This window comes from Macrosteles quadrilineatus, unplaced genomic scaffold (genome assembly GCF_028750875.1).
Source record: "Macrosteles quadrilineatus isolate MER2022 unplaced genomic scaffold, UCM_ALF_1.0 Scaffold_2__2_contigs__length_208266976, whole genome shotgun sequence".
NCBI lineage: Eukaryota > Metazoa > Arthropoda > Insecta > Hemiptera > Cicadellidae > Macrosteles > Macrosteles quadrilineatus.
In genome coordinates, this window is record NW_026542595.1 from 82,489,922 (window position 1) to 82,562,010 (window position 72,089).

The 72,089-nt window shown below is 34.7% G+C and overlaps 2 protein-coding genes across 4 annotated transcripts in view; one reads left to right on the forward strand and one right to left on the reverse strand.

The window, feature by feature from the left end:
* Positions 1 to 24,361: 24,361 nt before the first annotated feature.
* LOC128986714 (chitooligosaccharidolytic beta-N-acetylglucosaminidase-like) lies at positions 24,362 to 47,206 on the reverse strand. 2 transcript variants are annotated; one of them, XM_054407209.1, is made up of 11 exons: positions 47,108 to 47,206; positions 39,357 to 39,433; positions 38,634 to 38,848; positions 35,935 to 36,146; positions 34,881 to 35,049; positions 33,290 to 33,453; positions 32,410 to 32,638; positions 29,817 to 30,038; positions 27,932 to 28,103; positions 27,201 to 27,384; positions 24,362 to 24,596 (listed from the first exon to the last, which is right to left on the reverse strand). In XM_054407209.1, the coding sequence occupies exons 2-11, from the start codon at positions 39,422 to 39,424 to the stop codon at positions 24,405 to 24,407; spliced, it is 1,827 nt and encodes a 608-aa protein (XP_054263184.1). In that variant the 5' UTR covers positions 39,425 to 39,433; positions 47,108 to 47,206; the 3' UTR covers positions 24,362 to 24,404. The 2 variants fall into 2 exon arrangements, with proteins under 2 accessions (XP_054263184.1, XP_054263183.1); XM_054407208.1 differs by having other exon boundaries at positions 38,634 to 38,851.
* Positions 47,207 to 52,610: 5,404 nt separating this feature from the next.
* Positions 52,611 to 72,089, forward strand: part of LOC128986424 (ectonucleotide pyrophosphatase/phosphodiesterase family member 5-like) — a 28,124-nt gene continuing 8,645 nt past the window's right edge. For both annotated transcript variants that reach the window (XM_054406792.1, XM_054406791.1), the window contains exons 1-6: positions 52,611 to 53,156; positions 55,922 to 56,230; positions 57,382 to 57,541; positions 64,326 to 64,508; positions 68,843 to 69,045; positions 69,903 to 69,957. In XM_054406792.1, the coding sequence (XP_054262767.1) occupies positions 52,797 to 53,156; positions 55,922 to 56,230; positions 57,382 to 57,541; positions 64,326 to 64,508; positions 68,843 to 69,045; positions 69,903 to 69,957 (1,270 nt within the window). In that variant the 5' untranslated portion in view covers positions 52,611 to 52,796. The remainder of the gene's footprint in view (positions 53,157 to 55,921; positions 56,231 to 57,381; positions 57,542 to 64,325; positions 64,509 to 68,842; positions 69,046 to 69,902; positions 69,958 to 72,089) is intronic.

A 72,089-nucleotide genomic window follows, 5' to 3' on the forward strand; every position in this document is an offset into this window, starting at 1 on the left:
GTTGAAACTTGTTTTTTAAAAACTAGGCATACACAAACAACTGTTAAATACCGGTACTTTTGTAAACAATTTAAATATTGTTTGGAAAATTTTTTTAAAATTCTTTATAACAAAACTAAGAATAAAACAATTTTAAATTGTTTTAAAATAGTTACAACTTGTATTAGAACTTATTTTGTATACTGCATAATACTGATCGTTAAACAATTTAAAGATAGTTCCAATCTTATATAAAAATTGTTGTGTAATATGAAGTTTAAATCAAAATGCTTTTTAATGGTTGTAAATAAAACAATTATTGTAATACAGCTTTTGACAATTTTTTAACAATTTTTATGGTCATTGGGGATCAACAATCGAAGTTCCGTCAATCTTGTTTTGGGGAACTCATCCTTTCCTCCCATTTTGGTGAGACACCATTTTCCCTAGACATATCTTGAATAATCCTATCATTGGTTTTGTTATAGCCCAAGGTTGTAAAAAAATGTTACCAACTTTTTGAGACGTTTTGTTATGAGTAATTTCCATAAGTAGGTACATCTTCATTAAGATCATCAGATTGACCTGTTAAAATCTAAATTTCATTTATCAATTCTACATTATCTGAATCAGAAACCCCTTCTCTCAAGTCGTAATTTATTTCATCAGATTGGCCTGTAAAAACTTAAACTTACAGCTTCATTTATTAGGCTTACATTATTGGCAGAATAAATTACCTCTTCTAAAGAAAGGCTCATCATTTAATAGGTCTACAAGAAACTCTATTAAAACGTTGATGTCAAAAATATTCTATTATCAATATCACAAAGTGGAATGTCTTTATAAAGGAAATTAAATTCATTATTTGATAATAATAGGTCACCTCAATTCAAAGAGAAAAAAACTTTGTTTCCAACAACACGGCACTTATAGGAATACTGGGCCAATAATGGGGATGATGCTAAACTAAATTGCCGTAACTGATGGATTGCTAAAGCATTTTGTGGTAACATATCATTCCTAAGAGAAATCGTTGTATCTATCGTTGGATACAACTTAAATAGCCTAGTAAATGTAAGTTACAACAACTGGGCTTAGTAAAACATTCCTAAACTGCAGATACGGCAAAGAAAATAAGCATTTTATAAATAAATACAACAACAAATACGGCATTTAAGGCTATTTATATGATCCTAAGTATGTTTAGAATATCATGGTAACCATATCTCATTTTCCCCAAAAATGTCAGTTACCACAACTGTGCTTAGCAGGGCAGAAGTTTCTAGCTAACTTAAGGCATCATGCAAAGATTTGTGATTTCAAAGATCAAGAATCAAAAATAATGAAATCACAAATCGATGGCTTACAAGTGAAACCTCGTAAGTCAGCAAAAGTAAACTTTTCAGTAAACAAAAAAAACGTGTTACTAGAACATTTGGCCACCGACCGTTTTGATTAGGATTTTATACTTTAAGTTGGCTATCACAGTATTGTCTTATAATGTTTGATATTGATATTGTAATTATATCTATTATCTAGATGACTTACGAGGTATCACATCTTAGAAAATGTAGACTTACGAGGTATCACATCTTAGAAAATGTAGACTTACGAGGTGTTACGAGGTTTCACTTTTTACCTGGCTCTACTTACGAGGAACCACAATGTAATTCAAAACATTCTTGTATAGCAATATTAAATATTCTAATGGTACAATTTATAATAATAAAGCACAAGTTGATTTAATAGAAAACTTTATTACCGGGTAATGAAACATGTATTATTCATACAAAGATTATAATATACCTAAAGCTACAATGAACAGAATACAGTACAACGTAATGCACAAAAATAGTCAAAGTAGTAGAAATGTTGAAAATTAGAATATTTTATAGTTAATGTAAAATAAGTAAGTTAATTATAAAATAATACAAGGTATAAAGTACCTAACACATTACCATTCGTACTTAAGTTATTGGATTCTAAAGATTCAATTACTAAATTACACATAATTGTAAGTTTTATGGTTGGACAACATAATGCCAAAAATAGTTATGGTTGTAAAAATGTAGCAAATTAGAATATGTTCTACTTAATATAAAATGAAGTACGTAAACTATAAAATAATAATAGGTATAAAGTAATACATGTATTTGTACTAAAGCTATTGGGCACTAAACTTTTAAGTAAAAAATTATACACTAATACAAGAGTCATGGTTGATGGACAACACAAAAATAAACCTTAGCTGGTTTATTTTGTTGGTGATGAAAGGCTTAATATACAGTAACCTAATAAATTCAACCACTAAACCAGGAGGAAGAATAGTTGAAATGAGAATTCTTCATCTTTCAAATGTTCCCTCATGGGTCTCATGAGTATTTTGTCCAGAGCATCATTCAACCGTTGACCAATTCATTCGTAAGTGATAGAGTCATAAAACGGATGACAGTCCGAGGGTATCACAGACTTGAGTTGCTGCAGATGGGTCCACTTTGTTTTGGATATTTTCAGAGGTGCTTTATGCATTTGTTTGAATTGAGCCAGTAAAGCAACGTTGTTCCTTCGTTTTCTTTGAGGAATAGCAACGAACTCACTATCAAATGATTTGATTTTGACATTTATTTCACCATCTTTGTATCGGATCACTCTTATATCTGTGACCACAGGATCACCAGGCTTCTTACCTGGTCTTATGCTATCATACATCTGAAGATCTGGCTGAGCGAAGTTCTTAACAAAGTCATAGGTTAGTTCCTTTTGCTCGATTGGACTAGGGTTGGATCTAGCACTTGCTGCCAGCTTTATGTAATCACTTGGTAGGTGGATTGGCTGGTTGTGAATTTTGTTTTCAATGATTGCATGTATAGAGTCCACCTCCATCTGAGTATGACCTTTTTCCAAATACTTTTGCGTTATTTCAACGTCATACTCCTTGCTAAAGGATAAGAGAGCGTTTGCCATGGTGACATTCCTATTTTGGTTTGTACAACCGTCGCTCCAAATAACAATTGGAGTCTTCTCCTCACTGTTCCACTTATCCTTTAAGAAGTCAACAACACAGCTGGCAAAGGTTGGAGCTGTTAAGTCAGCTTGTGTTTCATTAAACCAATAAGTTCTAGCTCAATGAGATCGCATCTAATAAATTGAAAAATTGTGACAGGCTAATTTGGTTTTGAAGTAAAGAGCCGATGCATTCAGGCTTGGACAAACTTTTACTGCTTGGACGTTTTCTCTAATGACGAATAAAGTTCCATCATCGGCTTTTATCTTGTCATTAGTTTTTTCTTCCCTGGCCCTATCTTTCAAGCTCACATGTTTAACGTAATCTTCTTCACTAACAAGGCCTGCATCTTCTGCAACCGCACCTATCCTTCTTGGGCTGTTGGAATGATAGGTTTTTACTATGGATAACCTTTTAAAACGTGCACGTTGAAAAAGGTTTGATAGGTTCAGCCTCATTTTCGCACTGCCTTTTATATTCGGCGTACACATCCGTCATTCGGTTCCCAAATAATGGGTTCAATATATAGTTAGGAAGTGTCCTTTCTACAATAGTGGGCTGGCAGTTTAGGCATGCTGTCCAAAAATTCATTTAATTTTGCTGCAGCTCTTGGGTTAGTCTCACCTAACCCTCTTCTAGGCCGAGTTAGTTTTGGGGGGGGGGGGGGTGATTGCATGACCTTGAGTGGCATTAGTGGAATCTGAAGCCCAATTCTTGACTGTCCACTCCCCTAATCCAAAGGTATTAAAAAAAAGGTTTTGCAAACCTTATGCACTTTTCCATTGGTGGTTTTGACAGTGTATGTCAAAGTAGACTTTAGCCTTGAATTTGCTTCTGGATTCTTAACACTTTTCTTTACCTCACAACTCACCAAAGAGGCAATATAGGTCTTTTTTTGATCCCATGATAAATTTTTCCAGAAGTCTCCGAAGATTGTTTTTCTTTCATCATTAGAAACTTCATTACATGTTCGTCCAGATCTTTGACATCCCCTACCTTGGCATCTTGGTCCTAATTCTCTTGACTTTCTTCGCTTACTTTTTCCACCTTCTTCTTTTTTCCATCCAGTGTATTGTTTCCCTTGTTCACAAAGCTTTTTATTTTTTGAATCAAACCACTCCTCTCGGTTTGCTTGTCCTTTCTTCTTCCTTTTATTGACGATCCTACCCAAAACGTTGTTTTCAATAGCTTCTTCTTGTTGATTATCAGTACCATGTGCATCAAGAGTGTCATCCATAGAACTATGATCCGATTCAATGTAGTCCGGATCATCAACTGCTTCATCGTCACTACCATCGTCTGGCTGTAAATTGATATCAATTCCTGTTGGTGGAGTGGGAGCAATTTGGTCACAGGCAGTTTCAACTTTGTCTATATTTTTTTTCCACGATGACGTTATTTTCATAAAAAACGATTTGATAAAAGCCAGTTTCAGCCGCCTCCATATTTTCTTCAACGATGATGTTATTTTCACAAGTTAGCAGTTCCTTTTCAAATGCTAACTCTTGATTATTATCAATAGGACTTGGTTCTAGAATAACGTCATTGTCATTTGAAGTTGAAGCCATTTGTACATTTATTTTATGAGGGCTTGAGCTGTAACTGTGTTCCATATTAATAGAGCTCATAGATTCCTCAAAAGTACAGTTTTCTTTATTTTTCATAATAGCTGGGATGAGAAGACAATGTAGGAGCTAAAGCTGATTTTGAAGGTCCGGCGGCAACAACTTCTATTTGAGCAGAAGGAAAGTAATTTTGCAAATCCTGCATCCATTCATCAATATCCGGGTCTTCACTCAGCTGTTGACTCATTTCAAAAGGATCCATTTTCTGAAAAACAACCCTTTGATGAGGTTCACACTACTTTAAGATGTGTAGTGAAACCTCGTAACCAACACTCAAATAACAAGTGAAACCTCGTAAGTCAAATTGAAGTTTAAGGTTTTTTTTTGTTGTTGAAATAATTATCTTAGGCTAGTAGTACTGTACTTTTGTAACAAAGAGACTAATATGGTGACCATTAATGCTCCACTTATAACACTTACCTGACGAATTGGCTTGCAGTGTGACAAAACCCGGACAGCTACACCAGAACACCAAAACGTGCACCATTAGACTGGATCACTGGTGACTTACGAGGTTACTCTATTCATCAGCGGTGCCTTCTTGATACGTCACATACGAGGTGTTTTTTTAATGCTTTTTTTTAGACCAAAACATTTTTCCGACTTACGAGGTTAATCTAGTTCGATGCAGCCGATTTTTCTACAAATTTACACACCAATATCTCAATATTGACAAAAATTCGACTTACGAGGTTTCACTTCTAAGCCATCGAAATAGCACTTGGATTTTTTTCCAGAGAAACCCAGGAACGTTTGTTAAGGGATGACGCATCATTAGACAATATTATTGAATACTGCAAGAGTATTGAGCTTGCTGAAAATAATCTGAAGATTATAAACAAAGAAAACGACCGGGTTCAGTACTGACCAGATAAAGCCAAAATGTAGGAACACCAATGTAGGAAATGTGGAAGGAATCATGATTATAACCAGACCTGTCCTGCATTAGGCAAATGTTGTAATTGGTGCAAGAAACCAAACCATTTCAGCAACGTATGTTTGAAGAAACATGCTCCAGCAACAAGGCAAAACAAAGACAAACCCATTCAACCTTTATATAATATCAATAAAAAACAACAAGTGGCTGAAGAAAACGAGGCTGAATTGATTGACTCTGTACACTTGGTAAAGCCGTCAAACAAAAGGTATGGTTCAAAAACTTACTGATAGACAATACCTTACAAAGTCAATTTTAAACTTGATACAGGTGCTGAGGTAAATGTAATACCTTATGATATCATTAAGAACTCTGGTTTATCATGTAAGGAAGTAAGTAATCCTTAAGAAAAAGTAAGGTACGACTAGAAGCATATGGTGGCTTTAAGATAATACCTTTGGGAGAGATTACTGTTCAAGTAGAAACGAATAAGAAATTAGATGTAATGGATTGTATTGTAGTAAAAGGCAGTTCCACGCACCTATCTTAAGGGCTTGAAGCATGCACTAGATTAGGGTTGATACAAAGAATCGATGACCTAGGTAAAGTAAACTTGAATACGAGTGCTTGTAATGGCAAACCAAAAATATGTGATATTTACAAAGATGTATTTAGTGGTTTGGGCTGTTTTCCTGACCAATGTTCTATTAAGTTGACCAAAAATACGGTACCTCAAGCCAATTCTGCTAGGCGTATCCCATTGAAAATCACCAAAAAATTAAAGTCAATAATAAAGTTAATAATAATCCTGCCAATGTTTTAATGAGGCTTTATAATACATTACCCCAGGGTATTGATTTATTCAACTCGACCCTAGCCACTTACAGAAATCAGTTGAATGATAATTTATTTTAAGAATAATTTCATAGTACCATGGCTATTGTCTCAATTTAATTTGTTGTGTTTCAATTTAATTTAAGTTGGTCATTTTCTGTTGTTGTTGTGCTGTTGTTTATCTAAAGTGTTATTTATTTAATATTGTGTTGTTGCCTACATGATGAAGAAAAGACATTTTGACACGTGTTCACACAAAGTATGTACTGTATTATGAGTATTTGTACTATGCTGCAATGTAATTGGACGTAAGTCTGTATTGTAGCATTTAAATAAATAAATAAATTAATTAATTAATTTAATTTAATAACAGCCAATGGGAATCAAATGTAACACATGAAATCCCACCCAGTTTTCAACAAGATGTCTTTCTGAAACCTAAGTTTAGTTTTAAGGGTCCGCCGGACCCCGAGTCGGAAATCTCAGCACGATGTAGCTAACGGCCGCTTGGAGCGCTGCACAACGGAGGGGAGCGGGAGAGGGGCCGAGTGAGTGGGAGAGGGGATGAGAAAGCGGCGCGGCGGCGGCGCCCAGCAGGAGAGGAACCGCTTACCCACGCGCACTGGCATACTCACTGTTTTATCATTGCCACTAGTGCAACTTCCACTCCACAAAACACCAAAACACCGCGAGCCAAGGCGCGGTCTAATGAGCGCCGGGAATGCTTCAAAACTCACCACTCGTGCTTATCCATATACTAAATAAATATTTAAAGTAGGCTACAGTACTGGGTTTTGTCAGTAAATGCATTTTGGCTGTAAACAGATTACTGTACCATAAGTAAACCCAGTTATGGAAGGTACAATATTTTGAAATATAAAAACAACAGTTGAAATAAAAAAAAATTATTCCAATTATTTATAATTTACCTTCATTTACAAATTATTAAATAATTACAATAATTTATCAGTTTTTTTCGTCGACAAAACTTTTCAAAACCTATCCCTTATTGGGAGTCCCCGAGGGTGTCTTGGGTCGATCAGCTCTGGCAATACACATTTGAAATAAAAACTAGTCAGGGGTTTTTCCATTTTGTTTTCCCAAAACTGGTCGTCCCTCACGATTTTCTCTATGGACATGCCTTTGTTAGTCCACACCAAAAACCAACAATTTTTTTGTTGTGTTATGTGGAGCTGTCCCTGGATTTGGTAGTAGTAGCAATGGCTCCGTTTTAATTTTAGATTCCTTTCTTCATCCAGCACACAAAACTTTATTTTCTTTTCAACAACTGCATCAGCTGGCGTCAGGTATTTAGCTGATGCAGGACATTTGACCTATAAAACAAAATACAGATGATGTAGCAATACATGTACATTGAGATTATTGTCTTAGTTTGTACAAGCACAATGTTAAACTGGGCTAAAAATAAAGTTTTAAAAAGACCTCATAACTTTAGAATGAATCAAGATTTTTAAAAACGGTTTGCGGCATTGTAATCAGGGTAAAAATCTAGTTCGAAATAATGGGTCACAACCCCACCTTTACATTTGAAAAAAATATTTTGCATCCAATATGGCGGATCCAAGATGGCGGCCGGAAATTACCACCTTGTCAAAATGAAGTACTTACTACCCAACAATGTTTGGAAGTGGTCTGGGATTGATATTTGAAAAAATGTAGAAAAAAGTTGGGGGGGGGGACAATTAAAACTCACCCTGTATATACAACTTCTATCAATATACAGGGTGAGTTTTAATTGTCCCCCCCCCAACTTTTTCTACATTTTTTCAAATATCAATCCCAGACCACTTCCAAACATTGTTGGGTAGTAAGTACTTCATTTTGACAAGGTGGCCATTTCCGGCCGCCATCTTGGATCCGCCATATTGGATGCAAAATTTTTTTTTCAAATGTAAAGGTGGGGTTGTGACCCATTATTTCGAACTAAATTTTTACCCTGATTACAATGCCACAAACCGTTTAAAAAAATCTTGATTCATTCTAAAGTTGTGAGGGCTTTTAAAACTTTATTTTTAGCCCATTTTAACATTGTGCATTTACAAACTAAGACCATAATCTCAAAATAGTGCTAGATAAAAATAAGTATACACTACCAGTAATTGTCGACCTATTTTCACTTGGTTATGACTGATGTATTTTTTCGGCCGCCATCTTGGATCCGCCATTTTGAAATGTGATAAATTATTTTAAATATGAAGGGGGCATTGTGACCCATCATTTCGAACTACTTTTTTAAGCTGAACTTAATTCCATGATTTGTTTTTCATTTTCATTTTTTGATTTTGAAATATTGACATTTTTAACAACAAAATTTCAATATTTCATAAATAAAACTTGATAACAAAAAATGGATTGCGGCATTGTCTTCAACTTAAAAAAGTAGTTCGAAATGATGGGTCACAACACCCCCTTCATATTTAAAATAATTTATCACATTTCAAAATGGCGAATCCAAGATGGCGGCCGAAAAAAATACATCAGTCATAACCAAGTGAAAATAGGTCGACAATTACTGGTAGTGTATACTTATCTTTATCTAGCACTATTTTGAGATTATGGTCTTAGTTTGTAAATGCACAATGTTAAAATGGGCTAAAAATAAAGTTTTAAAAAGCCCTCACAACTTTAGAATGAATCAAGATTTTTTTAAACGGTTTGTGGCATTGTAATCAGGGTAAAAATTTAGTTCGAAATAATGGGTCACAACCCCACCTTTACATTTGAAAAAAAAAATTTTGCATCCAATATGGCGGATCCAAGATGGCGGCCGGAAATGGCCACCTTGTCAAAATGAAGTACTTACTACCCAACAATGTTTGGAAGTGGTCTGGGATTGATATTTGAAAAAATGTAGAAAAAAGTTGGGGGGGGGGACAATTAAAACTCACCCTGTATATATAAGGCAAAGCCCTCACTGACTCACTCACTCATCACTAATTCTGTTACTTCCCATTTACCTAGGAGGCTGATATTTGGTACACTGATTCTTTAGGCATTAATTAGGAAAACTAAGCTGTTTTTATTTTCATCGGACTCTCGGGCTCCGCCCCAGTGGCTCTGGCGTTTCCCATGTTAACCTTATGAATACTCATATTTAAATTGAATTAATGAATCTTAACAGCTGTTTCAATTAAACAAGTTGGTTCTGTTCTATGATGTTCAATAGCATTAAAGTTACAAGGATTACCAACAGGGTGCAGCACTATTATTTCTTTTACATTATGACTACAGCTAATTTGCAACCAAAAGGTAAGTGAGCGTAGCGAACGAACTTCAACTTGGAGGCGAGTTAGCGTAGCGAACGAGCTCCCACCTAAAAGTGAGTGAGCGCAGCGAAGGAATGGAAATAATTTCGGCAGGAAATGATTAATACTGTCAACTTAGTATATACAGTAATGCTTTTTGATTAATTATGGAACCTACTCGTAGGGTTATTTTCATATAAAGTTGTTGGAGTAAATATAAGTCAGAGTTATACATTTATAAGTGTTATTTGATAACTCACGTGTCCTCTGTGTCTATCGGAACTGGAACACCTTCCAACCAGTCGGACTCATCACTCTCAACATCTAAATCTATTGCGGCTGATGAATATTCGGCACCGTTGAGCGACGTGCTTTGCTGTGTGAGAGGTACTTTGCACCTGTTAGAAATAAAAACATCAAACTATAATAATAATCAAATATTTCTAAGGAGAAATTAAAAAAAATTATTAAATATTTTAATCTTATTCTACCTTTTGTTTACCAATCTAGACCAAGTTATGTTTTGGATGCCTTTGATGTTTCTTTGTTTTTTATAAAACTTACAGTGAATAGAAATACGTCATTAAAAAAATATTGGGATAGCAGTAATGTAGTAGGTACTTCGATTTTGAATTAATTTACAGTACTTACAATTTTGGTGTGCTAGTTGTAATTCCTTGCGTGCAGTCATAGTCGGAACAATCCATATCCGTCGTGTTAACATGACAAAGTTCTTCTTCTTGACCTTGGGACCTAAAATAAGTGAGGAGAAGCTTGTTAATTTTTGACCGTACATTATTATTGGTGGTATTCAATATTCAATTAAAGTCACGAACCGGGTGTCCGAAAAAGAACAGCCTAGCAATACCTCACAATAGTATTAGTTTAAATTAATTAGTAATTATCCTTTGGTGCTGTAGAGTATTTGTAAGTTTAAATTTCGTACGTTAGCAATAAGTTTGGTAGACCCATTTGACCTTGTGCGTGGTTTTGGTAATGAATAAAAACAAAAAAATAATGAGAAAAGAGTAACTACCCCCCCCCCCCTCAACAGCAAACCTATCCTAAACCTTCCTGCTATCTAAGCGAATTTCCATTTGCCTGATTTGATTTACAATTTATTCTAAATAGAATAAGTCTAATGATAACAAATAGCAGTTACAATTCCTTCAGACCAGGCAATAGTTCGTTGGGGTGTTTAATATGAAATATTGTTGCATGATGTTTACATTTCAAACTGAAGAAAGGTTTTTAAAGAAGACAGTACATCAATGTCTTTATCTATACTTACAAATTCGTCAACTTCGATGATGCAGAAGGTTCTGTGACAACATCCAATGTTATAGACGTGTTACCCCCTACACTTTGTGGAATAGTCGAAGGCTCACTGGCGTTCACGCCATTTTCAATTCCACTGCAAAATTAATTAAACATATTTGATTTAGAATCAACTATTATAACTATTGAGAAAATGATAATATCTGCAATAGTAAAACACAGTACTAGATTTTCAAACAATACAACAAGGTTTCATTTATATGAAGTATAAAATAGCTCAATGTAAATAGCTAGCTATTCCATTACCATATTAATTGTTTAAACGTTACTAATGCCTATTTATGCAAGTTAAAAATTAACAAAAAAATAATGCTTACTTACCACAATTTTCTGGCGCCTTTCTTTATTGCCCAATGTCCAAGGTTTTTTCCAGTTCGCCTTTTACATTTGACGGAAACTGAGCGACCTTTTTTTTTCGAGGATGAGGCATTTCAAATAAATAACTATACAAAGGAACTTGCAGTACGAATGCACCTGTCTTTTCTAGATAATAGAACTTACAATACTATAAAAGAATATTACAAACGATATTATAGCAGAATGAGACTGTGCACGTGTGCTGATGATGGATGCTAGTATAGCAGAAAGCCCTATCGCGCGGGTGTTCCACCCCAGTCTCACAACAGCTGATCATCAACCTCCACCGCTCTAGAGTGGTGGACTACACTAGCCATCCTGAGTTGTACAGTACTGGTAGGACATAGGTAGCAAACCATCGGCCTAGTCAGTCATACTTATTGCGATACTCTATACAAACAATTATAATGATATAAATAAAATACTTTTCATCTTATTATCAATTTAGTTTTAGTTTTGAGCGAATCGTTACCGGTACAGCATTAGAACCATTATACGTGTTGTGGTACGTTCATAGTTCATCTTAATCTACTTTCTCATACAAACTAGATTATTATCTTACAAATATTATACATGTGAAATGTTGTGCGTTTGTTTGTTTGAAGTTCATCACGCATTACCTACTGGTCGGGTTGGTCTTAAATTTTGTATGATGAGCTCCATATGGTGATAGACCATTTTTGCTATGGTAGATGTGGTAACTATAGCATGCCGTACATTAAAGGAACAAAAAAATTCTAAAACCGTGTCCTCCCCCATTGAAAACGTACACCAACCCCGTATAAAGGGCGGGTATTCTGCTAGTATCTATGTAAAAAGGATTCGTTCAATAAACTGACATGTTTATTTAACAACGGGCGGGTATTCTGCTAGTATCTGTATAAAAAAGATTCGTTCATTAAACTGAAATGTTTATTTAACAACAGTGTAGCCAATTTAGTGTAGCCAAAACATCGATGAGCCCAAATAGTTGTGTGTGTTGTGGGTACAGCAGAAGTACGGTATTATATAGTCAGTGCAGAAAGCTTTCTCAGCTGAGAGCTGAGAATTGGAGGAGGGGAAGCAATACGACCGTGGAGGGGCTGTACGCGTGTAGTTCCACTCGCGGCCGCAAGGTTCGGTACGTTACGGCTTCAAATTTGCTAGTTGCAGAGGTTCACGGTAACTGACTTTGTAAGCTACCCATACATGCTAGTGAAAAACAACAAACGGTGTTTTAAAGAACAAAGAACAATCTAAGTGATTCTAGTTTCACATTTTTAAAGTAACGATTCTATAATAAGTTACAGCAGTTTAAAATTGCCATTTTTCGTAAACATTCAAAAGAATATTTTCAGGCTTCATGGTACAATAGTTAACATATTGAAACTACAATAATTTAGATAATTTTATCATCTTCAAAATGACACCCTTATTTTGATTCTACGTTAAATGTAGCCTTCGGTAACTCAGTTCCACCAGCCCCTTGCGTTTGCACAAAACGGCAGAGGTAGGGCGGACCCTTAAGAGTGTTTGTGAGAAGGAGGTGGAAAACGTATTAAAATCGCTAAAGAACAAAAAGTCTAGCGGGCATGATGATGTACCTATTAATTTACTTAAGAAAGTAGGTCATAATATCAGTTAAGTTTTGGCTCACCTGATAAACTCTTCCTTCATTTCTGGTTTGTTTCCAGATAAATTAAAGAAGGCAAAAACTATCCCTCTGCATAAAAAAGATGATGAGACAGATGTAATAAACTACAGACCCATTTCACTTCTTCCAACTGTTTCCAAAATTTATGAAAAAATTGTTTACAATCAGTTGAATGATTATCTTGAAAAGTTTAACTTACTTGATGATTACCAGCATAGTTTTAGAGCTGGCAGGTCTGTAGTCACTGCAGCAGTATCATTTTTAGAGTCGGTTATTGAATCCGTTGATAGAGGTGAAACAACAATTGGCATATTCATGGACCTATCTAAAGCTTTTGATAGTGTAAAACATCCAATATTATTGAATAAATTGAAATTGCTTGGAATAACTAAAAATGCATTGCAATGGTTTAATTCCTATCTGAGTAATAGAACACAATATGTTGAAATTACTCAATTAAAAAATAATAAAATTATTCAAACTGCCTCAGAAATTAAAACAATAAAATATGGAGTGCCTCAAGGGTCTATTCTAGGACCATTGCTATTTTTGTGCTATTTAAAGGACATAAGCAGTGTCCTAGTATGTAGACCTAGATGTGAATTGTGCCTGTATGCTGGCGATGCTAATTTAATGGTTTCCTCTCCTACACTGGAACAAACGGAAATTTCTGCTTTCCTAGAACTTGGAAATTTGGGCAGTTATCTGGTGTGCCAAAACCTAAAATTAAATATTTAATATAAATAAATAAAATTAAATAATTAAAATTAATAATTAAAAATTAAAATTAAATAAAATTAAATATAAAATTTAAACACCACAAAATAAAAATTCTAATCACCCAATAATAATGTATGACTCACAACTTATTGAGCAAAAGACCAGCACAAACTTTTTGGGTCCAACAATAGATCAAAATTTGAATTGGAATGATCATACAAAAAGAAATAGTTTCAAAAATCAACTCTGGAATTTTTGCCCTTTCAAAAATGTCTGTATACTGTGATATCAAAACTTTGAAAAACATTTACTTTGCATATATCCATTCACATATTTCCTTTGGTATCTGTCAATATGGAGCAACAACTCAAATCAATCTAGATAAAATATTAAAACATCAAAAAAGAGCAGCGAGAGTAATGCTCAGACTAAATTCTGATGTCTCGGCAAAAGAGCACTTTAAACAGCTAAACATACTAACTGTTTATGGGCAATGTATTTATGATTCAATTTTAATTTTTAAAAATAAAACCTCTTCCGATGTATCCAATCTACCGGTTCACCGATATGAAACGAGAAAAAAAATCTGATTTGCAAAGTAGGCACAAGTTTTATGAAAAAAGCCATCATTTGCTGGTAAAAGTTTTTTTTAAACATATCCCCGGAGGAATTAGAAATGAAAAAGATACAAAAAAGTTTAAAACAAAACAAAAAAATTTCTTAATAAACATGGCAATTTATTCTTAAGAATTTTTCCACCTCCCTCAAGAATACTAGATATTAAGAATGCATCTGTATGGGAAGATGTATTTTTTAATTTAAAATTTATTTTTAATCTGTATTTTATATTTTAATAATTGTAATCTTTGACACTATTCAAATGCTGTATTTTGTATACTTCTCAATGAATAAAGAAATTGAAAATTTAAAAGACAAGCTTAATGATCTCATAAATAGAGGTATAATTGAACAAGTCAATGAGCCTGTAGAATGGGTGTCAAATGTAGTGGATAGTTGAAAAACCTGATGGCTCATTGAGAATATGCATTGACCCACAAAATTTGAATAAATACATGGTTAGAGAGAGATACACAATTCCCACCATCGATGAGATTTTTCCAAAATTGGGTAATAAACAATTTTATAGCATCTTAGATATAAAAGATGGCTTCTATCACATCAAACTAGACGAAAAATCTAGTCAACTTTGTAACTTCAGCACAATATATGGTACTTATCGATTTTTGCGTTGCCCATTTGGTTTAAGTAATTTGCCTGAACTATTTCATAAGTGTGTAGCAAGATGTTTTGAGGATATTCCGGGAGTAACTGTCTACTTTGATGATTTATGCATAGCTTCTAACTCTAAAGAAGAAAATAATGAAATACTCAAGAAAGTCCTAGAGCGGGCCAGAAGTCTGAATATTTAATTCAATATAAACAAGTTCTAATACTGTCTACCTGAAATTAAATATTTAGGTGTTATTTTTCGCAAAAATGGTATGCGTCCTGATCCAGAAGCTCTAAAGAACCCTTCTAATAAAAAAGAACTACAAAGTTTATTGGGTATGGTAAACTTCCTTCGATCTTTCATCCCTAACTTATCGCAAAAAACTTTGCCACTTAGGGAGCTCTTAAAGAAGAATGTTCATTGGCAGTGGACTGATCTACACTCAAAAGCTATTGATAATATTACACAACTAATATCTAGTGACCAGATTATTGCTCCCATTGATTGACAGCTCCTATCATCATACAGTGTGATGCGTCTCAAGATGCTCTTGGATGCTGTTTGCTACAAAACAACAAACCTGTTTACATGGCGTCTAGGGCTCTTAACTCAGCTGAGGTCGGTTATGCCCAAGTTGAGAAGGAATTGCTAGCAGTATATTTCTCCTGTTCAAAACTACACGCTTATGTATACGGACATGAAGAAATCACTATTCAATCTGATCATATGCCCCTTGTGTCTTTAATGTAAAAACCTATCAATGAAATACAGAATAATAGATCAAAACGACTTAAGCTAAAGTTATTGCACTACAATTTCAAAATACAGTACCGTACTTGGCTGGAAAGTATCTTTTTTCGCCTTAAAACAGATTTTTTTAACGTTACTGTTTCTGAGAACCATAGAAATGTTTTGTAAGAAGTTTCAATAATTTTTATCATACAAAGGTGTAGGTTTTAGAAAATATGATAGTCAAACATTCAATTTATTATATTTAATAATAATAAAAAATAATTAACCAATGGCCCCAGTTAACCCCAGAAAAAGGGGTAACTGGACCACCATACCTTAGTTTCCATTTAAGATGTCACAATTGTAATTGGGGCATGTGGGCCTATTCACATACAAAAGAGCTTTATAAAAAAAAATACAAACATTAAATTAAATTTTATTGTATTAATTTTATTGACGATGTAAGTCGACCCCGTTAAAACACTTGGGCCAAATCAGGGTAAAATAAAACTCAGATGTTAAGTATAGTTTACTATTAATTATCCAAATAATGTATAAGTGAATAGGATACAAAAAGTAGTTTTATTAACTTAAATTTTACTTTTTTTTAAGTCTTTTTCTTCGTTTAACTTACGTTCAGCTAACTTGTTGAATGTTCTTAGCTTGAACAAAACTAGTGAAAAAGATTCAAAAAGTAGTAAATAAGTTTACTTGAACTTATATTAACTTAAATTTTACTTCTTTAAGTCTTTTTCTTTGATTACTTAACTGAAGTTAACTTGACTCACGTTAAGCTATTGAATGTTCGTCAAATCACTGAGGTCATTTGGAAAGCTTAGCATACCTTTGTATCTGGTTGATTTGATTGTGGAAGGCTTACTTAACTTCCTTACCACATCTTTCTGTCTAACGTAGGATTCTTCTTCTGTTGATATGAATTTCATTGTTTGTGGATGACTTTAAAAAAATCTTACATCATACCCACCAATATCGTTTGCCGTGCACAGTTTTTATCTCAGTAATAGATATAAAATTAAACTTTTTATAATAATACGTTTTCTCATGGTTGATTCTAGGCTTAAAAAATATAAATGAAATATGTTTGCACATTATTTATTCCATTACAATTTTAAAACATGGATTGCAATATAGTAAAAATATGTAATATTACTATACAAAATAAAAATTCCAATGTTTTAAGTGTTGAATGAAAATATCTAAACAAATATACTGTAGTTATAAAATATTTTGTCAAATGAGCCCTTGAAGATTCTTATATTTTTCTTTATGAATAAAATGTTAATGTTCTCAAAGACACTGAATACTAAAATTACACATGTTTCTCATTGAAACATTCAAGGCAGAAAAATGGTTGGTCTGGACAGTCTTTGCAGAAGGTGTTGTTCACTGTTTTGGTTTTCTTGTCAGCCTCTCTTGAAGAGGATGTTTTCCTAAGTTTCTCATAGCATCCTCTGCAATGACACAATTTCTTCTTTCCCTCACCCTCTAATTTGCTGAGAGAATGAGCTGGCCTCTTTCTACCGTGTTGCCACGGGCACACTCCGTGTCCTTGAATGAGCCCTCCATAGCTCTTCTTAGCCCGCGTGAAGAGCATTTCTGGTAGGCTACCAACCAAACGAGACTAAAAGGCAATTAGGCAAACATGAGTGAAGACAGAAAAGAAACATCTAACGACCTTGCAGACAATTGGTGTGATTGTGATAGTATGTATACATACATACTAATCAACTACAAATTGTGAAATATTCTATAATACGTAGAAGATAATGTAATACCGTATTCAATATTGTGGTATTGTTAAAGTGAGGGGGGGGGGGGGTGTAGGAAGCCACCTTGGTCAGGTGCGTGAGGGGTAGGTGGGATATGGGGGGTATCCAGAGATGGTTCTTATAACTAGGAACCATACTTACTACATTTTGTGATAAAATCAGTTGGAATTCTGCTTTTGCATATTTTGGTGGATTTTAAAAAATACATTCAAATAAAAATACTATTGCTCAGTAACAAATTATTGTACAAACATGTTTGAAATATAGAATTGTAGAAAATTTAACGCTCATGGTACTAGGATTGCACTTATCACAGACTTTAACACCGCGTTTGACACACCATAAGCATCTTTGCTTTTTGAGATTTTTAGCTTTGACACCACACTTAACACTTCATCTTGAGAGACAGGCAACTAATGGTTCAGATGTACTTTGTATTTATTTATTGCCATATGTTTTTATGGAAAGTAAATAAAGAGACGTCTTATAACACTTAAAACATATATTTATGCTTACACTGTTACTCACAAGACAGTAAATGGTAAGTGGTGATAGATTTTAATTGGATAGCCTACTCCAATCATCATCAGACCCAATAGGCGAATGATATTGGGTCTGATGATGATTGGAGTATCCAATCGAAATTGATCACCACTTACCATCTTTTTTGTATATTTACCGTCTTGTGAGTAACAGTATAAGCGTAAATATATGTTTTAAGAGTTATAAGACGTCTCTTTATTTACTTTCCGTAAATTTAATAACACGTAGAATGCTGATCAAGAAGTTATTTCATATGTTTTTGTTATTAATTCCAATTATTGTGATTTTGTTTGAGAACTTTTCATTTTGTTTGAGAGCTTGGAAACCGTCTTCGTCTGGCAAAAAAAGGAATAAGAACCATCCTAGGCATGCCACCAGATGCCAGCTGCGGAGATGCATTCATCCAGCTTGGACTCTTGACTGTCCTTTGCATATTCATCTATGAAGCAGTAGTTTACATAATATCACAACACATTCAACCTCACTTCATAAATCACTAATACAACACTAGTAACAAAGGAATTCATGCTCAACAACACAGACTAAAATTGTTTGAACAAAAACCCCACTATTCCGGTTTAAAGTTTTTCCAGGTCTTGCGAAGGCCACACTAAAAAAAAACAGGCCGTAATGCTCGTCTAGCATGACAACACGATAGAAGACGTCAATGCCGTAATCAAGGTTATATTTTTGTTTTCGATGAAAAGATTAAAACAAGCAACTGATCACATTATGTCATTGCCGTCTTCTATCGTGACGTCATGCTAGACGAGCATTACGGCCTGTTTTTTTAGTGTGGCCTTGGTACTGCCAAAACAACTTCAAAACATCCAAAAAATCTCAAAATTCAAAACAGAAATCAAATCTTTCCTGACAAAAATGGTTTTTATGATATGGAAGAGTTTCTAAATTTCACAAAACAGAGCCCTTTGAGACCTTGAATATGATTTTTTTCTTTATAAGTTATGGTGTCTGAGATGAATAAATGGTTTTCAATATTGAAATCTGTAGTAGAATTTGAAACTAATGAACTAATGTCTTTGGGTTGTAAAGAAAAAATAAAAACTCTACTCTCATATATTTAAATATTGTATTTAAATATATTTACTCCTTGCAATGCTCTCAAAGTGAATTCTTTACAAATCTTGGTTGCCCCTAGGTTGGAAGAACTTGGAAAATAAAAATACAAAACAGAGCTTGGCAGTGGAAGCTTGATGTTAGATAAATAATTGTGTGGGCCCTGTAAAATAAGAATACTTCCCAAAGGTCCTTAGGGGACGTTCTTGGTACTGTTTGAAGTTCTTCCAGACTGCATTACCTTTTGTAATAATATTTACCAATCTTAATTCTACACTGAATTTACTTGCTCACTACCACACTGATATTTAGTGTTGCACTTAAAAGGTGAATCTTTTGTAGTGGCCTATTGTTTTACTGGATTACCTTTATTTCAATGTTTGAATAATATTAATAACGATGAATTACCAAGGCTATAGAGAACTAGAAAATGAGTAACAATTTGATTTATTGGACAGAATTAATGACAATGAATATAAAAATGATTTCAATTTACAGAGTTGCTGGTTGTGGTTTATTTACTTAAAATGACCTTGAGTGACACAATCAGTTATGAATCGTTTGATTGAAAATGTTGAACAGATTTATCAAAAGGGAAGATACGGTGTGGTTTCACACTGATATCGAAACTGTCAACGGAAGAGTGATATTTAATTTATTGTTTGAGATGACCAGTACCAAGCAAATCCTTTTCGTTGGCCAACGATCAAAACGAAGGTCGTCTCGCAGTACCACTGATTAAACAGTACTGTGTTCAATCGTAGCAGTTTTATCAGAATGTTGCATTATTATTTTATAGCTAATTTGGTACTTTGGCGGTTCATCTATGTTCAAACTGACACAACTTCCGACAACACTTCCGCATCCAGCCGAACCAGCTACCTGCTCCCTCCTTTGATATTAATTTATCTCCTCCAAATTAAATACTGACCGTGACACTCTTTAAATGAATTGTACCTCAATATTCAACAATGAAATTTGATAATGACTCTGTGTAAAAATTCCAACAATATAAAAATCTTTCAAAGTAACTCTGAATTACCCTACAAAAACATTTTCATTTATTTATTCTTAATACTATTGGATCATCACAGCTTATAATATACTACAGATTATTGCACTATAAATGGATATAAAAATCAGTGAGTTGGATTCGAACCTGGAAACATGTGATTATTTGACATGAACTAACAGAATATAACAGGAAAATTTACAATGTGCGACTCACTGAATTCTAAGATATAATAATAAATAACACAATTACTTACAAATTCGGATGTCCACAATAATAACAAACACAATTTGAAGGATAGGGATGAGGAATTGTAACTAGCCGGTATTCTAATTCAAAACGCGATCAAATTGAATTTGTTTGACGAACGTGAAATTTTCAATGGCGGGCTGCGTTGGCCGGTAAAACAAACTTTTTGACACTGGTTTGACGATCAAAACTGATTCTAATTTCCAACCGCGTTGCAATTATATCCCTTCGGGATATAGGCTAAACGATTTCGAGGAAATGAAAATTTATCCGACCAACACCACGAAATGAATTTAATTTGCACGAACGAACGAAAAGGTTTCCGACTAGTCACGGGAGAGGATCAGAACACACTGGGCAGTCGTTGCTGGCGGCTAGTCCATCCCTACTACTTTTTGATGGAATTCTGGGTAATTGATCAGCTGACTATTGTTTGCGTCTGCTACAGGTTCGTTGTTTATACGACGAATCGGTACAGGGTCCCGGTATTGTTGTCCATTTTTGTATCTGTAACCAAAATGTATGAACATGTAAAACTACCCTTTATAACAATTCTAAATGAAGGACTGTGGAACAGTGGATCACTGGAGGGAGTTAAGTAGGGAGAGAGGAGCAGGGGATGGGTGGCGAGGGTAGGAGTAGGGGTAGAGGTTAGGTAGGGAATAGAGGGTACGGGGTAGGAGAGTAGGTATGGTAAAGGGGGGAGGTAGTAAGAGGGTGGGTAAGGGGTGGATGAAGAAGGGAGGGGTTAGGTAGGTAATGAGTTGAAGGGTAGGTAGGGAGAAGGGTAGTAGGGAGGTAAGAAAGGCCTACTTGAAACAGGAAAGCAGATATATAAGGGAGTTACATTTAGTACTCCCTTAAATAGTAGTAGTAGTACTAGTAGGTAGTAGTAGTAGTAGGTAGCAGTATTAGGAGGGAGTGGTATTGTGTAGTAGGAGGAGTGGTATGAGTTAAGGATTAGGGTAGTAGTAGCAGGGATAGGTATCTGGGATGTAGGTAGCAGTATTAGGAGGGAGTGGTATTGTGTAGTAGGAGGAGTGGTATGAGTTAAGGATTAGGGTAGTAGTAGCAGGGATAGGTATCTGGGATGTAAGGAAGTTGGAAACAATGAAAAAGTCTTCAAACAAAGTAGGGCTAAAAGCGTAACATTTAACTTGATTTTAAAACATACGTGTCATATTGGCAAAATAATTACGCCTCCACTACTAAATTAGCCCTCCGAGTGTTATGTGTCGAAAAATCGACACAATACACACTTTGTGTAGTGTTTTGTGTCGATTTTTCGACTCACAAACACTGTTTACGGCGAAGGCTCTATGACTGACAAAATCGGATTGAACTGGATCGAGTTAGGTATCGTTTTATTTGGCAGATTCTAAGCTTTCTCCCGAGGTCTGTCTCGAAGCGCTTTTTTTTCTCAAGCTGATCATAATTGTAGCAGATAGCTGACGTGCGTATTTGTAAACAGCTTGGTTAACCTCGCACCGATGACTGATGTGTTTTATTACGTTTATCATTGTTTTAGTGTTAAAAATCAAAAGTAGTGATATACGTGGTGCATTATAAGAAGATTTAAGTGATTTTGAAGGGCTGGTTGATGATCCTGAAGAAGTAGGTAGTGATATTGATGTAAATTATCAGCCAGATTCCTAGCTATGGTTAGGCTATGCATTCTTAGCTAAACGCTATGTACCGAAATCTGTTTTTTGCCCATAACTTATTTATTTGCAAATCACTTCCTTATATTATTATATTTTTTGAATCCTCATAAAATTCTGAACAAAGTGGCAATTTTCAAATATTCAAATATATAGGCCTATAATTTATACATTGAGCACAAACTTATTTTTTTTTTTAATTATCCAAAATATTCTTTTTTTTACCTAAAAAATTTTTTTGAAACAAATGTTCCTTATGTTTTATGTATGTATAATATTGAAGCCCATGATTTTCCAAACAAAATGGTATATAGAACAGTATAATTAACATTGTTTTTAAGCTTCTCAGATCCGTTTTAATAAAACCTTGCAAATGCGCAAAAAATAGGCAAACATTAAGGCCAAAACTAGGGACACTCGGAGGGTTAAAGGTGTCTGGTCAACAATTATTTACAATTTTTTATTTAGTTTTGGGAACTACAGGGGTCTAAAGTACCAAAAACCGAAAACTTTATGTCCTTTTTAGTAAGTTTTACCATTGTTTTACCAGTTGTCAGGAGAAATTGCTTAAGAGTCAGCAGGTACACCGGCCATCTTGGATTTTCTGCCCATAACTTCATTGTTAATGGTTGAAGAATATTTTGGCATTGTTTATTAAGATAAAAAGTTGTAAAACATCTCATTTTAAAGCTATTGAAACTGTGGATGTGATTTTCTATCTACTTTTTAGTTTTAATTGTTATTATTTTGTCAAACTACAGAAATATATTTACTTAAACTGTGATTTTTTTCAACCTCTAAAACAAAAGTTTTAAAAATCCAAAAAGCAATTCACACAGAAAATATATTTTAGACTCACATAACATTTTTTTGCTCGGTAATCAAGCTTACGGTGCATAATTAATATGCTTCAACGTTAACGCATGTTTTTGCTGATCGGCGGCTAGGACAACCATTGTTTAGCCTGGTATCTGACGGTCAACAAAAATGCGAAATTATTGACTCCTGTCGACTCTTAAACTACTCGGCTGATATTTTGGGAATCGGCATACAGCATACTAATTTGATCAATCACAAAGAAAAAAAATTAAATTTATTCAACCTCATCACGCTAAATTCTTTGTTCTGATAAAGATTTATTAATCTGGCTCCGAAGACTCTGTAGGAATTTTTATATTGTATTCTGATCAGTAAATTACCATAAGTACATTCTTTATTAGAGCTTTTAGTTAAATAATAAATACTGTAATAAAAGTACTAAAAAGATAGAATACTCGTCTGCCCTACAGATTTGATCTAAATGTTAGCGGAAAGTAAAAAAAGAAACGTCTTATAACACTTAAAACATATGTTTACGCTTATACTGTTACTCACAAGACGGTAAATATGCAAAAAAGATGGTAAGTGGTGTTCGATTTCGATTGGACACTCCAATCATCATCAGACCCAATAGGCGAATGACAATCTTGAATGGCATCCCTAGTAGTGACCATCTTACCATACCATATTTTTTGTATATTTACCGTCTTGTGAGTAACAGTATAAGCGAAAATATATGTTTTAAGTGTTATAAGACCTTTCTTTTATTACTTTCCGTAAATTTAATAACACGTACAATCAAGGCCACACTAAAAAACAGGCGGTAATGCTCGTCAAGCATGACGTCACGATAGAAGACGACAATGTTGTAGATATTTATTTATTTTTCAAGGAATGATTAAAACAAACAGCTGATCACAATTGGCAAACATTACGTCATTGCCGTCTTCTATCGTGACGTCATGCTTGACGAGCATTACCGACTGTTTTTTAGTGTGGCCTTGATTGTACGTGTTATTAAATTTACGAAAAGTAAATATCTACGACAATGTTGTAGATATTTATTTATTTTTCAAGGAATGATTAAAACAAACAGCTGATCACAATTGGCAAACATTACGTCATTGTCGTCTTCTATCGTGACGTCATGCTTGACGAGCATGTTGTTTTTTTTAGTGTGGCCTTTGTACAATGCTGATTAAGAAGTTACTAAATGTTAGACAAAATTTCTGAAAACACTTTAATGAAGGTGAGGATGATATAGCATGAACTGAGCATTTGCATAATTTCCTGGGCGATTCTAGAGCTACGAGCCCTCGATTAAACTAAAATAGTTAATCAGCTAAAACCACGAACAGCTTCGTATCGACCCCTGGTTTTTTTCGGCTCCTTCTGAGCACTCCGGTAAGAAATTTTTAGTGAGGTCCTGATTTTGTGAATACGAGTTTATTCCCTCCTCTAGAATTTTGCGTCACAAACCTATTATGACAACCCTACCTTGGAGGAACTAGACAACTCTTTTAACTTGTTGGTATTCTCATGAGTAAAAAACAGCTAAAGTCACTGAACATTTACAGGATTGTTAGATTATAAAACAGGTAAAAAAAACTTACATTTTTATGTTGAAATATATATTTTTTGCTAGCAAATCAATTTTTTATAAGTAGCAGTGTCCCTGGTTCTGCAAGCACCATAGAGGCTCTATAGTGTCGGACCGCACACCTCTAGAAACCATCCGTTCTCTGTGATGAAGGAAGCGATGCTCTGCAGCCTTCCATGTCTCCTCTGGGTCACTCCACAGACGCTCTGCCATAGCAGCTGCTCTAGGCCATAAGCGCTGGTCTATCACCTGCAACAAGGTAAAACACAAACTAATTGATCAGTTGATTAACTAATTTATCAAACTAAACCTAGGATAATTACAATGATTAATGCCATGGCAAAGTCAAGCAGGTTTAGAGTGCCCAGGAGCAGAAATGGCACTAGCCCTTAAAAATATTATCACATTTCTACTGAGAACACACCTCTCATCATGGTAAAATGAGTGTGATACACGCTCTTACAGTGTTCACCGGAATACAATCTAGACAGCTATTACTTGGCACACTCTACGGTCAGTTTAGGAAAAAAATTGTGACGGTGAGGGAGGGTGTAAAAGGGAAGACAGATACCATTCTCCATACAACACTGTCCTGGTTTCCCATCTAGTTTGAGAGCCTCGTGTCTAACTACCTGTGTCATAGTTTAATGTGACCAAAAACTAAAAGATGTCACCTCAATGGTGTTTAGAATTTAAATTGTACCGAGTTTTAAACTCCGATAGCAAGGAAGTAGTTTAACAATAGTTTAACTGCTATTTCCTATGTCCGAGTTTAAAACTATTAAGATTACACAATAACAATAATAAATAATAAAGATATTGATTTGTGTAATAGTATATTACGTTACTAGTCCTAAAAATAAGTGGTTACCGGACGAGTGTGGTCGTTCCCGTGCGAGACGAAGTCGAGTACGGGATTACCATACAAGTCCGGTAAACACATTTTGGACGAGTGACGTACGATAGTTTACGCCATACTACTAAATTCGTAAAAACCCATATATATTACCCCCGACTAAAGGACTAACAATCACTAGTCATAACCTCTAAGAGAGGTTATGTTTTTGTTTATAACCACTCATTGCCACCCAAATACAGTATAATCAGCTGATTGGTGTCTGGTAAAACTCATTACAGTACAGTAGTACGCAATGAAACCCCATTTGATTAAGCTGGCGGCAAACAGCTGTATTCTGGACTAAATCCTTGCATGGGAAGTTCGTCAAAATAGTGTAGTATGGCGTAAAGACATTTACACCTCACTACTCCATTTTGATGAACTTCCCACGCAAGAATTTAGGGTATTTTGGTATCATACGGAGTCCACCCTTACACAGTGCGCTGCGGCGGTTATGTTAGGTCGGGTTATCATAAAAAATATGTTTGTAGGACCTCCCTCGTTTCGTTATAAATCAAACGATACCAAATGAGTCATACTTATAGTAGGCCAAGGTCAGGTCGTTGACCGGAGCGCGCAAATCACTTGTCACCGCCTGTATCTGGGGTGGGCGAAAGTATGACTCATATGGTATTTTTCAATTCATAACGAAATGAGGAAAGTCCTACAAACATATTTATGATAACCCAACCTAACATAACCGCCGCAGATCGCTATATACCTTTTTGCAGAGTACAGCGGCGGAGGCGCATTCAACTCAATGCTCGCCGACATCGCTGCCTTCTGGGAGGCAGAACTCAAAGGCCGTGAATTGTAATCATGTAAAATTTGGACAGTAAGTCAATTAAAGTATGTTCTTTCCAATTAGGTAGTTATTGTTGTTCCCCGGTAAAAAAATCTTTCTAAAATAAGTGGCCTCTGGATAATATCAAAATACCAGATATAGTCCAGAAAACAGCTGTTTGTCGCCAGCTTAATCAAATGGGGGTTCATTACGTACTACTGTCCTGTAATGAGTTTTTACCGGACACCAAACAGCTGATTATATTGTATTTTGCAATGAGTGATTATAAACAAAACATAACCTCTGAGGTTATGACTAGTGATTGTAAGTCCTTTAGTTGGTGGTAATATATAAAAATTTGTACAGATTTAGTAGTATGGCGTAAAATATCATACGTCACTCGTCCAAAATGTTACCGAACTCGTATGGTAAACCCGTACTCAACGTCTAGCACGGTAACGACCACACTCGTCCGGTAAGCACCTATTTTCAGGACTAGTAACGTAATATACTATTATATAGGTAATATACTATTGTATAGGTAAAGTCTTCAGTTTGATGTTGGATTAGATAATATAATGGCCATTTGGCCTGAAACTAGTGATTCATTGACTAGTCATTAGACTTTAAGATAGACAATATAACGTTATTTTTTTTTATTACCTATTCTGGTTTAAAAGTGAGCAATGGCTTGAAATAAAAATTCATGTTTTTGGCCCCTGGACTATTTTGATAAGACAAAAATAGGTTTTACATACCTTTGTCAAATAGTCCAACGCTTTTTGACGAGTTTCAAACTTTAAATATGTTGTCTTCGCAACAAAACATGTAAGCTATAGTTACTGAGCAGTTTAATCGTTGGACGTCATTTTCAAAGCTTGCAACTTGTCAAAAACAAAATTAATAGCTTATTCCCTATATGGGAAATTTGCTAAAAGGAACACAAAAAATAGTGCTTATAATACTGATGAATTAAATATTAGTCCGGTGCAGTGTGGGGTTGGTAACACATTTTTATGTTCAAGCTATGTTTTTGACAAGTTGCATGCCTTAAAAATGTTGTCTTCGCATCGAAACATGGAAGTTACTGAGCAATTTAATCGGACTATTTGACGGAGGTATGTAATACCTGTTTTTGCCAAGAGCTCTGTTATATGACCACAAGACTTACCTGATCATCTGCCTGTTCAGTCCACAGAGTTGCCTCTTGGCCAAGCACCAACCGTCGCATCTCTTCCTTGGTCATATTCACTCCAAGTTTCATCAGCATCTTGAGAGGATTGTTTTCATAGACCTTCTGCCAGCCAATATAAGGTGAGCACCAGTTGTTGCCTTCTCCTACCCAAGCACCAAACCTGTGAGAGGAAATTAATGTCAAAGTATCTTTTCCTGTCAAATATCTGAAGTAAGTGGTAGTTAGTATTAAGTATTAGGCTAGTACTAAATTGTAGACTTTACTACGAGTTTATAATTAGAGTGAATTAATAAATACATTACAAGCAATGATAAATAAGTATATATTTTTATTTAGTCTAACCATTTTAAAATTGGTTAAATAAAAAGAAACAAATAGTAAACAACAAAGTGTCCTCTACATGATCTGGAGCCAATAAACACATACCGGTAACGAAATTGATTAACAAACACGTTAGAATCCTGGACTATCTCATTGTAGGCTAGGCTATCTGGACAAATTTTAAGGTGTAATTTCAGGTGAGACAACTATTACGCATTATTCCACTAAACCTTCATATTAAAATCCAATTTTGTCTCTCTATCCGAAATTTTGTCATAAATGTATAAGGAGTATGTTTGGTAGTTAAGCTATAGTACTGCCTAATAGGCTGTAGTAGTAGATAGTATAAGTTATTAAGTAGGGTAAATTACATGTAAATCGCTTACCCACAGTCAAAGTAAAGTGCATCGTAGTTAGAAAATATTACTCGGAATCCTTTGTTGACCAGTTCAGCAATGATTGCATCATTACCAGTGGTCCAGATCTGGATGATATATCGTGAGTTGTCAAGGAACTTTTCTACACGACCTTTCTCCGTTAGGGAACTGGTCCACAATACTAAAAAACAAGAAAACATGGTAATTAAATCTCAGGTATCTCATTAAATTGAAGTTATTTCCACTATTATGAACAAAATTAAGCTCCGAATTCAAAAACTATTATCATTTACCACAGAAAAGTCAAGAAACGAGGTAAATCAAGGAAAAATATAAATGTTCTTACTGAAACTCATTCACATTTTATATATAAAATGTGAAAGGGTTTTTGACCAAATATTCTTAATCAATCACTTGACTGATTTTCATGATTCTTAGTTTAAATAAAAGATAATTGAAGGGGTTATTGGATGAAGATGGTAGACCCCCACTTAACCGACCTCGCATTAACCAATCATCGTATTATCCGCCCTCGCTCATAAAATATTACAATTTATTTTAAGCAACCTTGTTTTGAGAGCAGTTTGGTTTAACCGCTGCTTCCTAGGAATCTCTGCTTTTCTGTACCTTCAACAATACGCTAAACCAACAGGATGCTACTAAGAAAATAAGCTATTTTGTATTTATCCTAAAAAATATTGCTTATTGCCAGTTTATCATCATCGTTCGTAATCAATCTTGATTCCAAGGTCAAGATTATTTTATTGACTTAAGCCTCCAGTGAGAGTCTATAAATAAACATCCTGTGTCGTATGATTTCGTCGTGATCGCAGAAGACGAAGATGACGTCTCTGCGATTATGCATGATGTTCACTATTTTATTGTGAATGTAGAAGATGTTCACGATCCCTCCGGCAACCATGGCAGATGTCCACAATTTTACTGAGAGTGCAGAAGACGCTTACAATTTGGCCGCGATTACATATCTATACTATTATATAAAAATCTAATGGTGTCTGTCTGTACATATTTTGTATAAACCAATTGTGGCATATAAATTAAATCTTTTGTTTGAAGTTCATTGTTGGTGATGGTGAGTTAATGTTGTTCAAAGGTTTATTGCGGACATTTTCCATCACGATGGTAAAAAAACAATACACAACGTTTCGGGATCTGGAATCTGATCCTGTCCTCAGGTGAAAAAATCTTAACTACACATTACAACTAACAATACACAAACGCCCAACCTATGTTGGAATACACTACAAGAGTAGCAGTAAAAAAAAAAACTAATATAAGATAACTAACTAACATACCCAATCTGAACTACGATAGTTAAGATTTTTTCACCTGCAGATCCCGAAATGTTGTGTATTGTTTTTTACCATCGTAATGGAAAATGTCCGCAATAATCCTTTAAACAATATCAATTAATATTTTTAAATTAATTGTTTCTTTAAACTACCATACCGGATTTTGATCCAATGTCCGAATGTCACCATTTTGACTCAACCCTAAAGAAATAAAAAATGTCTCGTCCGACCTAAAAAAATGTCTCGTCCGACCTAAGACCCCTTAATCTTATTATAAAAAAAAACTAATAGACTTATTTATTAACTAGTCTCCTAGGCTCTTTCGCCAATTGGATTGTTGGAAATAAAGGTTAATTTATTGAGTTCAAGCAATACCACGTGTATTTCTTAACCCTTGAGTTCCAACCTTAAGAGGAATTTCCACCAGAGGTTCCTCTCTAGTGAGGGCTGCCGTGGACCTCAAAGATTCTAAATACAAGCAACTTACAGGATAACCAGTTATCACCAATATTGAATTCTTGCTCTACTGTATTCAATTTCTCAATTTTACAACAACTAAGTATGTTACACAATACACATACCTATTGGGTGCTCTTCTTGACTGACTGAATCCAATTGTTGAAGAGCTCTGGTCTGGAATTTGTCCCACAACCTGTGGAAGCCATCTTCATCTGTCTTGAGGTTGTGACTCTTCATCCAATCAGTGATGCTTTCTGTTGTGTTCCAACAGTTCAGGTTCACTTCATCCCCTCCCATGTGGAACAGATCAGAATCGAACAGCTTCTCCATGTCTTTATAGATACCTGGCAGACATTATTACAGCTTCATCACCTTCCAAAAATTTAGCTACAAAAAGCACAAGGGTCTAGGTTTTTATGATTTCTTTGTGAAGATAGCAGGCTTTTCTGAATCGGAAAGAGTCCAAACTGGCACAAGAGACAACACTTTACACTACATACACAACTAAGTAGAATATTTCACTGTCATTATCAGCATTTTTATCTAAGGAAGAGATAGTTCAAGACGGTGAACTAATGTCTTGTGTACGAGGTGTGGCTAGAAAAAAACCGGACAAGTCCCGGTGCAACAATAAAACGAATGCAATAAGGCTGAAAGTCGCGTGGTCTGTCACGTGACTCTCGCCCCACCTACTGCTCGAGTTTCATCTGCCTTCTTTACTCAGTCTGCCCGTGGCGTCTGTTCTAAGTAGTTGTCGTTTTGTCTGTGCGTCGGAAAAATGTTGAGTGTACAAAAAGAACAGCGTGTTAACATCAAATTTCTTTTCAAACTTGGAAAATCTGCAAGTGAAACGTTTGTAATGTTACAACAAGTGTACGGCGATGATTATGTTTATCGCGAACACAAGTGTTTGAGTGGTTTAGGCGATTTAAAGATGGCCGCGAAGACACAAGTGATGACACTCGTACTGGCAGACCATTGTCAGCAAAAACTGATGCAAACATTGAAAAAATCGGTAAACTTGTTCGACAAGATCGCCGTTTAACAATCAGAGCAATGTCTGAGTTGACAGGAATTGACAAGGAAAGTGTTAGGCAGATTCTTCATGAAAGTTTCAACATGAAAAAAGTGTGTTCAAAAATGGTTCCAAAGTGTCTCACAATTGAACAGAAAGAACGCCGAAGAATGATTTGTTCTGACATCTTAGAAAACATTGAAAGTGATCCCACCTTCTTACAAAATGTTATTACTTGTGATGAATCGTGGTTTTTTACTTACGATCCCGAAACCAAACGCCAATCGATGCATTGGAAATCTCCTGCTTCTCCACGACAAAAAAAGGCACGAATGTCAAAATCAAAATTCAAGGCAATGATGATTGTTTTTTTTTTTTATATATCAAAGGGATTGTGCACATTGATTGGGTACCAGAGGGACAAACAGTGAATCAGCATTACTACATCAGTGTTCTGACTACCCTACGTGAGCGAGTACAGAGAAAACGGAACGATTTGTGGAAAACAAAGTCATGGATCCTGCACCAAGACAATGCGCCAGCTCACAATGCGTTGTCAGTGAAGACGCTTTTAGCCAATCACAACATTCCCATCTTAGACCATCCACCCTACTCACCTGATTTGGCCCCCTGTGACTTCTTTCTTTTCCCTAAAGTCAAGTCAGCTTTGAAAGGAACTAGATTTGAGAGTGTTGAAGCAGTAAAAGAAAAAGTGACGGAAGTAATGTATGAACTTACTGAAAATGATCTGCAGCGTTGCTATGAACAGTGGAAAATTCGTATGGAGCGGTGTAGAGACCAAGGAGGAGAGTACATTGAAGGAGATAACATCAAATTGTAAATAATTGTAAATAATTTTTTTTTTCCAGCATCAGTCCGGGTTTTTTCTAGCCACACCTCGTATAGTGTAAAGTTTGATCTTTTACTGATCTAAATATGACACTAAGGATGTAAACATGTGACCCAAAAGGATGAAAATGGTTTACATGAAGATGGAATTGTGTAACTTTTATTCATTATATCCTCGTTGACTACAAAAAAAATACTATGAACACTCGCTAGTCTAGGTTTTCCGTCTAAAACCGTCTCATTGCAAGAGAAGTGAGTCTTACTTGGTATATCCTCAACAGCATTAGGGGCAACCTTGCATTCTGGAAACTAGTGAAAGGCCCTTACACAATTTCTCTAAAGTGTATTTTCAGAATGAAGTCAATGAACTTGTAAACAAAAGAATTGTGATCTATGTCTAAAACACAACGATCAGCAAGCAAAGTAATATAAATAACAACTGACAAACACCCACTACTGGCTACCAGGACTAAGATCAAGACCAGTAATCAAGATAGGGACTAACCCCCTTCCAACAAAAACCTATATGGTGACCTTATGAAGGTGGGTATTTTAAGCCAATATGAATGGAGATGAGTGTAGGAAGAGTGGCGCGATCTTGTAGTCTTGTTACTGACTAAGGCATACTGGCCATACTAATCATCTCATAATGGGGGGAACCGGCTAGTAAAGGATGAAGTAAAAAGCGTGACGATGGTGTCAGATTTGAAATTGCTTGATTATCACATGATCAATCGAGACCTTAATTCACGGACAACCCTCATAGCTAATTGTATTGTTATTGTCTTTAAAGTTTAGTATAATAATATAAACTTGATCATTCAACGTAAAGCACAAAGCTACGAACAAACCTTGCAGTACAGTGTAGGCATAATCACTGGTCGGGTTTATCTGGCCACAAGGTGGCTCCACACAGAACTTCTGCCAAGGCTCCTTCTTGAAGCAGACAGTTGCCTGGTGAGGATCAGTCCACTGCCAGCCCTCACCAACATGTGCTGGCGCGTCTAGTTCAGGAATGATCCTGACTCCTCGTACGCGTGCAAACTCTACCAGCTCTCTGATGTCTTGCTCTGTGTACACCTGAGTCATGACATAAAATAATCAGTAATTTTTTGTGTACAATAACATAATAATTTAACCTCTTCTGTACTTTTTTAATTTTTTGTTTATTTATTGATGATATTGTACTACGAACTTCAACCTGGAGTCGAGTTAGCGTAGCGAACGAACTAAACCTGAAGGCAAGTGAGCGCAGCGAACGAGCTACAACCTAAAGGTAAGTAAGCGTAGCAAACGAACTTCAACCAGGAAGTGATTGAGCGAAGCGAATGTGCTCATCTTGAAAATGAGCGAGCATTTGACATAAAACTACATTAGGACAGGACGATGTCGGTCGGGCCAGCTAGTATTTTCTAAATGTTACTTAACTATTTTAATTCATACAAACACAGTGGCTAGATAACAAAATTACCTATATTAGTTCAGACAAAACTAAAATTATAAACTTTGATTATATCACATAAATTTCCATTCTCCATTTAAATATCTTGAACATTTTTGTATTGGTTTGAATGTTTGTAGCTGCAAAATTTTTAAAAAAGGTTAGGTCTGTATATATATTATTTAGAAATTTTCCTTGACAAAACATTATCGTGGAAGATAAATAAAAAGGTTTTCACAGCATTGTGAATGTATAAAAATGAAGCAATTGTATATGAATTAGTACAGTACCTTGTCAGGAGAGTAAGCTCCAAACTGAGTCAGTTGAGGGAAAGATTGAGATTGGAATGGGAAGCTGTGAGAGTCTGTGATATGCCAGTGGAAAGTGTTTAGCTTGTTGGCAGCCATAGCATCAATCAGTCGGTACAAACCTTTCACCGACACATAGTTACGAGCTGAACAAAAAAAACAAATTAATACTTTTTTACTGATGCTGGTGGGCTGCACAGACTTCTCTTCAATGTACTATGTAAAGCACTATAGGGGTAAAACTCCACTGTACTGCAGCAGAAGCATACAATTAATTTTGCCTCACATAAAATAATACCATAAGCAGCTCATTAAAAATCCAAATTTAACAGCTGATGAATATTCAATACTCTATTTGCAATTCTTTTAGGAATATTGCATTAAGATTTTCATTCAATTGAGTACAATAGGTGTCAGGCATATATGGCTTTCTCAAAAAATTGTGTTCCTTATGAATATTACAGATTTTTTAACCCTCCGAGTGTCCATAGTTTAGGCCTTAATGTCCACCTATTTTTGGCCCCTTTGCAAGGTTTTATTAAAACGGATCTGAGAAGCTTAAAACAATGTTAATTCTAATGTTCTATATACCATTTTGTTTGGAAAATCATGGGCTTCAATATTATATATAAAACATAAGGAACATTTTTTCAAAAAAAAATTTTTAGGTAAAAAAAAATATAATTTCGAAAATTTTCAAAAAAAAAAAAAGTTTGCGCTCAATGAAATTGTATAAATTATAGGCCTATAAATATTTGAAAATAGCCACTTTGTTCTAAATTTAATGAGGATTACAAATATATAATCATATAGCGAGGTAAGTTATCAAATAAATGAGTTATGAGCGAAAAACGGATTTCAGTACATAGCGTTTAGCTAAGAATGCATAGCCTAACCATAGCTAGGAATCTGGCTGATAATTTACATCAATATCACTACCTACTTCTTCAGGATCATCAACCAGCACTTCAAAACCACTTAAATCTTCTTATAATGCACCACGTATATCACTACTTTTGATTTTTAACACTAAAACAATGATAAACGTAATAAAACACATCAGTCATCGGTCCGGGGCAACCTAGCTGTTTACAAATACACGCACGTCAGCTGTCTGCTACAATATTTTCGGAACTAAAATGAATAGCGCTTAGAGACAGACCTCTGGAGAAAGCTTAGAATATTACGGAAAGAACGATACCTAACTCGATCCAGTTCAATCCGATTCAGTCAGTCATAGAGCCTTCGCCGTAAACGATGTTTGTGCATCTTAAACTCGACGCGTGACCCTACACAAAGTGTGTTGTGCGTCTTAAACTCGACGCGTGACCCTCGGAGGGTTAACTTGGAAGAGATTAAAGATTTGTTTCACAGCTAACTATGTACCTATATAAAAAATAAACTGATCACACACTTTTAACAAAAAAAATCCTTTTTTTCTGTTAAAAGTGTGTGAATAGTTTATTGTGTTTATAATGATGATGTTGTTTATAATGATTTAGCCGTTTGGCAATACTATGAAGAAACTATGTACCTATATAGAAAGTTTAACATTTCAGAACTACAAACATACCTGTGTCTAAAAGGATGCCACGGTAGCGGTATAAGGGGAAGTCTCGTACCTCCAATTCACGAGGTACTACTAGACCTGATGATACGTGGTCATATACCACGACCTGTGCGAGAGTCTCTAGTCCATGTCTGCAGCCGAAGTAGGTGTAGCATGATATTGTTGCTATGACCTACAGAAATCAACAAGTTTTGGGAAATTCACTCACTTCACCCTGCACAAACTTAACATCCAAGGAATTAATCATATTGGCTCTTTCAATTCCAGGATTTATTCAATTTTGCCTACTTTTATAAAAGTTTTCTTCTCCTATAATGAACACCAACAATTTGAATTTATTCAAACGAGTTTTGGTGGACACACAAACGATAAGGAAAGGATTGTAAAAAGTAACATGTCACAGGTGAACTTACAGGAAATCACCTGTGCTGTCCAGTTTTGTATTTCTTCTATCTGGCTCCACCACAGACTTATCAAATACTCAACAGACTTGGCAGAAATGGGATTTGAGCATTTAATCTACAGTTTTATCTGTAGACCTAGTGTTCTACCTGGCTTGGGAGACAATGTCCAGTGATTTCAGACCTAACAGTTTACTTAACTAGCAATAGTGGTTATTTCTGTAAGCAACCCATGTCAAGAGCATTTTAGAGTTTTTGTTGTTTTTTTACCTCCATATTTACTACTTTAGGAAAAAAATTGTTGTGTTTTAAAATTTGTTTACCCAAAGTTTCAGCAGGATTGGAAAAAAATCAAGTGCAATGAGCAATCATATACCTAAATGCATAAATATAGAATTTTCAGAGCTAAGCGTCTTCTTCATAGTAGTAGAGGTTTTGTTATAAGGAAAACCTACAACAATAATAACAACTCTATTACTGAAGAAAGGAATCTTTGAAAACTCTGCATTTTTGTGTTTATTCCTGTCTTTCCATCTCAGTAAGGTAAGCCTGCTGTTAATCCTATTCACTACAAATACCCTAAAAACCTATTCTAAATCTATCTTTAAAAAAAATGTTACAATCATAAACATAGTAGGTACAGTGAATTATCATACCTTCCCATCATTGGCTGTGGAAATGGTGAGGTTATAACTCTCATCAGTATCCTGAGTGACTCTGATAACCTCGGGCTCTGCTATCAGCAATGACACTAACAGAGGATTTCTAAAAGCCCTCTCCTTCGACGCTTGCTTGTCTTGCTCCGAGAGGATTGACCGAAACCTGGCATTAGTCTTTTCCAACAACTCTGACGTTCTATCACCAATACCTGTAAACAACTGTCTTGGTTAATTTTGTTAACTTAAGTTAATTCAGAAACATCTTCGATGAATTAATTTCATTATTAACAAAAAAATATGTTCACGAGCATTTGGCAAACACTAGGAGAACTTTATCAATTATCAATTATTCAAGATGGGGACGCCACTATGTGCATATTTTAACCCAAATATGAGTGTAGGATGAGTGGCACGATCTTGTAGTCTTGTTAGTGACTAAGGCCGACATGTTCCTTAGACACAGCTGTTAATTAATAGTCCATACAGCTAATGGCAACTAAGGGACCTACAGTTTATTGTGGAATCCGAACCACATTTTTTCCTCGTAATTAACGAATTGGTCTAATTATTAGGATAGTACTGCGGATTGTCATATTACTCACTATCGCGGACGTTAATCCACACCAAGGAGCATCGCATCCACAGTGCAACCCTATAAATATCCACAATTCCCAGTCATTTATATTCCACGCCACCCGTCCCAGTCATATATATTCATGCAATTCAATCCGTTATTTTCATGTTTTCAAATCCTGTTTACTTTAGAGCATGTTGGGATTTTGTACTTACCAAATTAAAAATAACCAAAGTAAAAATAGCATATTGTAGCGATTGGCTTTCCCTCTAGCAATGTGACTTGTCTGAAACTTTGTTTTCAACGCACTATTAGGAAAAACAGCTGTTTTTTAATTCTCTAAATTGTCGGCAAAATCATCGTTTTCGGGTAACTTAACATCAAACAGGGAACAGAAAAAAACATATCGGTTCACTAACCTCAAAGTTGTTTTAGTACATTGTGGAAACAATACAAATTACACAATATTTTAGATTATGTTTGTAAACAACAGAAATGTAAACATTGATGATGAATTTGTATAACCACCTTATGTGGTCTAGTTTTGTAAATTAGTAGGTTATTTTAAATTAGACGGTTATTTCAACAGTATAGGTAATGAAAATAGTTTTCATCACTAGGAGTGAAATTATCTTTTTGGTACTTAATCGTATTTACAAACACGATTGCGTACCAAAAACAGTCACTTTTGTTACTAATAATGAAAACTATTATTTTCAAACTACACTTTTTTCATACTGTCAACTCAGTTTTCAACAAAAAAGTTCAAGCAAGCAAACTAACAAACATTATTGTTTTGGATTCAATGCTTTAAGGACTTGTACGACATAAAAGCTTACATTCTCACAGGCTTTTACTTTTTGTGTTAGTTCAGCTAACTGCAATTTATTAATTCATAAAATATTAAAATTTGGATAAATTGAAAGGATAGATATAGTCTTTTGTTAAATTTTGTGGTAAACACTTACACAGTATAAAAATATTATCTGCAATAAGCTAATGCATTTTAAAACACTCTCTGTTTCAAGCAAATGGTTTAATCGTAACAATTAAATAAACATAAATCCATCCTCTGGAGTGTAGTTTGAAACAAATGTGATGTTTACAGCCAAGTTTGGAGACCATTTATCAGGCTGCAGTAATGTGAACAGTTAGTTACATATCATTTCTAAAATGGTGGAACTTTAATGGCTAGATTATTGCTAATTAGCTGCCAGAGGTAAACATTCTAAAATTTTCCAAGAATTTGAAGAGATTCAATAATTGTTTACCAGTTATGTAATTTAATGTGAATAATCATTGGCATGGAGATTTTTAGCTATGTTTGGTATGTTTTCAAATTGAATGTGGCATAAAATTTGTTGTTTACAAAACTTGTATGTTAAATCAAGAAACCTTTTTACATGAGATGTTATCCTACTTGATTGCATCAAGGTTGTGAAAACTTATTCTTAAAATGTACGAATACTATTTAATATTTATTATGAAGACCACTTATCATACTGAGAGTTTTATTCTAAATTTACCAAACCTACATTGAATTTTATCAAAGGTTCATACACTGAACAATCTTGATTGGAAACAAAATAATTGTATGGTAACATTCACTGAAAAATATTGTTTAACCCTTTTGAGCCCCAATTATTCATTGACATTGAGAAGAATAGAGAGATCGCACTGGGTAAGTATTATACCCTGTTATGTTTTATTGGATTGGATCAATAAAAAACAAGAAGTTTAATTGGAACCCATAACAAACATAAATATATTCTACTCAAATACACTAAAAAACTCAATAGAAAAGCTTACTATTTATACATCAGAACAGGCAATATAAGTTCATGATCCTTGAAGATGCTTCTACCCCAATTAGCACAGCACATGGTAACCCAGAACTCAGCAGAGCCCAAGCTCTAAGTTCTCAGCTTGGCTCTAAGATTGCAACATATGTCAGGTGAATCTTTCAGTTGTTTTTGATGAGCTATGCTTGCAGAGATAGTTGGAAATGAAGCTTTGGTTACTTGATCGCTGATAAATCGGTTTTACTTAAATTGTTAACTCCTATGATAATGATAAAAATGATGACGATCTATGTATCAGAGACACACTTTGTTTAACTCACTCTTGCCATGGCCTGCATTGCTTGTGATTGTGATGGAGCGAGAGTCAACAGGAACCACAGCCGCAGGAAGTGCCGAAAGATGTTGTGGTCGTGGCCAGATTCCTGCGTAGGCCGAGCATTGCAGCATACACACGTTGAGTGACCTCGACTCATTTGTCTCCGAGGCCAGCTGCTTGATGCATCGACCCTCTTCACATTTCCATGTGTAGGGATAGCTACTGGCATCAAAAATTAAAAAATAAAAGTCAAGAAAAGCTTTTGTTGTAGAGGTAAAAATGGCAAAAAGCAAATCTTTTAAAAAGAACTTGACATGGACAACCACAATTTCCCAACAATGTTGACCGTGGTGCTGTTGATATCTATTTATCCATCTCAAGAGGAGACTACAAAATACAGAATTATTTGAGGTAACCCATGTCTTGGGAGCACCTATCAGGACTTTCTTTGATGCCCATTGAATCTGAAGTTCCTGATGAATTAGACATTAACTGAATTGTTACACACCTTGAAAAAATAAAAGAAAGATGCCAGAATGAGCATCAGAAGCTGGCAAAATACTTAGGATGAATACAAACTACTAGCTCAAGCAAAAATAAAAGAGTGAAATACCAACTGTAGAATAGATTGATTGTTTCAAAAATCAAAATACTTAATTACGACTTTTTATGAATATAACTTTTAGATGTAAATATAGTTTAACAACACAATAAAAATAGTACTTACAAATAATTTTGCCCAAAGCTGAGACGAAAGGCAGATGAAACTAAAGCGAGGAGAAATACCCCCCTCATGTCTGCAATCTATGAAAAACAAAAAATAGAACTAATCTTAATTATTGAGTTTTAATAGTAAATATTACCTAGAAGTGGAAAGACATATTTACTATTACTTTGTGAATAAACACTCCCTCAACTTTGCTGTCAAGTTTACAAACTGCCTGGGTACAGATAAGAGATAAGTGGATGTCTATCAGAGACAACTGCTGAACTCTTTGCAGTATATTTGGGTCTATTTCATTATGTCCACTTCCCAATATCAAAAACAAATACAAATAAACGTTATCAGCAATCTGACACATACTTTCTCCCAGCTTGTCAACAACCTTTATCAAGGGTAAGCGGTGGGAGTAACTATAATATTTTCTGGGGAAAATCACAAAGATTGAAATAACTTTTGAACCATAGTTTTTACAGCAATGGGGTTATAGGTACCGTTTTGTTGAGAATTACAAGGAGCATAACATATTAAATTGTAATCAAAATTGGTCAAGCTGTTTCTTTACAAATATTTTATACTATGGGTTTTATGGGAAAAATATCATTAAAATCAAAATATTAAAAATACCCCCGCTGCAGCAACCCTGCAGACTTTGGTTTTTACAGCAATGGGGTTATAGATACCGTTTTGTTTAGAATTACAAGGACCATCTTATATATTAAAAAAATTTGGTTTTTCTTTTCCGAGTTCGTTTGGCTCTTCTACCCGACCGATTTTCATGATTGAGGTCTCAAATTGAAGGTATGCACGCTCAGATTTGCCATCAAGCATCGGCATATATTTATCTATAATCCTACTCGGCTTATACGTAAAAGAAATTTGCTCCCCATGTTATTCTTATGGGAGTTAAATTTGGTTTATCTTTGCCGAGTTCGATTGGCTGTTCTACCCGACCGATTTTCATGATTGAGGTCTCAAATTGAAGGTATGCACGCACAGATTTGCCATCAAGCATCGGAATATAGTTATCTATAATCCTACTCGGCTTATACGTAAAAGAAATTTGCTCCCCATGTTATTCTTATGGGTGTTAAATTTGGTTTATCTTTGCCGAGTTCGATTGGCTCTTCTACCCGACCGATTTTCATGATTGAGGTCTCAAATTGAAGGTATGCACGCACAGATTTGCCATCAAGCATCGGGATATATTTATGTATAATCCTACTCGGCTTATAAGTAAAAGAAATTTGCTCCCCATGTTATTCTTATGGGAGTTAAATTTGGTTTATCTTTGCCGAGTTCGATTGGCTCTTCTACCCGACCGATTTTCATGATTGAGGTCTCAAATTGAAGGTATGCACGCACAGATTTCCCATCAAGCATCGGGATATATTTATGTATAATCCTACTCGGCTTATAAGTAAAAGAAATTTGCTCCCCATGTTATTCTTATGGGAGTTAAATTTGGTTTATCTTTGCCGAGTTCGATTGGCTCTTCTACCCGACCGATTTTCATGATTGAGGTCTCAAATTGAAGTTATGCACGCACAGATTTGCCATCAAGCATCGGCATAAATGTATCTATAATCCCACGCGGATTATACGTAAACGAAATTTGTTCCCCATGTATTTCTTATGGGAGTTAAATTTGGGGTTTCTTTGCCGAGTTCGTTTGGCTCTTCTACCTGACCGATTTTCATGATTGAGGTCTCGAATTGAAGGTATGCACGCACAGATTTGCCATCAAGCATCGGCATCAATGTATCTATAATTCCACGCGATTTCTACGTAAACGAAAATTTGCTCCCCATGTATTTCTTATGGGAGTTAAATTTTGTTTCTCTTTGCCGAGTTCGTTTGGCTTATCTACCCGACCGATTTTCATGATTGAGGTCTCGAATTGAAGGTATGCACGCACAGATTTTCCATCAAGCATCGGCAAATATTTATCTATAACCCCACTTGGTTTATACGTAAAAAAAATTTCCTCTCCATGTATTTCTTATAGAAGTTAAATTTTGTTTCTCTTTTCCGAGTTCGTTTGGCTCTTCTAACCGACCGATTTTCAAGATTGAGGTCTCAAATTGAGGGTATGTACGCACAGATGTCCCATCAAGCATTGGAATATATGTAGCTACAGTCCAAACCCGGATTATACGTAAATTAAATTTGCTCTATTGGTAGTTAAATTTAGTTTTTCATTTCCCAGTTCGTTTGGCTCTTCTACTCGACCAATTTTCATGGTTGAATTTTCAAATTGAAGTTATGCATGTCCAGTTCATGGTTGAATTTTCAAATTGAAGTTATGCATGTCCGGTTTCACAACAAGCATCGGTTTAAGATACAATATACAAAATACAAAAAATAAAATAAAAAATACAAGGTTAAACCCGTCGAAATCAACAGGTACTGTTGAGGTAATTCTATTTTGGAACCATTTGGTTTGTTTGTGATTCAGCATTATGCCAATCTTAATAATCATAATTAATTACACAAATGATGCCGGAATTTTACCGAAGGTTCTTATATGAAAATAAATAGGATAATGTAATTAGAATTGAGTATAGATATCAACTTTTGTTTTTTCGTTTCGTTTAGTTTTTTGTTTTGTTTTTGTCTAAATAATCTACTTTTATTTGGGCTATCGGTATAATATCGGGCTATACTTTTATTCGGGCGGAGAGTATGTTGAGTTGAGCTGACTCTGAACTTTAGTTTCAAAACATTTTCCAATATCTTATCTTAGACAAAATTTGTGATTCCTTCAAAAAATATTTACATCTGTCTTTCGAACATATGATTGAATATTTATTTAATTCCGATAAGGTGTTTACATTTTAAATGCATTTTCGTTTTGTTTACTAACACGTTTACGATTTTATCTGTGGCATTTATGATGAAACTGCGAACAGCCTTGAGATGACTGGTTTGCCTTCTCACAAATTAGTTTTAAAGGAAGGTGCCATTGTGATGTTATTAAGAAATTTAAACTACACAGCAGGTCTTCTAAACGGAACAAGACTTATTGTCAAGAAAATGTATGAAAACAGTTTAGACTTAGAAATCATAACTGGCACAAATATTGGACAACGTGCACTATTACCCCGCATTGATCTCTCTCCATCAGATTCTACAGTACCATTTTCTTTCAAACGAAGACAATTCCCCATAAAGGTTGCGTTCTGCATGACCATCAACAAGGCGCAGGGCCAAACGATTGATCGAGTTGGTGTGTACTTGCCTGAACCAGTATTTAGTCACGGTCAGTTGTACGTCGCCTTATCGAGAGGGAAATCTTTCGATACTGTAAAAGTAGAAACTAAATCAAAAGGTGGACGAACAGCAAACATTGTTTGGAAGGAAGTATTATAAAAGTCGTAATATTAATAAAGATTACCAGATGGAGGGAACTACTCCTGAGAATATGCGTACATGCAATTCTACCGACAGAGATGTCTATTTTACAAGAAATATTGTTGTTAATAAAACATTCTTAATAAAGCCTCATTCACGCTGTGTTACATATGAGTTAACAAATGTACGTGCTTTCTCTGTAGGTGCTTTTAGGAAGTGTGTGGATATTGTTCTGGATTAATTGATTTTCAAAACGGAAAAAAATACATCGGGACGATTTTCTCTGTGTTATATGGAATGTGTTATACTTTAATTTGGTCATAAGGCGAAATTAATCCAGCAGCCCTATAAGAGTTTAATTAAAGTTGTACCGCCCTTATAAAGTTTAGTATTTTATTTTTTTATTATTAATTTCAATGCTGCGGAGCAGCACGGGTCATCTAGTAACATATTAAATTGTAATCAAAATTGGTCAAGCTGTTTCTTTACAAATGTTTTATACTATGGGTTTTATGGGGAAAATATCATTAAAATCAAAATATTAAAAATACCCCCGCCGCAGCAAACCTGCAGACTAAGCCAATTCCCATTTACCTGATTGTATTTACACTAAAATGTCTCCTTAAAAATATTACATTTATTCCCTATATAAATAGAATTAATTTAAGAGTACTTAGGTTTGCTGCAACAGGGAGGGTAAAAGTGTTGAAAGTGTTTTGTTAAGTCTTGAAACAAATCTGTATTTTCAAAACAGAAATAGATAGAAATATTCTGTTTGTAGCATTTATTCCTAAGAAAGGTTCCGCAATTTTTTACATCAAAAAAGTTGTTTAATCCCCCTAATAGAGTAGGGGTAGGGGGTGATTTATTATTTTCAATTAGCATCCCCTATTGAGTTACCCCTCAATTTGAAGGGCTTGCCAAAACAAACACAATGACGCAAACCCTTGGTTAATATCTCACCCCTAGCCAAAATGGCAGGTATTCCAAAATGGGTGTTTTTCACATAAATTAAATTTTGGAATACCCGCCATTTAGGCTAGGGATAAAATCGGCCTATCTACCTCAGGTTTGCGTCACTGTATTTCTTTTGACAAACCATTCAAAAAGAGGAGTCACTTAATAGGATTGTTATTAAAAAAATAAATCACCCCCACCCCCTACCCTTTTAAAAAAGGGATTAAAAAATATTGTTGATGTAAAAAATTGCGGAACCTATGTTAACAATCAACTCCACAAACAGAATATTTCAATCTATTTCGGTTTTAAATATACAGATTTTTTCCATATTTGTGAAATTGGTGCTTATTCACAGGTACAGTAAATCAAATTTTGGAATACCTGCCATTTTGGCTAGATACATTTCAAGACCTAATTTACACACTGTATATATATCCCCGCCGCAGCAGACTAAGCAAATTTCCATTTGCCTGATTTGATTTTCAATTAAATCTATTCAAATAACATTAGGTTTAATGAGTACCTATAGGTTTGCTGCCTACAGGGAGGGTAATAAAGTGTAATTTTTTTAGTAAAATATTAATAGCTTAGTATAAAATACTAACTTTTTTAATACTTAAGTATTCGTTTTTTAAGCTCTTCAAATTGGTCTAGAGAAAATTTGAGGGTCAAAAACGAGAAAACCCAATTTTTACCCCATAAAACCCCGTTCCCATGCTCTGATCATGCTGGTTTGTGAACTTATTCCAATAAACGTAGGTTTACACGTTTGTACCAAATTTCATCGAAATCGGATCATTTTTGCTCAAGTTATCATGCTAACGGACACACACATATACAGGGTGAATAAAAAGTCAAGACCCCCCTCCATTTTTCCAAGTAAATATACAGAGATATCCTTTTGGTGGTCATGCAATCATAGCAGGAAGTTTCATTTTATGATTTTGAAATTTTTGAGTGTCCCCCCAAAAGGGGGGATTTGGGGGGCAACTCAAATATTTTAAATGTAAACCCCCTTCAAGTGACACCTCATTTAAAGTGTTACAAAAACTTAAAGAAAGGTGAAAACTAGAGGTCGCTATCTCTTCTCTATCCAAAATGGTAGCTCGTCAAATGTTGTGGAAAAGCAATGGTAAAATTGGTTCGCAATGGTAATATTGGCTACCATTTTGGATAGAGAAGAGATAGCGAACCCTGGTTTTCACCATTCTTCAAGTTTTTGTAAACACTTCAAAATGAGGTGTCACTTGATGGGGGTTTACATTGAAAAAAATTTAGTTGCCCCCCAAATCCCCCCTTTTGGGGGGACACTCAAAAGTTTCAAAATCATAAAATGAAACTTCCTGCTATGATTGCACAACCACCAAAAGGATATCTCTGTATATATACTTTGAAAAATATTAGAGGGGAGGGGGTCTTGACTTTTTATTCATCCCATATGTGTGATATAAATACAATATAATCACAATATATTTGAACGGATAGTGTTTTTGGCCTCTGAGAATCACAAAACGAAAAAGTAAATCGGTCCCGGGTCCAGGTCTTACCTTGAGACCTACGGTAATAGCTTATTCCCTATATAGGAAATTCGCTAAAAACTATTGATTGGTGAAATAAACAAAACAGAATACAGTAGGCTTATTGTAATACAAACAAATAATCACACCTGGTTTTAATCAGGTAATAAATTATTTTTTTTTGTAACATTTTATTTAATTTACAATCTGTTCAACAAAAAATAGAAAAATAAGCAAATTTGATAAAATTTAAACACAGTAGTTAGTCTTTATCCAACAATAGAGCTAACACACAAACTTTGCATATTTGGTACAAAGTTTGAAGTCTAAAAACGACTACCATGCGACTACTTAAGTCCAAAACATGGCATCTTTTCAATCTGTATGTATAGTTGCTGTTGTCCAATAAATTTAAAGCAAGGTAGTTAGGATGGTACTCTAATTTCTTTAAGTATTTGGCACTTAATTTTGAAATTTCTTCTTTGACTGTTGGGGTTCGACTGTCCCTGTGAATTACTTCGTTATTGACGAACCATGGTGCCTGGAGAATGTGTCTTAGAACTTTAGATTGGAATCTTTGGATGATGTTCAGATTGGATTCACTGGATGTCCCCCACAGTTGGATACCGTACGTCCACACTGGTTTTAGAATGGTTTTATATAAAAGCAACTTATTTTCTGTTGTTAATTTAGAATTTTGATTTAATAGCCAAGAAAGATTTTTAAATTTTAAATTTAACGAAATTCTCTTGTTCCAGATGTGGCTTTTCCAAGTGAGTCTTCTATCAAGGGTCAAGCCCAAGTATTTAACCTCATTGTACTGTGGGATTTGAACGTTGTTTAGGATAACTGGAGGACACGTGTCTAATCTTGTTGTAAAGGTTGTATGGACCGATTTACTCTCATTTACTTTGATCCCCCATTTTTTTAGCCAATCGGAGATACCATCGAGTCCAGTCTGCAAAATTTATGAAGCTATAACAGGGTTTTCATGAGAGGCTATAATAGCAGTATCATCAGCGAATGTTGCAATTTCGACATTAGGTAATAAATTGAAAGAACAAACAAATAAGTACAGCTGAGGTATTTTTAACATAAGTTAGGTATATGGAAAGTTCCCAGAAAGGAGTTATGACCTTTAAGGGCAATTTATGAAATAATGGATGATTTTGCAAAAGGTTTCTCGTTATAACGAACATTTTAAGTTTATGGTTTATAGGAGTGCGAATTAGTTTTCTCAAAAGTTCATGTGTACTAAATTTATTTATTTTATTTTATACTAACATAAACTAAAAAAATACCTTCCATGTTGCAGCAAATCTAAGTACTTGTAAACTAATGTTATTCAAATAGGGAATAAATTTAAATATGACATTTATAAGGAGTTATTTTAGTGGAAAAAACATACACTATCAGGAAATTCGCTTAGTCTGCAGGTTTGCTGTGGCGAGGGTATTCATATTTGCATGGTGCTGTTAAATGCTGAGAAGTTAGGAAAGCTTGTCCAATTTTGTTGAACTTTGTGTTTGAGTAAAAAAAAACCGATTTAATGGAGTGGACCCTAACCATAAGATTTGCAAACTTGTGCAATTTAAATGCCGTTGATCTCAAATGGAACTGGAATGGACGTGGGCTGGTTCTATAAACTGAACTGATCAGACGAATATTGTTGAGAAATTCGTTTACAGAAAATAATATCAAGAAATAATCAAACACTGTTTAAAAAGCGCTGATACTTTAAAAAATAATGCAAATACCAGCTCAGATATCAAAAAGATTTATTGTTAAGCTCAATTTGGTCAAAGCCAAAACAGTATTATCTGATTTTAGAATGTGCATTTTGTGGTTGATTTGGTCTCTTATGGAACAAAGGAGCAAACCAGAACACACTTTGTTTGGACAGCTGTCAATACACTTTCGGCTCACCTATTGTAGTGATCAGCTGATGTGCAACTTTCTCTGTCTTGTCTGGCTTCTCCACTGAAACGTCTGACTGAAACTGACTAGTGACTATACCGACTCTCCTGGCAGGGACGGGCCAGTGACTTCCCCTCCCTAACCTCGTCCGTCCAACCAGGTACTTTCCATAACAAGTTAAACTCATTAGAACGGTGATGTTTGCCGTTGTGCTTACCTCCTACACCTACGACAGTACGATCTTCCTAATAACTCTAGTCTAGGACAACATTCTCATCTGTAACCAATTAATATAACTGTAAAATATAGTAACCAATTAATATAACTGTAAAATATATACCTAGATATTAAATGTATTATTTGAACAACATTTTGAACTTAACTTTCAACTGTAAACTAAATTGATACGTGTCTTGAATGTAATCCAGTATTTAACGGACGTCAACTTAAAATAAATAATGAGTGTGATAATCGCCGTCTTGAAGCAATAAAATGAAAAGTAAACATTTGTGTGGTTGGATTGTAACATCACTTATAGTTATCATGGGAGGACAGGATGTGACCTTGAAACGGGACAAACAAGTTTGGAATAGCAACCAGAAAAATGAAATGCCTGCCAGCGATAACTGGTTTATTGGTTGGGTACTGAACAAAAATACAGTAATCAGCACATCTTAATTTTGTCTTACTGAACGACGAACGTTATGGACGTTTTAGACGTCATAAAATGGTGTAATACAAAAGTAAAATGTGCTGATTACTGTATTTGTTTGAGCCGTTTACTTTGTCCTTTTTATTTTTCAACAATGAGACCAATACTTTGCTTATTTGATATAGAACACGGTGGAATGTTGGAAATTTTAGTAAACCAATAAGCAAAAATAAGTAGGCCGAATTATGAAAATAATACTAGTAGTAAAACCCGGCTTTGCCTGGGTACAAATATACAATGTGTGTGACAATAATGGCTATAGAATTTTTATTTGTGTTTCACACAAATCTTGGTGCCATAAAATCTATAAATATGTTAAATATAATTTTCTACGGCAGAACAATATGTAGACTAATTAATATCACACTTTTAGTATTTTATTATACATCTTGATTGCCAATGACCTCACATTTTGTCAAATTAAATTAGCCCTTTTGTTATTTAAGTCAAAAACATAGCCTGTCTAAAGGAAAATTCTCAGAGTTTTATTGAGAAATTACTTTGTAAACAAACTTTGTGTAACTACCCATTTCTTTATCTAATTATACATGGTATGCATTTTAAATCCGATCGAAAACGATTTTGCAGCAACTTTGTCTATGTGGAAAGCCTTAAAATGAAACTGGGGGCTTATTTTAACTCTGGTTAGTCTACAAGTAGTAGGCTAACAACGATCATAGCTTATTATTATTCTAAAAACTATTACAGTATCAAGCCCGTTCCTCTACAAATAAACATTAGCAAATGCCAACGTGTAGACAAAAAATTCTAAACCTGGTGTTCTGAATAAAAAAACTATCCTAATTATAAATAGGCTACTTGATTCCCGTGCGTAGAATGGGCCGCAGTTATGTCCATATATTTATGTTACAATATCAAAGATTGACACACGTATAAAAATCGTTAGAAGCTAAGAGATGTATTTTGTAATCATATTGTCATTACCCAAAATTTTTCATTGTTCTTTGAATGTTAAACATGCAAACAATAAACTGTTGCAAAGTACAAGCCATTAGTAAGTTTACAGTTTTAAAACTTTTCTTTGTAGCTATAATATTGTGGTACAGTATACACAGTTGTAACAATTTCCATGCAAAACAGAACTTTGTATTCGGTCAGGAAAACATATTTATTTATTAAGTAATATATTATATTATATTATTTAGTTTATATTATTATATTATATTATTTAGTATTAATATCTTAGGCTACCATCTTGATGTACACAAATTTGTAAAATTGGTTTAACCGTGTGATATAAATAAATAAATTAATTAATTAATACACTAGAAGAGCCCCGTCCTTCGTACGGAGTTGGCAAGTATAAAATGCTTATTGCAGTTAGGCCCTATACTCAAGCTTTACGTTTGCAATGGGGGAGGACGCAGTTAGATAAAATTTGGTTCATAAATTTATGGTATGATATAGTATAACAAATCTACCATTGTCATGATGTTATAACACTGCACCTAAATAAAAAATCGCACAATATCACAAATTATTCTTAAAAACTCAACCCTAACTGTAAACAATCCTACTTTGACAGTTCTCATTGTGTATCGCAGCTTTTTGTTGCTGCTTAATTAAAATTAGCTGTTGTCGTATATGCAAAAACGAAATAAATTGCTTAAAGTATAAGGATCCTATACTTTGGTTCATGGTACGGTATGTGATTTTCTTATACAGTAGGCTAGGTATTCAATGTGATTCAATACAATAAATATGTGACTCAAATACATACATTTTTTATTTATATGCGTAAATCATATGAAAAAGTTATAGTGCTGCACCCTGTTCGGAAACCTTAACCTTATAACTTTTTAATGCTATTGCATATCATAGACCAACTTGTAAAGTCGAAAGTAATGTCAGAAAAGAACGCAACCAGTGAAGTAAGTAACAGGCAGTTTTGCACTCTCGAACTCACTCTGTGTTTAGGCGCGAAACAACTAAGCAATAATAAGCAAAACCAATTCGCAGGTTCAGTATTGCCAACTGCAAAACTAAATGATTCGTTAATAACACTATCGTAATGTATACGACTCAGGATATTTAATATTTTAGGGCAGATAGGTATATTTTTTGGGGTAGCGGATTTCTACCCCCGGATATTTACCCCCATGAAAAAACGCCTACGTCATTTTGACGTCACGAGGGGCGGGGCTTATACACGTTCGAGAAACAGCCCGCGACTGGAAATCTACCCCCGGACATCTACCCCCGGAAATCTACCCCCAGTGGTCAGCTCTGCCACGTATCGGCCAATATTCATTGTGTTGTATAATTGATTTTATAAATTGCTTTACCTTCTTATATCCAGTAGTAAACATGCGATATGTCGATGTCTGTTTTAACATTATCCATATTTATAATTCAATAAGTTGTAACAGTCCTTTTCAACCCGACCTACTTCACTGATTTTTACGATTGAGGTGTCTTTTAAAAGCCTAAGATCTAGCGCAGCACAAAATGGTAATTAAAAGGATATTTCGATTATGGCTTCAAAAGGTTGACCCCTAAGTCTTTGATTTATTCCTAGAAGGTGCTTCCAATGGTTGACCAACTTTTACACTATACAGTAACAGTTTAAAAGTGAAATGTGAGGAGTACTCATCAGGTCAATTTTTAAGTCAGGTTGTGAAAACATGAATGATCGTCTGCAACTGTAAACAGGAGATGAAAAAGTTATGAAAATAATATAATATTGCGCATTTTTCACATGGTCAAGCGTTACATCGTACTGTACCATTGTTTTTACACACATTTCTTAAAGGATAAAAGTGAATAAACTGTGGTGAACTTCCGGTTTATTCAATGTAGGCCTAGTAGGAATAATTGTTTAGTAAACCAAAACTCAGTTGTAAACTGTTAAATTGAGAAAGAGGATCAATAAAAGTCAGGTGTATAATGGTAAATTTTTCATATCACCTAGTAAAAAAAAAATTAGTTTCTAGGATTTAAATGCGTACTAAGAAAGGATTTAAAGTATTTTCTCTTAAATACCTAAAATAAGACAATTCAGTTGTAAACTGTTAAATTGAGAAGGAGGATCAATAAAAAGTCAGGTGTATAATCGTAAATTTTTCATATCACCTAGTAGTTTCTAAGATTTTAGATGCGTACTAAGAAAGGATTTTAAAGTATTTTCTCTTAAAGACCTAAAATAAGACAATCATTCAAATTCAAAATAATGGCCACATTCAATTTTTAAGCATAGCCTAACATCTTTTAATATATATATATACGCCTAAATACCCCCATTGCAGCACATTCGCATATTCAGAGCATGTATAAAGTCTTATTGGACAATCCTGCCTTAAAACAAAACTTGTTAACTTATGTCCATAAATAAGTTTTCAAAAGATTCATTCATAAGAATACCATATAGGAAGTGAATAAGCAGGTTTACTGCCAGTAAAATGTTAAAATGAGGCATTTTAAGGTAGTATACAGAACATAATTAGGTTAAACCCGTCGATACTGACGGTTACTTTCAAGGCTTATGCTAATTCATATAACTGCGATAAATAGATTGAAGTAATACAAATTTTGAGCATTTAGCTCTTTAGCTTTTTTGATGAGTAATAAGTGTAAAAGCAATAATGACTATTGCGTTAGTTACAAAATATGGTTGATCATTCAATGAATAAAATATTTCCCATACCGTACGTCATAAGAGTTATTATTACAATGTTAACCGGTTTCTCTTCTTTTGGAAGAACCTTTAAATAGTATTAAAATCGTATTGGTCAATCTTTTGTGATAAACACTTCCGATCCGCGCTCGTGCATGCGCCGTTAGCTGTTACTGTATGTGAAAGTTTGTCAACCATTTAAATCACTGTCTGGAAATGAATCAAATGCTTAGGGGTCACACTTTTGAAGCCCTTTATCAACATATGGTTTTAAATACCATTTTGCGTTGAGCTGGATCTTAAGATTTAAAATTAGACCTTAATCATAAATATCAGTGAAGTAGTTCGGGTGAAAAAGGGCTGTTACAACTTATTTTATTAGGAAGATAGATAATGTTAAACAAGGCAATGACATATCACATGCTTAATACTAGATATTAGAGGGTAATGATTAACCGAAGAGACGTTGATTTACATAAAATAATTAATAAAATCAATTACAACAATGAATATTGGCCGATACGTGGCAGAGCTGACCACTGGGGGTAGATTTCCGGGGGTAGATGTCCGGGGGTAGATGTCTGGGGGTAGATGTCCGGGGGTAGATGTCCGGGGGTAGATTTCCAGTCGCGGACTGTTTCTCGAACGTGTATAAGCCCCGCCCCTCGTGACGTCAAAATGACGTAGGCGTTTTTCATGGGGGTAAATATCCGGGGGTAGAAATCCGGCGACCCGTTCTTGACGGATATCGTTCATAGCCCAGAAAGTGTTGAAATAAGTACTAAACAAATATAATAAGGATCCTATACTTTGGTTCATGGTACGGTATGTGATTTTCTTATACAGTAGGCTAGGTATTCAATGTGATTCAATACAATAAATATGTGACTCAAATACATACATTTTTTATTTAAGCAAATTTGGTAGTACGGATCATCACGTAACGAGCCATTTTAGGAATACTTACCTCCAGTTAAATCATTGCATTTACTTGGACATTTCGATTCTAGGGATACAATAATTTCTCGTAGTGCACACCGAAGCTGCATATAAAATAATACCGCCTAGAAAACAAGATGGAAAAAACTCCTAGCAGACGACATAAAACTTGGGCGTCTGCGTGTCGACTGTCGGGTCGGTGTTTGACATCTAGATTTAACCTCAAACATTTGGAAGGTGTCCAAAGTCTAGTTTACAGTTTGGTTTGGTTTGGTGTAACAAATAGGCTTAAGTAGCAATCGACCATTACATAACGTTTTTCATAGCATGTTAGACTTTTCAAATCAAATTTGCTTAGTGTGTAGTTTGAAAATTAGCCAAATAATAAGTGCCTTTCTAGTACCAAACGCCTCATGGATCTATCAACAGTTTACTTGTTATTGACTCTTTTAATATTTTCTCTTGGTTTGGCTTTGCCATCAAACAACAACACCTTGCTATTACTAGTTTCTTTTGATGGGTTTAGGTACGATTATTTTAATAGGAACCTTACAGAAAATCTACTAAATTTAAAAACGAATAGCTCACACTCTCCTTACATGCTAAGCGTTTTCCCCTCAAAGACATTCCCAAATCACTTTTCCATTGCAACTGGACTCTATACTGAAGTGCACGGGGTTCTGGATAATAAAATTTATGATGTTTCAACCAACAAATCCTTAGGTTATGGACCTGAGTTATTTCACTACAATGAAGATGTTGTTCCAATTTGGGTAGGTTAAATAAACACACATGGAATAAGTCATGAAAACATGTAGATTTCATGTGTAATACCTATGTTACATCATCTTTATTTTTATATAATAGGTTTGTAATATTATAAGTTACAAGCACTGTTGGTTTTGATTTATATTTTTGGGTACACTTCCATATCTGTTGGCACAAACAACCGAATGAGTAATTTTGATTATTCGATTGTTTATTTCAATATATCGTTTGGTTAGGTTAACCTTACCATACTAACCAAACGATATATCGATCAATATTTTCATTCGGTTGTTTGTGCCAACGGATATGGAAGTGTACCCATATTTTTTTATAGTTAAGCATTTGAAAATATGACAACATTTTCACTTATTTGAGCTACTACTGAACCTCTTCTGACTTCCCCAATCAGTTTAAGATATTAAGTTAAGACGAAACGTTGGATGGCATTAAATCAGTTTTCGGATCAGCATCTTGGATTGCACCAAAATTAGCATCTGGATCAGGCCACTGACTGGTTTACTCCTTTGAAGATAAAATACCACAACAGTACCTTCTAATGAGGCTTATAAATATTGGTACTCTGACAAGCAATAGCATAATATACCCATATTATGCTTATTTATCATTATAAGACTGAGGTCTTGTCACTTAGGTCTAAAGCGTTTCCCTACAGATTAAAAGCTAGTCTTAGTTAAGCTATCTGACAAGTCCTAGGGCCTCATTTACTTTCCATCTCATGGGCATATTGCTTACCTACTGTACTTCAATCAACATCTCTGCATTGAATTATAGCTCTATTTAAAGTTAGATAACTTTTTCTAAGCTATACTTCTTACAGTTGATTGTCCACCATACTAATCTGTCTTATACAAATTTCCCCATTTTCTTTAAAATCAAAAGATCAAGTTAGGCTTTTAACATAATGATTACGGTAACTTATAAATTAATTTTCTTGTTGGATTCTAGCAAAACAAATTGTATCAACTAGGCCTATTATATAGGTAGGCTACTTGTTTGGGAGTAAAATATTAATTTGCACCATAGGCCATAAAGTTTAGTTAACTTACCTTCTTCCAGTTTGAGATTAATGTTGTTTGAATTATTGTAATCTTGCATGGCCTAAAATTTTAGCAACATTGTTGATGTTTATCTTATCTTATTACCTTACTCTCTTGAAGAAAAATAACCATCTGGACTTGTGTCTCGGGGTCCTGGTCAGAAACCGATGAGAACCTTTTGCAAAGGAGTGGGTGGTGTGACATCACTTTCTTCTCTTGAGGGATCACCATTACCGCAACGATACGGAGTGCAGTCATCGGTGTTCGTGGAGTAGTGAATAGAGTACTCGGCTGATGTCCATGAGGTCACCGGATCGAACCCCAGCGATGACACTAACTTTTTGATGGCTGGGACAGCGGCGACGTCCTGTAATCCAGCTACTTGGAGGTCATGAATTGTGGATATTTATAGGCATGCACTGTGGATGTGATATTCCCTGGTGTGGATTAACGTTGGCACTAGTGAGTAAAATCCGCAGTGCTATACTGATAATTAGACCAATTTGTTAATACCAAGGCAAAATGCGTTTCGGATTCCACCATAATCTGTAGCCCCCCCCTATTTAATTAACAGCTGTGACTAAGGAATATGTCGGCCTTAGTCACTAACAAGACCACGCCACTCATCCTACACTCATCTCCATTCTCTTGGCTTAAAATATCTACGTGTATGGTCGCCATTTCAATGAAAAGTATTAAAATATTGTCATTGATTTTGGATAAATTGTGATTACTTCTTAACTAAACATCTTTCGTTAGAATTTGAGAATTTTTTATTAGTAAACCTTCTTTTGATTTTTATCTTATATCTTTTTTATATACCGTAATCAGCAAGTTTGGTTGGTAAGGTTAGGTTATTACAGTTTAATTTTATATTTAAAAATTTCAAAACTAATTTTATAATTTTTCTTGAATCGACGTGAGGGGCTCTCCGACATTCACCCACTCCTTCGCAGAAGAGGTTCTCATCGGTTTTTGACAAGCCCCTTGAGACGCTAGTCCCATCTGGTGGGTTTAAAATCAATTCTATTCTTAGGTTAGGTAGGTCTCTAGATTATAAAAACATTGATCCTTACCTGGAGCAATATTTTTGAAATGGTTGAGGGTTGAGTCAATCAATCAACGAAACGATTGGAAAGAGAGTGACTCAACACTCAACTCAACAGTCAAACATTTCAAAAATGGTGCCCCTGATACAATTTGATATCATAACTGTTGATAATACAGGATTGATTAGTAACAATCCAATACGCAAAGAGTTATGTGTAGGCTGTATGCCTATTAGTTATGACTCATTTCTACCTTTATTTAATTAAATTTTGATGCTCCAAATTCTTTGTGTGCCTAGTCATGTGGCAAGCATACTTGTTATTATTAAAAACCTTGGAGGAAAAGCATATTCAGTCTGTTTGATGTAATCCTTATTAATGCAAAAGTAAAAAATAAATATCTCAAACCTTGTTCTCAAAGTTTAAAACAAATTTAGTTACAAAAATTATATTTTCAGCTTTGTTACTATGAATAATACTAAATTGTGTTTTACAATTTCATCACTTTTTTCCACATTTCTTTTGTGCAAAGTTAACCAAACCTGAAAGTTTGCTTGAATTGTATTATTAGATCACTCACTGTAAGTAGTTAGTGGTTATTTCGTTTGTATTTTAAAATACCTATCTAGGCTACCTATTCTATGATCATTTTGGTTTCATCAGATTCTGAATGAGCGTGGTGGTGGAGGTCGGCGTAGTGGTTGTGTTATGTGGCCGGGCTGTGATCTACCTTATCAACATACCTTGCCTTCCCACTATTTCACATACAATGTGTCAACCAGCTGGGAGTCACGAGTAGACACTCTCATCAGCTGGTTCACTCATCCAGAGACACCCATCAATCTCGGTGTAATGTACTTTGAGCAGCCAGATCTCACTTGTCACAGCTACGGCCCCGATTCACCCGAGGTTGATCGTCAGATTGCTCGGGTGGACAAAATAGTGCAATATTTACTGGACAAAGCTGTAGAGGTGATTATGAGTTTTATCAGTATTTTAACATCTAAGACGTTCAGTGGACTCTTGATAATTCAAAATTGGTTGGCCATGCAAATAATTTGAATTATTTAGAGTTTTGATTCATCAAGAGTTTGATTTATTGATTGAAAAAAAAACACATTTTAATTAGCCTACAAAGAGTTAATTTTCTAAATACTGTATTATCACCGTATTATGTAAGGCATCAATTAAGCAGCTTATTTTAGTTACTTTCCAATAAACAACGGCTTATTTTTAATTATTTACAAAATACAACAAATCTGTTATTTTTTGTTTGCTTTTTGCTATTGGATTTTGTGTCATCAATGACATTCTTAAGACAAACTACTGTGCTAACAGGATGTAGGCTATAGTTTCCTGTTATAACAAGGAGGAATCCCACCCTTCGAATTATAGAGTGTTTTGCCGATGAACCATAGAATTACTGCATGTTCAAAATTGGCCTGCCCTCTGCTTGGACTTTGAAATATTGAGTGTATCATTGTGCATGGCAAAACTTTAAAATATTAAGATATTCTTACGGACTAAGCTTTAATTTTGAATGATTGAAAGTTTTGATTTATCAAGTGTTTGAATTACCAATAGTACCTACTATATGCAAATTTGTAATATATGATAAGTTATATTGACTTTGCAGCAATTAATTAAGTTACTAGTAGATTTGTTTTCTTTTCACAAACTCCATTTGATTTGAAGAATCATCAATTCTTTTAATTCAAGACAATAATTTAATTTGAATATTTTAGATAAAACGATTCTCAAGTTTTAGCATAGACAAACAGAAAATATCGACTGTCAAAGGAAGGTTCCGCGATATGCCGCTCGGTGTTCGATTTGCTACCGTCGTCAGCTCCTTGCCGTATGCTACCAGCAGACGCTGCAGTGGTGTGCTCCGTAACTACACAGCAATCCTAGCGGTGGACGCCAGAACTTATGCTAACCACAGCACAGCAAACGGTCTATATTTGTTTTATCTTTTCGATGATTATAGGCCTACCACTTTAAAGTGAAACCAAGCTTAAAGGAATTATTATTTGGAAAAAAACCTTAGTTCATAGACGATGTTTAGTAAAAATAACTTTTTGTTGTATTTTCTTTTGTTGGGCATTTAATTTTTGTTTCAGGTGGATTTATTGCATCGGTTAAACATTGTGTTCGTGAGTGATCATGGCGGCCAGGCTGTCCCAGTACCAAGCCACAACATTAACTTGGACACTTACATCAATAGGAACTTGTATATCCGTGGTGGCGTGGCCCCAAACCTACAGATCTTTCCAGTGCCAGGTAACCTAAATTATGTAGCTCCTTTTTAATTATGTAACACAGCAAGATTCTGATTATCCAAATTAATTGGGAATTCGGCAGCAGCAAAATCAGTTTGCGCATTGTAGTGGTACATTTCCGAGCAGCAAGGTCCTGCAGGCACTTGACGACGAGAAGTTGAACAGCTCTTTGCTTTCGGGGTGGTGCGCATTAAAAATTTGCTTTGCATCTACTTTCTGGCATTTTCAAAGCACATTAAAGATTTGTATGTAAAATTATTTACCGTTCTTAAAAAAGACTTATCATAGCAGCAGATAGCTATTTGTAAAGTCATGTAGGTAATCTGGAGTACCTACCTATAATTGGACACTTCAATAATTCGCTCATCAGGGTTTTTATAGCTCTACAGAAATAGAAAAAAACTGTTATCAGAAACGTTACAATTTAAACTGTTCAATAAAACACCTTTACTGTCTGTCATTTACATAACGTAATAGTAGCAGCTCAAAAGCTAGTAATCCGAAACATTGGTTGAGCAAAAGGGATCAGAATCTTTTTCATCTTTCTCTCAATAGTCTTGGTAACTATTCTGAACTATGCAAGAAGTGAAGAACAGCAATGTTCTGCTAGCCACAAATAAAATTGTGCGGTCGAGTACCTTCTACCTCTCCTATTAGGAATGTTAAACATACAAAAATTTGTGTACAATACAACCTTGTTTATCCAGATTTATTGGGACTGGAAGTGATCCGGAAAATCCAGAATATAGAAAAATAATTAAAATAACACTTTTATACTTTTTTAACACTAACATGTCAAATAATCACCCACTATGTTTACTTATGGCCATGAAGAAACACAATATCTAAACAGATAGGCCTATTTAATTTACACAATACAGTACAGTACTGTATATTACAAAAAAAATTTATTTACGTTACAACTGAAATATTTATTTTGAAAACAGTTTATCATAATAAACTCGCCTTTGGCTCGCTGGGTGCTCTGCCCCCAGGCCCCCTAGCGCAATGTATTTCTTCTATTAATACATATTAATGTGTATACCATTAAATAATACATATTTAATTTATACGGCAATTAGTTGTTGTAAATTTATAAAAAATGTATAAATTTACATTATAATGCTCCCCATGTATTTCTTATGGGAGTTAAATTTGGGTTTTCTTTGCCGAGTTCGTTTGGCTCTTCTACCCGACCGATGTTCATGATTGAGGTCTCAAATTGAAGGTATGCACACACAGATTTGCCATCAAGCATCGGCGTAAATGTATCTATAATCCCACTCGGCATATACGTAAACAAAATTTGCTCTCCATGTATTTCTTATGGGAGTTAAATTTGGTTTCTCTTTGCCGAGTTCGTTTAGCTCTTCTACCCGACCGATTTTCATGATTGAGGTCTCAAATTGAAGGTATGCACGTAAATAATTCACATCAAACATCGACATAGTTTGAATCATTTTTGAATTTAAGATTACTTTAATTTAAGATGTATTTCAACAGTTATGATTATATAATCCTATTATATTTCGGTCTAAGAACCTTCAGTAATATACCGGCTTTCTTTTAATCTATTAGTTATTAAGATCGGACGGGTTTCAAGCAGACGCAAGGCGAACAACCAACATAAATTTTTTTCGTGCGGATTTTCTATAATTACAAATCAATATATGTTTTAGACTCAAAATAATCAGTAAATTATAGGCTTTTATTTTAGCTATTAATCGTTTAGATCAGTTAAGCTCAAGATACTGTTTTACTCAATAAAAAATCATAAGTTTGATTATTTATCAGATATTATATTTATTTTAACGCTGCGGAGCAGCATGGGTCCTCTAGTTAATATGAAAGACTATTATATCACAGTTAATGAAAACATTGTTACATACTTTAGAAACAATATCCTTCTTAACAACTAGAATTTTACAGAAAACCATCATGTTTGAAAGATAAAAATTCCTCGATAGAGTAGATAACCTTTCTGTTCAAAAAATCGGTCAATACATTTTTAAATGGCTTAATAGGCAAGTTGCGTACATTTTCAGGGAGGGCATTGAAAAATTTGAGTTGTAAATATTTATAGCTGCGCTGTGTTGAGGCCAGTCTTAATGATGGTAACTCTAAATTATTCCTCAGTCTGGTGTAATGATTGTGAGTTAATGAGCAAGATGAGAATTGTTCAATATTTGTTTTTACAAAAATTATATTCTGCAAAATGTACACACTTGGTAAAGTGAGAATTTTGTATTCAGGGAAAAAGGTCTTACAACTAACTCTACTTTTTATACCAGCTAGGATGCTGATTGCTTTTTTCTGTTTTTTTAAAAACGTTAACTGCCCCGCTACTACTGCCCCACAAAATTACCTAATAAACTAAGTGACAATGAAAGAATGCATAATAAACATTAATTAACATACTTAAACTAACATGATTTTTCAACCTCCTGAGCAGAAACGAAGAGTTACTTAACCTTGCATCAACCATTTCAGTATGACTACACCAAGATAACCTTGCATCAACCATTTCATTATGACTACACCAAGATAACTTACAGTCTAATATGATTCCTAGCAGTTTAGCATTTGATACTTCAGATACAAGATTTGTCTGTGAAAAAATTATAGAAACAGTTTTATCATTGTTTACTGAAAATTTATTTGCCTTAAACCAACTATCGGCTGCTATTTTCATCTCTTAACTCAGTTTTAATTTTTACCTCTTGCAAAGATTTGCTTGAGACTATTAAGGAAGTGTCATCTGCATACAGTACTGATTTTGAAGGGAGATTAGATGGAAGATCATTTATTGCAATTAAAAACAAAAAAGGACCAAGTACAGAACCCTGGGGTACTCCTGCTATGACAAATCAAATCAAATCAAATTCACTTTATTGTCACATAAAAACATTTGTACATAGCAAAGCTATTAACACGTTCGCTGCTAATAATATTATACTATAATAATGGCTGTATGTGGGGTGCTAAAAATTATTTTTCGTAAATAACTTATTAATACATTTTTATAAGTTCATTTATAGTTAAAAGTATAAAAAAAGTAATTTTTGCAATTTAAAAAAAAAAAAAAAAATTAATGACGCACATGTGCGTCATTAGCACATTACATCAAATAACAGCCAAAATGCGAATGACGCACATGTGCGTTCAGCTGTTTTGTATGTGTTTGTTTAGTAATAGTAAGACATTGTATTATTTATTAAATACAAAATTTATTTCACACAATTTATAACATATTTATGACCAAAAAATACAATATTATATACAAGTCCATCTTGAATCTCCATCCAATCCATCAAGTCTCTTGTTTGAATCTGAAGAACTCCCTGTGGTCAGGTCATGTTTAGCCATGATATTCCTTGAAACAGTCGCCGAGGCACAAAGCTGGTTTTTCAGCACAACCCTCACACTGGTACACTGAGTCTTTGCGTATACCTTTGGTGTAGCAGATGACACATCGCCGCCGCAATGTCTTGTTGTTCCGCCCCACTGGGTTTTTCGTTGGCAGATGGTCTGTCGCCACTTTTCTCGGTCGTTGGTTCTGGATGTCCACTGGTGATAACAGGTGTCTAATTACTTCTAAGCGGAATTCCAACAGCGGCAGCTTCTTACCGAAGGTATGTTTGTTGAACAGGAAAAAGGCGTTCAGTACCGACATCTGAAGAATGTGGACGAACAACTTCTTGTACCATCTAAGGGTTTTTCTTTCGCATGGATAATAGCTTAAAAATTGATCTTGACGATCTACACCTTTCATATATTCATTATATTTTATAATAGGGTAGGGTTTTAGTTTCTCCTGACCCCTTTTGTTAGTTGCTGTACCCATCTCATTATAATACTGAGTTGAGAGATACAGAACAGTTCTCTTATCTCTCCATTTACCACACATTACACCCTTATAGTACTTCTCAACTGATTCTCCTTTCTTTACTTTGGCATTTACAACCGTTTTAGGGTTTTTCTTGCGATCAGCTCGAAGAGTACCAGTGGTGTATGTTTTTTCCTCAAGAAGCTCGGTAGCCAATTCTATACTATTGTAAAAATTATCCATATAGATTGAATGGGCTCTTCCCAGCTTTTCACGCATCAAGTACATTACTACCTTACTAGCATGTCCTTCACCAGCCAGTTGATCTAAGGCTCCAGCATAGACTGCAAACTTTAGAATCAGCCCGTTAGGTTCAGTCAAAACGTAGAGTTTTATGCCATATTTATGGCGTTTGCCCTTGATGTATTGTTTAAAGGCTAGCCGACCTCTCCATAGGACCATTGCTTCGTCCAGTGACAGCTCCTTCCCAGCATTATAAATGTTAATAATTTTGTTATTGAAATAATCAACAATTGACCTAATCTTATGCAAACGGTCAGTGCTTGTTGCGTCTGCTCTTACAAAATGCAGACAACGTAATATCAAAAGGAAGCGATCTCGTGCCATGTACTCACCAAAACAGGTTTTGAAAAGTTTGTCTTTCTTCCAGTAATCCTGGATCTTAGGCAACTTGATGTGACCCATGTGCAATAGGAGTCCGAGAAAAACTTTAAATTCATTCAAAGTTAAATTTTTCCATGAACTTATGCGTGATTTCTCAGAGTGATCTTTGGATAGAAACAATTCTTCGGCATAACTGTTAGTTTCTTTAACGATCGACTCAAGCAGAACATCATCAAATAACAACTGAAAAAAGTCCGCTGGTTTATTTTCCCCAGGGATTGGAACTCTTAAGCCTACTGGAGATGAAAAAATAAATGTTTTCATGGAGTTTGGGTCCTCATCCCAAGCTAAATCGTAATCATAGTAATCAAAATTGTCTTCCAATTCGTCTACTAATGACTCACCGATACTTGATTCACTGCCGTCGTCACTAGGCTGGTACTCTTCGTCACTCGTGTATTCCTCACTACTGTCTGTTTGGTCACTAAAGAGGTCAATTTCACTAACTGTCATTTTAGAGCTAACAGTCACATCGCGGGAACTACAAGGGGAGGGCACACCCGGATCGTCAACCAACTCTTCCGAATAGTCCATGTTTGCGTGCACGTGGTTCACTAACCAATAGACATAAACAAAAACGGACTGCAACAAAAGTCAAGTGCGTAACTGGAAACTGGAGTAATACACAAGTCAAAACAAAAACAAAAGTATAAAGCGCACGAAATGGCGGCAAATTACAAAATGGCGCGAAACGCACTTGTGCGTCATCCGCAAGGCGCGTCGTATAGGGTGGCGCACGGATGACTCACAAGTGCGTCATCCGCAGCGAATGTGTTAAACTGGTGACATTGTCAGTTCTATCCCTTAACACAAGCATTTGGAAACAAGCAGAATTCAGTTTATTACCGAGTATTGTTATGTATTTTTTCCAGTTTAAATTTTGGTCAGTTGTTAATCCCAAAAAAATGTTCTGTATTTTAGATGTAATTTCAGTATTTAAAAACTTAACTGCAAATTTTGTAGAGTCATTACTTTGTGCTGTTTGAAATTTCATCAGATTTGTTTTTTCACAATTTAGTTTTAGTCCATTAGTACGAAACCATACTTGAAGTTCCTCCATAGCATTGATAGTAAGTATTTTAAGCTCATGTACACTTTGAGCCTTAAGCAGGGCAGTGGTGTCATCTGCATATAAAATGAGGTTTGTATTAATGTTGCCATCAAGATCATTTATATAAATTAAGAACTTCTTTCCTCTGAGAGGTTTTATTGTTGGCTGATACCATCTGATATCTATTTCCTAAATATGATTTAAATAAATCTAAAGTTTCATCTTTTACACCATAGTAACTTTACTTGTCAATCAACAGGCTATGAGAAACACAATCAAATACTTTACTTAAAACTACTGTACTAAAGTTAACTCTAAAAAGGCATGTGATTCAAAAGCATTCAGAATGGCATCAACAACTGACTTACAAGCATCGATAGTTGATAAACCGGCTCTGAAGCCAAACTGGGAGTTACTTAGAAAATTATGATTACTAAAAAAGGCACTTATTTGGTTATAAATACAACTCTCAATAACCTTAGCAAATACCGGAACAAGCATAATCGGTCTGTAATTTGATGGACATGAAGTGTCGCCTTTCTTGTGAATCATGGGTACAACGCACTCTGCGTCATTCCTCGATACGATTGGGCACCCCTGCCTTAGGCAATGGCATTTGAGAATATTTATTATTGATTACGTATATTTATATGATTTGATTGAATTTCTGCTGGCTTAAAAATGCTTGAAATTATAATAATTCCTTCTTTATGTCATTTCATATAATAGTTTCACTTTATTAAGTTTTTAAGTAAACTAATCTGCTGATAACTCTTGCCGATTGTAGCTACAACTAAACAGGTGTTTCTTTATGAACAGGTTCATAGTAGTCCGTCTCGTAGTGTTATCTCTTGTGTTCAAATATTTTGTTCAGTTTGTGTAAAATATTTTTTTGCACAAATTGTGATTTTAAAGGATAAACAGTCTTTAAAAAAATCATTGTTACTTTAAAACAATATATTTATGGTTCTATGATATTTTTACTGTTTGTTCAAATCATTGTAACCTGTTTCCTCAGGCCTAGTGCAACAAGCTGTGACATTGTTTTTACAATTTTCATAATGCTTGATGTTACTTACAATCATCCATATAAGTTTATATTTCAGGTACGTAATCCTACACTGGACAAATTAGCCCTTTTATCATATTAACTTGTCAAGTCCACTAAAGACGTCATTAAAATACTATATAAAAATAATGCTTAGTCAGACAAATACATTGCAGGAAAAGAAGAGGAAGTATTGTCAACATTGAAGGATGCCCAAAGCAGAGGGGCTAACTTCACTGCATACACAAAAGCAGAGATGTTGGATAGATGGAGATACAAGCACTGCAATCGCTCACCCCCTATCTTGCTGTGTGCTGATTTAGGCTACCTGTTCCTGGATCCAGACCACCAATACCCCAGTTGGTAGCTAGATCTATTAGTTGTGTAACTGTAAGGCTTCTTTTATACTTAGTGGCTTGTTAAAGGCATTTAGTTATATGAGAGCTTTTATACTATGCGGCGCAGGTCGCTGACGTGGGCTAGATTTAAAGACGCACGATGGCAAACCTACAACCTGCAGAAATGTTCGGCCTCAAAGTACATAGACAGTGTTCATGGGAAGCTTTTATACTCTGGGTTTCCCTGCAATGGCGCAGTCAACTGTTTCAAACTCAAACTCTTTATTTGCCATAAAAAACATTACAAATTTGAGCATAGCTCATGTAACAGATGGCATGTCAATTATGCTAGAGTGTAAATTAATTATTACAATTAATTACAATTACAATTATTACAATTAATTATTAAAAAATCAAATACAATGGATAAGATACAGTCTAACAAAAATGAGAATATATACAGTACAACACCCCTGACTCAGACAGATGTGCTCATTAAAAAAAAAAAATCGTCCACTTTATAAGGACATGTTGCAGCTAGATGAGTTTCCAGTTTTTTTTAAAATGTGTTAGTTTTTTTTTCTTTTTTTATCTCTGGTGGAAGGTGATTAAACAGTTTAATTGCCATGTAATATGGACCCTTCTCCAAAAGAGACAATCTATGTTTAGGGTACCGCAGAGTGTCTGTGTTTCTTGTACCCTGAGTCTCCAGACTGTTATTTGAAAAATATTGTTGATGTTTTTTAAAGAATTTCAGAACTTCAAAAATATAAAGAGCTGGTACAGTTAATAGTTTAGAATTTTTGAAATATTGTTTACATGATTTTCTAAATTTTAGTTTAAACATTGCTCGAATGGCCTCTTTTTGTAACTTGAATATCTTGACAATTACTGATGTCCCACCCCAAAGGATGATGCTGTACCTAACAATTGATAAAAAATAACCATGATAAACATGAAGACATGTCTTTATATCGATGGTTATAAGCACAATAGTTGTATGTCCATTTTGGTAAACTTTCGGAAACCGCAAAAACAAAGTTTGTATTATGGGGGAAACTTAAACTAAAACTGTTAAATGTTTGAAATAAATAAATTTTATTGGCCCCATTTATTAAAAATACATCTACATAAATAGTTTTATCTTTATTCAAGCCACATTTTTACAAATAATTTGTAAATCAAACCATGTTGGACATACTATATGTGTGCACTTCTGTACGCGCAGATTTATGGACATGCTACGAGTGTGCAATACAAAAACTGCCCCTAGATGGTTTTAGTAAGGAATGAAAAATTTAAAAAACTGTTATCATGGGCGCCCCCTGGCTAAAAAAATTAGAAATAAATTTAATACACATAATGTTCTGTGATCACTTGGGTTTTAAGGAATTTATAAAAGTATGTTCAAAATGGTCATGTCTAAAAAATGTTTTAAATTGATGTTTAAATCAAATAAGTAGTTGACTTACAGATGTAAAAATTTTTATACTTTGTATACTTTCATACCTTAACAAAACTATTCAGAAAACAAAACATAAACTTTCTTGGCTGTTATCTAGGCTTTATTCAACTATAATTTTTTTTCTTTATAATTGTTTGGTTGGTTGTTAATGTTGGCATAAAAAACGACGACTCCCTCAGGTGACCGTCCTTGATGCACAATGTACTATTTTGTTTTGGTTGGTTTTATGTATTACAAAGTAGCGTAAAAATATGTTTTAAAACACTATATTTTCAGATTTTTTCCCGGGGAAGGCCCCGAACCCCTGGAGGTTCGTTAGACCTATATATTGCACCCCCTTGTTCCAAATTCTGCGGACGCCCATGACTGTTATTGTCTTACATTGTAGACTACTTTTATTTTTAACATTTTAAAAATAAAAATTACTTGGCCTACCAGCTATTAGAAACTTAAACACAAATAGGCCTAAACGAAACATTAAACTAAGCACGAAATAAATCAGGTAGTGCCTTTTGTAAAATGGTACCTACAGTACAAACTGTATTTTGTTGAGTCAGTCTTTATGGGGTTTATTCAACAGTGCTGTCCTTTAGACACATTACTTTATTTTCTTATGAAGTTTTAATTTCTTTTATTTTCTCTGGTTTTTTTTAGCCTCCTTGGTTTTCTTAAACTCTCTTTACATTACTTCTTTTTCTGGTTTCTTGCCCTATAACATCTCTTCTACTGCGCCTTCCTTCTTTCTTTTTGGTAACTTCAGTGAGAGACTTGTTTCCTTCTTCTTCCTCTATGACGTAAAGTACAATATCTCTTGCCGATGCGGAACTAGGGATTTCAGTGACAAAATGCGTGAATGCTTCTGGGATTACACCCGCTTTAAGTAGGTACATCAAATCCTTTTTCTTGGCGCTGGAAACCGGAATAGGCTCGGTGTACTTTGGACTGAGAAGTTGTTGTTCCCAGACAAATGGCGTCTCGGAATCCATTCGTACATCAAGAGTCAAAAACTCTATTTCCTTGTTAAGTTCGTACTTGTATAGAATTTCAAAGGGGTTTGCTTTTTAAAACCCAAACCACTTTACCTTTAGCCAATTCACGGATTCTTTTTTGGTGTTATGTTCTGTTGTGCACAGATGCTGTATGTCCTAAACCTAACCTAATTGTAAAATAAAATGTGGACATACTATAAGAGTGCACTTGAGATCATCAGATTTTTGGACATACTACAAGATGAAAAACAAATACCAGAGATAGTAGGCCTTGTATTTTCATGCACAATCATTGCAAGTCCAAAGATACTATATCTGTGCTCTAAAGGAGTTTTTCTCTGTTCAGCTGGTACTGCAATCATTGGACATGCTACAAGTGTGCAGGATAAAATTACATCATACCAAAGTGAACACTTTTATTTTGAGAATTTATATTAATTTTTCCTATTGTAATATGGACATACAATATGTGTGATCTGAAAGATGAAGACTACAGCTTTCCAAATATATAAAAATGTCAAAAGTGAAAAAAATTGGACATACAATGTTTGTGCATATAACCATCGATATCTGAGATGTTGGCAATAGTTCTAATAGCATGAAGAGATTTATTAAGTTTTTTTTGTATGGCCAGAATTTGATCATGCCATTTTAAGTTGTCCTGAAGTGTAAAACCTAGAAAGTTCACACTAAGGGAATTTTCACAAAGTTCTTCATTTGGCATGAGGAATTCCTCATTTATTTGTTTGTTTCTATTGTTAGAAGTGAAAGCTAAGATTTTTGTTTTGGAGCAATTCAAACTAAGACAGTTTTTGGATAGCCAGTCAGATATTTCTTGGAGAGTATTTAAAAGCTTTACTTTTGTTATTTGTTTGTTTTGACCCATAATTATTGCTGTAGTGTCGTCTGCAAAAAGGTAAAGTGGAGTATTAATGTTGATTGGCAAATCATTAATGTACAACAGAAGCAATACTGGCCCTAAAATAGATCCCTGCGGCACCCCACAGACAACCTCCCTCCAAGTTGAGAAGTGAGCAATTCTGTCATCATCGAACATTTTAACTCTTTGGAATCGTTTTGTCAGATAAGATTCAAACAGGTCATTTTATGACCTGTTTGAAAATATTTTCTTTTATGATAATATAATTTTATGATAAATAAATATTTTCTTTTATGATAATATAATTTTATGATAAATAAATATTTTCTTTTATGATAATATATCTCCTCTGCGAAGAAGTTGATTCCTCAAAGTAATGCAGAATCAATGAATGTTTGCTCTCAAACTGAAGAAAAGTACACCAAACAAAGTAATTGACGTAAGGAACGTAGTTTTAGAACTTGTCATTGTTGTCACTCTTAATTTTAAAGAAGTTTCTGAATGTGGCATCATTAGATCTTGCTAAATTTATGGGGTGAAAAGATCAGTGTCTTTTACTACCACCTTTAGATTTAAACTCATATTTGTCATACCTGGATTTAAAGCACGTGTTATCTCACACTCACTACACAGTTACTTCTAATGGTGAGAGAATTGCTAAAGTAGGCAGCCCTATACTCATCACTGCCAGAGCTACCGCAAAAAACTAGCGTCTGCCATCAGACGCAGCGGGGCGCGGTTTGCTGCAGAGTAAAAAGAGCTTAAGATAGATATGCTACCTCTTCATGGATTTTGTTACGTTATTTGGTTGCGTAATCACAAGACAGATAAATATACAGTATTACATTTTAGTCGCACACCCCATATCTTTCTCTGTGCTGATGTAGGTTGACTTTATTTTGGTTTAGACCACTACTATCTTAGTTGGTATTCGTGTTTTCGTTATTATGTAATTTTGTTTTAAAGTAACACTTAAATCGTCCACATTTTCCCTTTGATGTAATAAGATGTTAATTTCTAGTAAAATCTCCTGAGATTGGCAATCATGGTTATGACCCATTGGTTCCTTCAATGAGAGCTTTTTTCATGGCAGTTGGACCTGAATTCAAGAAGAATTTCTCTGTTCAACCATTTGAGAACATCAACATATACCCCCTTGCAGCTCACATCCTGGGACTACCGTTACCAACACTTAAACCCAATGGAAGCATTTCTTTCTTGAAGGTTAGTTTGAAATAGGCTATACTTTTGTATTGGCTATTACTGTTTTTTTTTGTATATTTTCTTAAGACAATAATTTGCAATCATGCAATAAATGTTCATGTATAAATGTTTCCTTACCTGTACTCCGCCAAGTAGGTGTAGATCACGCTGCGGCAGTTATGTTAGGTTTAGTTATCATAAATAGGTTTGTAGGACTTTCCTTGTTTTGTGAATCGATCGATACCAGTTTAGTCATTACTAAGGATACGGACCCATATACATGTGATGCGCGAGCTCCGGTCAACGACCTGACCTTGGTCTACTTGGAGGATTTGGCAGGCGAAAGTATGACTCATATGGTATAATTTGATTTTTTTCAATTTTTTTTCTCTTTTTTTTTTGTTCATTATTTGATTCATAACGAAACGAGGAAGGTCCTACAAACATATTTATTAAAACCCAACCTAACATAACATCTGTAGTGGCCTCCAGATAATACCAAAGTACCGATTATTTTAACTATTTGCCATCTTGACAGCTTCAGGTTGTAAAGACAATAGGATAAACAATACTATTAATACTGTTCAATGAAATGGCGACCATACATAGTAGGTATTTTAAGCCAAGTATGAATGGAGATGAGTGTAGGATGAGTGGCGCGATCTTGTTGTCTTGTTAGTGACTAAGGCCGACATTCCTTAGACACAGCTGTTAATTAATAGCCCATACAGCTAATGGCAACTAAGGGACCTACAGTTTATAGTGGAATCCGAACCACATTTTTCCTTGGTATATACGAATTGGTCTAATTAATGTTTAATTTCTACAATTAGTATTAGTAGCATAATGTTTTTATTTAATTGTTTCTTTATTTTCAGGACGTATTGGTATCCAGTAAACCCGACCAAGACCATAATATCTTCATATACTTAGGTATGGTAAAACAATGTTCTTACGTTTACATCTTTCTCATAACAATAAGGAATTAAGTCCTTCTTAAAATTTTAATTGATTTGTTTTTTGTATTCTATACAAAAATATTTATTACTATTTGTTCACTAGTAATTTGTAGTCACGATAAAAATGTTGTTTTCAAAGAGATATATATATATACGGTATATATACACTTATTATTTATTTCACCAAATTTGTTTGAAAATTTCAAACTGTTGAAACCAAATTCAACAAATCACATTTTGCTTGATGGGTAATTGACCCTGCTAAACTCACTTTGAATTGAAAGGGTAAGGACTCACTCAAGGCCTTTAAATAAATAAATAAAATAAATGAAAATTTCTTTATTAGCCAGCGTTTCTCTAATACGTATCAGTTTTTCAGAACAACTTTTGTCATTAAACTACTTTACTTACAACTAAAATTTTATATCTTTTAGGAACATTTTTAACTTATTCTTAAAGGTTTTTAGGCTCTCGGGTAGTCTGTTGTACAATGTGGGTCCAAAATAAGAGAAACTTTTCTTTCCAATAATTGGTTCCAGGTTATTACCTAAGATTAGCCATTGAGGTTATTCTACTTCATACAAAACATTGATTAAACACAATGTTAAGCGTCAAATTAATTTTTTTTTAAATATACGAACAAGTTTGGAATAAATCTTCAATATATGTTTTGAAATAAAAACTACAACTTTAAGGTTATGCGAAGGAGTCTTTAGAGGAATCTATATTATTAAAAGAATTTGTTGGATTTTTTGTACAGCAAATCGACTCGTAAATATAAATTTTTAATTGCATATTGGGTATCAATTTAAAGCTCTTAAACCCTTAAATATGTAATATCATATAAAATGTAAGTAAAAACCCGTTTTCAATGTTAGATAATAATGTGTCAGGGTGCGGTGGAAAAATTCTAGTAAAATATAAAACAAAATCTAAAATATTAAGGACTGTAAAACCATAACAACGTTGAAATGATTCCAAGGTGACCCTTGTAAAGTGAAGCCTCCCATCATGACGTGTTCTACGTTGGATGAGCTCATCCCGAACAGAAAGCCTCTCGCAAAGACAGTCGGTCTTTTTGACTGGGACTAATAAAACAGCTTTATTTTGCTATAAAATTGATTTATTTTATTACCAAATAAAAAAACAACATGGAATAATCTAATGTTGTTTAGTACAAAAAATTCAATTTCATTACGCGATTTCATTTTTGTACAACGTGGGTCCGTGGCATTTATACTCCAAGTAGTCAGCAGATTAGTTCTTTGGTAAAACCGGGGTGTTCCACGAACAGAGATCCTTGATGTCATGTCTCTACATAGATCCATTCCAAGGCTCTTCAAAAATAATCTTGAAGTCATTTTTGGCTGATTTCAGTTTTCCTTCAAAATTATAAAGTCGTTCAGAGCTGTTATGTTCAGCAAAGCGAAAAACACTGACATTGACCAGTGATTGGTGATTCTAGAAACTGAGTAATTTTGTTTGTAACAATCAACTGTATCCACACCTCCTTTGCTGGTATTGTAGGGGATTTTAGAATCTCGTCCACTGTTACATACTCATTTAGAACATAGTTTTATGTTCTTTTCAGCACATTGTTCAAATCAATTTAGTATAGGAGCAATTTTGTCATGCACCTTTATATCATCTTGTGTTCTTATGTTATCGAATCTAAGGGTTCTAAGCAGGAACTGAAACCTTGATTGAGACATACTCGCTAGAAAAAAAACTCAACTCCAAACCAATCATCTGACCACAAGTCATGCAAATTCATTCAAAATTTGTTTTATTACTTGACTGACCTATTCTCATCCACAGAATATTCCTATTTCTACCTAAACATTGTCTTGTAGGTTGGACATCCCATTGCACTTTCAAAGCTTTACTAACATAGGCTAATCCATTCCCTGGAAAATAAATTCTTCAGTTCTACTCTTGAGACTTGAACTTTCAAAGTAATCTAAATTTCAATCTAAAAAATACCTGGAATTTCTTATTTTTTAATTATTTTCATCTTCAACGGGTAGATTTTCTCTGTTATCTTTATTGGAACGTTCGTCTAAGTCTATAATAACGTAAAATACCTTTTAAGTCTTCAATTTCATC

What these genes read in the sequence shown, in the direction of transcription:
- LOC128986714 (XM_054407208.1), bottom strand. Translation starts at nt 39,424, where the DNA reads ATGAGGGGGGTATTTCTCCTCGCTTTAGTTTCATCTGCCTTTCGTCTC. An exon ending in CAATGCAGGCCATGGCAAGA is followed by an intron (nt 36,147 to 38,633) that starts GTGAGTTAAACA and finishes AGTTGTTTACAG; the next exon opens with GTATTGGTGATAGAACGTCA. An exon ending in GCACTTTACTTTGACTGTGG is followed by an intron (nt 27,385 to 27,931) that starts GTAAGCGATTTA and finishes TTCCTCTCACAG; the next exon opens with GTTTGGTGCTTGGGTAGGAG.